Source organism: Ranitomeya variabilis, chromosome 4 (assembly GCF_051348905.1).
Source record: "Ranitomeya variabilis isolate aRanVar5 chromosome 4, aRanVar5.hap1, whole genome shotgun sequence".
NCBI classification, from domain to species: Eukaryota; Metazoa; Chordata; class Amphibia; order Anura; family Dendrobatidae; genus Ranitomeya; species Ranitomeya variabilis.
In genome coordinates this window covers 310,036,115-310,108,203 of record NC_135235.1, presented here as the reverse complement: position 1 = coordinate 310,108,203, position 72,089 = coordinate 310,036,115, and the positions used below count along the sequence as shown (strand labels likewise).

The window sequence follows — 72,089 nt, the reverse complement described above, 5'->3', positions numbered from 1 at the left end:
CACAGAAGAATGAACCTCCGAGATGACTCTACTGGTCCAATCATCAGGAACAAACAGTCTACCAGGCGGGCAACGATCAGGTCTATCCGCCTGAAACTCCTGCAAAGCCCGTCGCAGGTCTGGGGAAACAGCAGATAATATCACCCCATCCTTAAGGATACCTGTAGGTTCAGAATCACCAGGGGAATCAGGCTCAAAACTCCTAGAAAGGGCATCCGCCTTCACATTTTTAGAACCTGGTAAGTATGAGACCACAAAATTAAACCGAGAGAAAAACAACGACCAGCGCGCCTGTCTAGGATTCAGGCGCCTGGCAGACTCAAGATAAATCAAATTCTTGTGATCGGTCAATACCACCACCTGATGTCTAGCCCCCTCAAGCCAATGACGCCACTCCTCAAAAGCCCACTTCATAGCCAAAAGCTCCCGATTACCAATATCATAATTTCGCTCGGCGGGCGAAAATTTTCGTGAAAAGAACGCACAAGGTCTCATCACGGAGCAGTCGGAACTTTTCTGCGACAAGACCGCCCCAGCTCCGATCTCGGAAGCATCGACCTCAAGCTGAAAAGGAAGAGTAACATCAGGCTGACGCAACACAGGGGCGGAAGAAAAGCGGCGCTTAAGCTCCCGAAAGGCCTCCACAGCAGCAGGGGACCAATCAGCAACATCAGCACCCTTTTTGGTCAAATCAGTCAAAGGTTTAGCAACATCAGAAAAACCAGTTATAAATCGACGATAAAAATTAGCAAAGCCCAAAAATTTCTGAAGGCTCTTAAGAGAAGAAGGTTGCGTCCAATCACAAATAGCCCGAACCTTGACAGGATCCATCTCAATGGAAGAGGGGGAAAAAATGTACCCCAAAAAAGAAATCTTTTGAACCCCAAAAATACACTTAGAACCCTTCACACACAAGGAATTAGCCCGCAAAACCTGAAAAACCCTCCTGACCTGTTGGACATGAGAATCCCAGTCATCCGAAAAAATCAAAATATCATCCAGATACACGATCATAAATTTATCCAAATATTCACGAAAAATGTCATGCATAAAGGACTGAAAGACTGAAGGGGCATTTGAAAGACCAAAAGGCATTACTAAATACTCAAAATGGCCCTCGGGCGTATTAAATGCGGTTTTCCACTCATCCCCCTGCTTAATTCACACCAAATTATACGCCCCACGGAGATCAATCTTAGAGAACCACTTAGCCCCCTTTATTCGAGCAAACAAATCAGTCAGCAGTGGCAGAGGATACTGATACTTGACTGTAATTTTATTCAAGAGTCGATAATCAATACACGGCCTCAAAGAGCCATCTTTTTTAGATACAAAGAAAAAACCGGCTCCTAAGGGAGATGAAGAAGGACGAATATGTCCCTTTTCCAGGGACTCCTTAATATATTCTCGCATAGCAGCATGTTCAGGTACAGATAGATTAAATAAACGACCCTTTGGAAATTTACTGCCCGGAATCAGATCTATGGTACAATCGCAATCTCTGTGAGGAGGTAGTGAACCAAGCTTAGGCTCCTCAAAAACATCACGATAATCAGACAAAAATTCCGGAATCTCAGAGGGGATAGATGACGAAATGGAAACCAAAGGTACGTCCCCATGAGCCCCCTGACATCCCCAGCTTAACACAGACATAGCTTTCCAGTCAAGGACTGGGTTATGAGATTGTAACCATGGTAATCCGAGCACCAAAACGTCATGTAGATTGTACAACACAAGGAAGCGAATCATCTCCTGATGGTCTGGATTCATACGCATAGTCACTTGTGTCCAGTATTGTGGTTTATTACTAGCCAATGGTGTAGAGTCAATACCCTTCAGAGGTATAGGAACTTCCAGAGGCTCTAGATCAAACCCACAGCGCCTGGCAAAGGACCAATCCATTAGACTCAAAGCGGCGCCAGAGTCGACATAGGCATCCGCGGTAATTGACGATAATGAACAAATCAAGGTCACAGACAGAATAAACTTAGACTGTAAAGTGCCAATTGAAATAGACTTATCAACCTTTTTTGTACGTTTAGAGCATGCTGATATAACATGAGTTGAATCACCACAATAGAAGCACAACCCATTTTTTCGCCTAAAATTCTGCCGTTCGCTTCTGGACAGAATTCTATCACATTGCATATTTTCTGGAGCCTTCTCAGAAGACACCGCCAAATGGTGCACAGGTTTGCGCTCCCGCAAACGCCGATCAATCTGAATAGCCATTGTCATGGACTCATTCAGACCTGTAGGTGCAGGGAACCCCACCATAACATCTTTAATGGCATCAGAGAGACCCTCTCTGAAATTCGCCGCCAGGGCGCACTCATTCCACTGAGTAAGCACAGACCATTTACGAAATTTTTGGCAGTATATTTCAGCTTCATCTTGCCCTTGAGATAGGGCCATCAAGGCTTTTTCAGCCTGAATCTCTAAGTTAGGTTCCTCATAAAGCAACCCCAAAGCCAGAAAAAACGCATCCACATTGAGCAACGCAGGATCCCCGGGTGCCAATGCAAATGCCCAGTTTTGAGGGTCACCCCGCAGCAAGGAAATTACTATCTTAACCTGCTGTGCGGGATCTCCAGCGGAGCGAGATCTCAGGGAAAGAAATAATTTACAATTATTTTTGAAATTCAGGAAACGAGATCTATCCCCGGAGAAAAATTCTGGTATAGGAATTCTAGGTTCAGATATAGGAGCATGAATAACAAAATCCTGTAAATTTTGAACCTTCGTAGCAAGATTATTCAAACCTGTAACCAAACTCTGAGGATCCATTTTAATCAGGTGAGATCAGAGCCATTCAAGGATTAGAAGGAGAGAGACAAAGGCTGCAATTAGAGCAGAAATGCAACTGAGTCAACTAAAAAGCAAACTCAGAAGGAAAAAAAAAAAAAAATCTGCAGACTTCTTTTTCTCTCCTTTCTTCTGCCAACGGTTTTAACCCTTGGCCGGCCATACTGTCATGGTTCCCAATGGCAAGGGAACGTCAGAGAACTTAAACAACAGACTAGCTCTTGGGTGATGGAATCTCGAGCTGACCGTGAGCTAAACCTACCACACAACTAACAGTGGCCGGGTGGCGTGCCTACGTTTTATCCCTAGACGCCTAGCGCCAGCCGGAGGACAAACTAACCCTAATAGAGGAAAAGACAGACCTGGCTTACCTCTAGGGAAATTCCCCCAAAAAGGAGACAGAAGCCCCCCACATATATTGACGGTGAGTTCAGAGGAAAAGACATACGCAGTATGAAGGTAGGTTCAGCAAAGCGAGGTCCGCTTACTAGATAGCAAGAAGATACAATAGGGAACTTCACGGTCAGCTGAAAACCCTATTAAAATACCATCCCGAAATTACTTTAAGACTCATGTGTCAACTCATGACACCGGAGTGGCAATTTCGGCCCACAAGAGCTTCCAGCTACAGAAAAATAACATAACTGTGAACTGGAACAAAATGCAAAACAAACTTAGGACAAAGAGTCCAACTTAGCTGATAGTAGTCTAGAAGCAGGAACATGCAACAGAAAGGCTCTGGTTACATTGATGGCCGGCACTAGAATAACTGAGCAGCAAGGCTAAATAGGATACACCCATATCCTGATGGAAACAGGTGAACAGAGAAAGTGAAGCACACAAGTCCAGTACCACCAGTGACCACCGGGGGAGCCCAAAAACCTAATTCACAACAACATGTCAGCAAAAAGACATACAATTTTTGAAATGCAATAACAAGTAATAAGTAATAAGAACAGTGCTTCCCTTTATGGGAGGTGAGGACTCTTGAACTTTACAAACATGGTTAAATATTTTAAATAACAGACTATAAATAACTTCTATTACCCAACCGGGTATTCTACTTAGTGCAATCACTGAACAATAATTTAACTTTGCCTCTAAGGACGTATAAGCTGAATCCACTAAAGGCTTACTCATAAAACACTACAATGTTAATCAACTTTTCTTCATTTTCCAACTTTACATTCGCAGGACCGCCTGTCTATCTGCCCCAGGCCTACTGCCTCTCGCTCTTTTGCAGGACCGCCCCATTCCTCGTGTGGGCCTTCTGCCTTTCTCTTTCTATACACAGTATAGGACTTATCAACCTTCTCTCAGCACAAGATCACTGAGCCATCTCTGCATGGCTCCTAGGAGGACTCACCAATTAACCCCGTACGGGTTCACTTTCTGTCCTCATTCTTTAACACATTATTAAACATTTCCTACAAGCAACTAACTAACTACATATAACTTTTACATATAAATACTATCATTACTTCTTTTAAGGCAACATTATGCTTTAAGTGCTATTGGTGAACGTTCCCTTTAAGAGAGAACCAAGTCTCTTGGAGGTAGTGCAACTTTTCAAGCTGCGAGTTCGTGTAAGGCAGGGACTCCTGTACTGTTTCCAGGAACAGTTTCTTCACAAAGAGTCCTTTCCCTTGTAAAACCAGTAGGGAGCACCTGTAAGAAGGTGCAAACTATTTACAATAAGTTTGTAATCATGTAGTGTTCATGATCCAGCAGTTCTTTTCAACAGTGATAAACAGGAAACAAAACAAAAAGGGAAAAATAGGGATCCCGGGTAAACTAAGGGATCCCTTTAAGAGTTAACCCTAGTCGGGTTGTAGCAGCAGAAAGACACATAGAAAGACGAACAGTTAACTATATACAGTTTGTCAAGCATTTATGCTTACTCTGGTCCTGGCTGAGTTGCCCTCCTTCCGGGCCTCACCTGGCAGATGGGTCGTGGTGGCGTAACAAGGACCGGTCCTGGCCTCAGCAACGACAGGATTCCTCTTTGGGACACCCTCCTCAATCGGGAGCGACCACGACTCATAGATACGCGGTGGGTCTGGATTTCCTGGGGTTCCACGGGGGCAGGTTCCGTCGCCTTCTCCGCAGGGGATTTGTCCTCCGACGTTCCGGCAGTGGCCTGGAGTGCGACGCACCGCTGGACACCCCGAGCCACCCAGCCGACCTCCCTCTTCCACCGTGTGTAGGTTACTGCATCTCCGGGCTCCAGGTCGAGGTCATACCTCCCTCCGCAGGGTTCCACTTTTTTCCAGTCAACACGGACCTGCAGTGGCTCTCCAATTTCTTGGATGACTCCCCTTCCTTCCCGGGAGTTGAAAAACACCACCACACCCCAGTGTGACGGCGGAGCCTCCTCAACGCCCGTCAGGTCGACCTGGGCCGCAGGTTGGGGTCTGCTCCGCCACGCCGCCATCAGGCGCCGCAGGTGTTCTGCCTCCGGCAGGATCCTCAGGCCCTGTGCCTGCAGCTCTCACTCTGCCGTGGCCGGGACGGAGGAAGCAGGGGACACCGGAGTTAGGCGGACCTCCGTAGGCTGACCCAGCCGAGCGGTCACACGAGCGTCGGCCTCCCGGCGGCGTGCTATCTGCCAGGCCTCAGCTGCAGCCACACACTCCTCAGACAGCGGCCAGTTGGGTCTGCCCGGCGGTATCTCCGTGAGGGCCAGCCCCTGCAACGATGGTGAGTCTGGGGCTGTGACGGGTAGTGCAGCCTCATGCTGGGTCGGGTCGTCCCCATGCGGTGCTTCCGACGTCGCCATCTTTGCCTCCTCCTCGGTATCTTCTTCCCGCTCTCTCTTTCGTGGGCGGCCCCGTCTCCATGGTCTCCACCCTCCAAAGAGGATGAGAAGGCGGACCTCAGCTGCTGACGGGCACGTCCTCAGGATACAGAGATATTTAGACTGGGCGGCCATTGCCTTTCGCGCCCTTCAGCCTAGCTGTGCCCACTCCACGCCCTTCTTCTTCTCCTGCGCTCTCCTTAGTGCTGTAATGGCGGTGGTTTTGGCTGCAAGTGGCAATGCACAGTCTTTGCAATAAGTCACAGTCCAAGCACAATAAATCACAGTTCCAAGGCACACATGACCTGATTCTTCAGGCTTGAGTAGAATCCTGTTCGTGACGCCAAGTTGGAGAGCCCCCACTGTCGCAGGGCCGAGGGGTACCCGGTACCGGGCCTCTCTGTCTCGATTCGGGGATTGTCACGGTGGCTGGACCCGGTCCGTGACCCTGCTGAGGGGCGTCCAGTGAAAGTTGAGAGTGATGATGTGTGGTGCAGGGTGCGATGAATAACGAGGACACAAGGTTGCAGTCTCTTTACCTCTTTACTGAAGGCTTCAGGATCCGCAATCCGGAGTACGGTTAACAGGGCTGTCTGAGACCGGCCGGTCCGATGGCACTTCCAGAGTTCCCTTTGCAGGTGGAAATCTGTGCCTACCTTCTAGCGCTTGTGTGTTGTAGTCCTTCCCTGCTGAGCACCACGGGATAGTCCTCACAACTGTTGTGTCTGTTTCTGAAGTTCCCTCACAACTGATTCTGATGTTCTTCTCCGTCCCCCAGATGATATGGCTAGGACGCACCCGTATGACGGGTAGGCCTGGAGTTCTTCCGGGACCCTAGAGTCGCCCCTCTCCAACTGTTGCCCCCTATGTCTGCTTAGGTGATTTAGGTGAGACAGCCCGCCTATAACTGACTGTCCTGCCGTAGGTTTGAAGTAAGGCATGGAGCTCAATACTTCCTCGGCGTTTCCGGCCACCGGCTACGCGCCTCAGTAGGATGTTGCCTCGGTCTTACAGCACGACTCCTGCTTTTAAAATGCGCGGGTGTCCAGCCTCCCGTGACGTCACGGCTTGTGATTGGTCGCGTCGCCCATGTGACCGCGACGCGACCAATCACAAGCCAGAACGTAATTTTTAAATCCTGAAGGACCTGAAATTACGTCACGGCTTGCTATGATTGGTCGCGTCGCGGCCACATGGGCGACGCGACCAATCACAAGCCGGGACGTCACGGGAGGCAGGACACGCGCGCATTTTAAAATGCGCGGGTGTCCAGCCTCCCGTGACGTCACGGCTTGTGATTGGTCGCGTCGCCCATGTGACCGCGACGCGACCAATCACAAGCCGGGACTTCACGTAAGGAAGTAAACGCGCAAATTTTAAGCAAAGAACGCTGCCGGTTCCCTCGGTGAGGTCCAGGCTGCGTCGGAGAGGTGAGTATAGCAATATTTTTTATTTTAATTCTCTCTTTTACACATTATTACATTAATGTTGTTTCGATACCGATACCCGATACCACAAAAGTATCGGATCTCGGTATCGGAATTCCGATACCCGCAAGTATCGGCCGATACCCGATACTTGCGGTATCGGAATGCTCAACACTATGTAGGACCCTTACTATTGCATGTATCTTCCTGTACTCCATACATTATAGGATTTCATCAAATTCCTTGACTAAGCCAGGGATATTTACTGCTGGACTTTCTTGGAACTGCTCTTTAAATCTGTACAGCACGACACCGAAGACACAGAAGCCTCAGAATGATTACATCCCACACGTCTAGACCCCAGATCAATAGATCTCTTACTGGATACAGGAGTCATCTTTTCATTCATTACTTCTTAGAAAATTATAAATCCCTGCCGACAGGTGACAACATGTGGAGGATGGATGGCTTCAGGTCCAGATTACACAGATCTAACTTTAGGCTTAAAAAAAAAAAAAAATAATACCAGGAGATTAGATAAGGTCTTCAGGTTTCTAAGGTTGTTATATGCCAACGTCTTTTACAGGCAGATTTCGCTTAGAAAACGGACTGAAAAAACCACTGAACCACTGAAAGCTTAAAAAATAAACCTATGCATTTTTATGTAAAAAAAAAAAATGCTGTTCACACGTTGGTTTTTTTTAGCAGGATTTAATGGATTCACGTTTACAAAGACGGTAAGAGGTGAAAAGTGAACAGCAGCTTCTGCACTTAAGGCATTCTAATGAAAAAAGCTCGGAGATACAAATGTTTTGTCAGAGTTTCTGCCTGAAAAAAACAATAGTGGCTTCTTCATTATTGAATAGAATTGAAAACACCTACAAAACAGCAGCGTTAAATAAAGACTGCTTCAACATTTTTTAAGAAATGCAAAAAATTAATAAAAAGATCAGTGGTCAAAAAAAGGAATAGACTGCTCAAAAAAGGGGGGCGTGGTTTGCACGGGAGCAGGAGCAAACCTACTTTACAGGAGCTCCTGTAGTTTCCCAGATCCAAGCTACTAAAAAGCTTACAAAAGTGGATTATTTGGGTCCCAAAGCTTCTATGAACATGTCTGGTACCGATTGCAAGAAGAATGGACCCAATCCTGTGAAGAGAAACCCTTCTCCAGGACAGAAATGCAGACGTGGCTCTGGAGGAGCGCTTCCCTCGCATGGAGGAAAACATGGCGGACCTGCATCTTTGAAGCTGACACCCTGCCGGACCCCAGCTAAGCCGAGGACCTCTGGTGTACAGCGGACCTCCGGGATACAGACCGGCCTGAAAGCTCCCCTTCCAGCGACGCTGTCACTAGTAAGTGGCAGCAGAAAGAAGCATGGAGCTGCGGTGGACCCGTGCGCCGGGAGGAAGCAAGCGGCAGCTGGGAACAAGGAGGTGACTCATCCACTGCAGGCGCCTGGCAAGTTGCAGCCGCCCAGCCAAGTCCGGAGGAGCAGCCTAAATCACAGGGCACAGGAGTTTGTGCCGAAGAGCCTAACAGCTGCCGAGACCCGGACTGAGACCGCGACACTGACCGCAGCACAGGGGTCACAGAAAGGAGCGCCGCTCCCTGCAGAGGAAGCGGTAACAAGATCGCGCCGGGGGAGCTTCACACCGGAGGTACAAGAGGGTGCGCCGCTACATATAGAAAGGAGTGATGGGATGCCGAACCGAGGGAACCTGGACAAAGAAGAAGATTGCGCTACTACAGGAGTGGACTACAAAACACCGGGACTTGAGAATGGAGAGGACCAAGGGACATCTGCGTGGGTAAGCAATGTGCTGTATCATCCCAATCTACATGAACAGCCATTCCCCAGTAATAACACCGTAGGGGGCTTAGCTGGGCTTACCAGCAATAATGGGAAGCATGATTTTACTAAAGTACAATTAAGCCACAACCCTTCTGTTACAAGCCCCTCCTGCCATAACACCATAAACTTGCAGAAAGAGAATCCTAAAGTAACACTACTAGGGGAAAAATCTGAGAGTCAAAAGTTTACATTGGATGACCCTAAGTTTAATACGGAGCTCTACAAGTCCCTACTTATTTCCTTTAATAGATTCGAAGCTTCAAGAAGAATGCAGGAGGGGGGAGAAGTAGAGGATGTATTGACAGATCTATCTAATACCTCTACTGGATCCTTGGAGGGATCAGAGGGATCAAACTCAAAGGAGTCATCTGTGAATAGTGATGATTTTGATATTACTGACTATGATACGGATAATTTCTCCAGTTATTCTTCATCAAATGAGGTTCCCTGTGAGCCATATAAAATGCCTGAAAATCGCAGTTTAAAAAACTCTTCCCCTGCATTATTACTATTGGAAGAGATTCCGGCGTCTGATGACTATTCAACTGAGGGTTTTATGGTGTGTCTTCTTAAATCATTTTTGATCACAATGAATCTCTGTGGTAAAGAAGTCATTTTTGAACCTAAACAATCATTCAATTCAAAGGCATCTGAAGTTTTCATAAAAAATCTTTTTCAAGGGATAGTGCAGCTCCCCAGAGTCCTTGTCGTTGCAGTACTGATGCTCCGCCGCTAAGGGGGGTGTTGGTACGTCTGATGGCACTGAAGGAGTTTACCTGACCAGGTATCACAGACACCAATACACTTCACAGTCTGGCCTCCAGGGGGAGCTAAGGGTGCTATGTATTAGGCCACTCCTCACAATCTGGTAAAACTGGGGGTTAGATAGGAAGTTAGACAGAAAGCTGACTGGGTTGGAACCAGGCAACATCCTGTGGCAGAGGGTGTTGCAGGGGAAGATTCAGGGGGGTCCCTGTCAGGGGTGGGATCCTGACAGAGGCCTAGCGAACAGAAAGAACGTTACGGGACTGCGCCTGCACTTCATTGCGGCGGTACCCCAAGAAAGGACAAGAAGCGAGGTTTATTGTGAAAAATGAGAAACGAGATCAACGCAACAAGGAGATAAGACCAGTAGGAGTCGTGCTGTAAGACCGAGGCAACATCCTACTGAGGCGCGTAGCCGGTGGATGGAAACGCCGAGGAAGTATTGAGCTCCAGGCCTTACTTCAAACCTACGGCAGGACAGTCAGTTATAGGCGGGCTGTCTCACCCAAATCACCTAAGCAGACATAGGGGGCAACAGTTGGAGAGGGGCGACTCTAGGGTCCCGGAAGACCTCCAGGCCTACCCGTCATACGGGTGCGTCCTAGCCATATCATCTGGGGGACGGAGAAGAACATCAGAATCAGTTGTGAGGGAACTTCAGAAACAGACACAACAGTTGTGAGGACTATCCCGTGGTGCTAAGCAGGGAAGGACTACAACACACAAGCGCTAGAAGGTAGGCACAGATTTCCACCTGTAAAGGGAACTCTGGAGGTGCCATCGGACCGGCCGGTCTCAGACAGCCCTGTTAACCGTACTCCGGATTGAGGATCCTGAAGCCTTCAGTAAAGAGGTAAAGAGACTGCAACCTGGTGTCCTCGTTATTCATCGCGACCTGCACCACACCATCATCACTCTCAACTTTCACTGGACGCCCCTCAGCAGGGTCACGGACCGGGTCTAGCCACCGTGACACTCCCAGAATCGAGACAGAGAGGCCCGGTACCGGGTACCCCTCGGCTCTGCGGCAGTGGGGGCGCTCCAATTTGGCGTCACAAACAGGATCCACTTAAGCCTGAAGAATCAGGTCATGTGTGCCTTGGAACTGTGATTTATTGTGCTTGGACTGTGACTTATTGCAAAGACTGTGTATTGCCACTTGCCGCCAAAAGTTCCCGCCAAAAACCGCCGCCATTGCAGCGCCACAGGGAGTGCAGAGGAAGAAGAAGAGCGTACCATGGGAGGAGACTACCGGAGCGGCGCCAAAAGTAGCGACCGCCCCCTCCGACTTTCGCTGCGAGATGACGACCTGCCCAGAAACAGGGAGGAATCGCCCCCCTGGTTTGCAACGGCAAGAGCCGAGACCAGAGTGGCCTCGGCCTCGAAAAAATGGTGGAGTCAGGTGCATGCACGGCTGCCGATCTCGAGACAGCGAAGGTGACCAGCGAGTGCCTGAGCGACGACGCAGTGATCCCGGATTATCTCCACCGACCGGAGACGGGCCTGAACCCACCGTAGTTGAAGGACCCGAACTCCTTGGAGCCGCCGGAGGAGGAGCCGAGCCCACCTATCCCGACCATGGAGCCAGCGGGTGCGGAGCCATGGAGAGCAGAGCCATGTCGGGAGGCCGCCTTGGAGAAGCCGTGGTCCGGGCTGCAGCTGATTCCAGTGTCCTTGTCAACGGAACAGATCGACACCGGTGGAATCACATCAGACGCAGGTATGGGAAGCATCCCTGTTCCCCCGACCAATCCTGCTCTCCTGACCGGTCCCGCTCTCATGACTGCTCCTCACCCCGACACTGACCAGTTCTTCTCAGCGGAGCTGGTGGTGCTCACCCCCCACATGATGGGGAAGCTGGTGCCTCTGCTATCGACCAAGATGGGGGAACCCCTAGATGTGAGCTCAGAGGGGGTGATCTTCCAGTGGGACACCCCCCAGATTGGGCTAGATGGAGCCCGGGAGGAGGGCCTCGCTCTTGCTGTGCTCACTTGGGAACAATATAAACAATGCTTGATCCTACATTGGAAAAACCGAAAAAAGACAGAACAAATTGATCCACCAAAAGTGCAACCCCCAAAGCCTGCGCACAGCAGGAAAGACGTGGTAAAGCGGGGAACTGTGCTGGCCTTTCACCCAAAGCGGGGTTGGGGCTCCATACAGGAACCGGGACTACCGACTGACGTCTTCGTTACCAGTTACAATGTGAAGACTCCCTTCCGCAACCGATATGGTGATCCATTGTTGCAAAGGGGGGACCAGGTGACCTACACCCGCCACCGGAGTGCACAAGGATGGTGCGCTCGGAACGTCCAACGATGTGGGCCTGTGGAGGTGTCACCTGTGGCCCCGACCATGACCGATCCGGACTTGACTGATCTTACTACTATTGCCACAGTACGCCTTGTTGCGGCTACCGAGCTAGCAACCAGGGTTAGCCTTCGAATCCAGACACCGGGTGATCTAACTGCACCCGAGAGACCAACCACTGACATTGACACCGCATCAGCCGGAGACCAGGGACCGAAGCCTCCGCGGTCAGGAGACGTCCACTATCGGCTGATGTCTTGTGTTATGATCCGGTGGCCTTGGAGCCGCATGAGACCTTCTCTGGAGAAGGTGGTACCTGTACAGACCGCAACCCTAAACTGACACCGCAACTAGAAGTAGCCGTGGGGTGTACCTAACACATCCTAGACACCTCGACACAGCCGGAGGACTAAATAACCCTATAGATGGAAATGGGAATTCTATCTTGCCTCAGAGCAGAAACCCCAAAGGATAGGCAGCCCCCCACAAATATTGACGGTGAATATAAGAGTAAAGACACACACAGGCTGAAAACAGGATTTAGCAAAAGAGGCACTTCTAGCTAAATAGTAAAGGATAGGACAGAGTACTAAGCGGTCAGTATTAAATCTCTGAAAATATCCACAGCAGAAAATACAAAAATACCACATCTAACTAAAGACATAGAATGTATATCTGCATCTCCAGAGAATCCAGCATGACTGAAAAAATCCAAACAAGTCTAGGCTGGACAAGACAAAACAATTGAATTGTTCTGAACTGAAAAGCACACTACATGTGTGCTGCAGGAAAATAAACCAGACACTTATCTTGGCTGAATTAGCAGCAGAGCATAAGGAACCAGACATGGATGTAAACCCTCCAAGAACAATGGACAACTGGCACTGACTAATGAATCCAGCACACCTAAATACCGAATAGAGCTGCAATCAGCAGAAACACCTGCCCTGGATTACAACCCAGAGACAACTGCACTATCACAAACAACCACCGGAGGGAGCCCAAGAGCAGAATTCACAACAGTCTTGCAACTTACTATGAAGCTCTGAAATGCTTTACAAATTGTATATAGTTTACTGTTCGTCTTTCTATGTGTCTTTCTGCTGCTACAACCCGACTGGGGTTAACTCTTAAAGGGATCCCTTAGTTTACCCGGGATCCCTATTTTTCCCTTTTTGTTTTGTTTCCTGTTCATCACTGTTGAAAAGAACTGCAGGATCATGAACACTGCATGATTACAAACTTATTGTAAATAGTTTGCACCTTCTTAAAGGTGCTCCCTACTGGTTTTACAAGGAAAAGGACTCTTTGCGAAGAAACTGTTCCTGGAAACAGTACAGGAGTCCCTGCCTTACACGAACTTGCAGCTTGAGAAGTTGCACTACCTCCAAGAGACTTAGTCCCCTCTTAAAGGGAACGTTCACCAAAAGCACTTAAAGTATAATGATGCCTTAAAAGAAGTAGTAATAATGCTTACATGTAAAAGTTATATGCAGTCAGTCAGTTGATTGTAATAAATGTTTAGTAATGTGTTAGAGAATGAGGACAGGAAGTGAACCCGTACGGGGTTAGTCGGTGAGTCCTCCTGGGAGCCATACAGAGATGGCTCGGTGATCTTGAACTGAGAGAAGGTAGATAAGTTCTATACTGTGTATAGTAGCAGAAAGGCAGTAGGCCCGGATGAGGAATGGGGCGGTCCTGCAACAGAGCGAGAGGCAGTAGGCCTGGGGCAGATAGACAGGCGGTCCTGCGAATGTAAAGTTGGAAAATGAAGAAAAGTTGATTAGCCTTATAGTGTTTTATAGTAAGCCTTTAGTGGATTCAGCTTATACGTCCTTAGAGGCAAAGTTAAATTATTGTTCAGTGATTGCACTAAGTAGAATACCCGGTTGGGTAACAGAAGTTATTTATAGTATGTTATTTAAAATATTTAACCATGTTTGTAACGTTCAAGTGTCCTCACCTCCCATAAAGGGAAGCTCTGTTCAGAATTTACTTGTTATTGCATTTCAAAAATTGTATGTCTTTTTGCTGACATGTATTGTTGTTTTCTTCCCAGTCCAGGAGTACTGGATTTAACCGGGGGGGAGTGCAGCGCCCAAGAGTCCTGGTCATTGCAGTACTGATGCTCCGCCGCTAAGGGGGGTGTTGGTACGTCTGATGGCACTGAAGGAGTTCACCTGACCAGGTATCACAGACACCAATACACTTCACAGTCTGGCCTCCAGGGGGAGCTAAGGGTGCTATGTATTAGGCCACTCCTCACAATCTGGTAAAAAGGGGGGTTAGATAGGAAGTTAGACAGAAAGCTGACTGGGTTGGAACCAGGCAACATCCTGTGGCAGAGGGTGTTGCAGGGGAAGATTCAGGGGGGTCCCTGTCAGGGGTGGGATCCTGACAGAGGCCTAGCGAACAGAAAGAACGTTACGGGACCGCGCCTGCACTTCATTGCGGCGGTACCCCAAGAAAGGACAAGAAGCGAGGTTTATTGTGAAGAGTGAGAAACGACATCAACGCAACAAGGAGAAAACACCAGTAGGAGTCGTGCTGTAAGACCGAGGCAACATCCTACTGAGGCGCGTAGCCGGTGGCCGGAAACGCCGAGGAAGTATTGAGCTCCAGGCCTTACTTCAAACCTACGGCAGGACAGTCAGTTATAGGCGGGCTGTCTCACCTAAATCACCTAAGCAGACATAGGGGGCAACAGTTGCAGAGGGGCGACTCTAGGGTCCCGGAAGACCTCCAGGCCTACCTGTCATACGGGTGCGTCCTAGCCATATCATCTGGGGGATGGAGAAGAACATCAGAATCAGTTGTGAGGGAACTTCAGAAACAGACACAACAGTTGTGAGGACTATCCCGTGGTGCTAAGCAGGGAAGGACTACAACACACAAGCGCTAGAAGGTAGGCACAGGTTTCCACCTGTAAAGGGAACTCTGGAGGTGCCATCAGACCGGCCGGTCTCAGCCAGCCCTGTTAACCGTACTCCGGATTGAGGATCCTGAAGCCTTCAGTAAAGAGGTAAAGAGACTGCAACCTGGTGTCCTCATTATTCATCGCGACCTGCACCACACCATCATCACTCTCAACTTTCACTGGACGCCCCTCAGCAGGGTCACGGACCGGGTCTAGCCACCGTGACACTCCCAGAATCGAGACAGAGAGGCCCGGTACCGGGTACCCCTCGGCCCTGCGGCAGTGGGGGCGCTCCAATAATAACCTCTGTAAATTCTGTCACTGAGTTAATTCCTCCTATCATAACTACTGGAACTTCATTTGCGTCGGACTCATTTGCATATAACTACAAACACGGAAAAAACGAACATATCATTTCCCAAACCATTTCTAACCCTTCAGAATCACTGGAGGGGATTCAGAAAAAAATGGATCTCCTAAAAACCAATTTAGCCAACTTTGAAGATTTTAGAAGGAAGAATAACATCAAGATTAGGGGTATACCAGAGTCGATTCAGGCTTCCCAGTTGGAGAGTTATGTATCATCAATGATTTCCAACTTACTTCCTAACTCTAACGAAGGCCCTATGATAGAAAAAGCTGTTAGAATACGTAGACCACCCACGCTTTCCAAGGATCTGTCATGTGACGTTATTGTTACGTTTTACCAAAATTGGGTGAGGAACGCACTCTTAGGTATCTCAAAAAATCTGAGATTCCTCTCATCCCCTTACAAGCAATTGGTCTTTTATAAGGATTTGTCAAAAGTCACTCTCCAAAATAGGAATAGGAATCTTACACCTGGACAAGATCATCAACTCTCCGGGTGAGACTCCCGTCAGGATTATTTCATGTTTCCTCTCCGGACGAGGGTATTGAATTTTTAAAACATACTGGAATCAAGTCCTCTGAAGCCACATTCAGTTCTCCCTCCACAACCTAATGGGTACTGCTCTGGATGAACAAGCTACAAATAATCAACGATAAGTCATTTGAGTAACTGTAACAATTTAATTCCACTTCAAAGTTTATTTTTTACCTTTTCTTTGTTTGTTTCTTGGATCAAAACCGAACTTTCCTCCACTAGGTCTTAGGGGTGTCATGTGCACTCTGGGACTTTGCAGGCATTATATCATATATTATGCGATCTTTTAATCTACAGACTATTAAATGAGTATACTAACATTACTGAGCATCATATAATACTAATTAGTCAACGACGCTATTTGGTACTCTACTTATCAAATTTACACGTAGGCTCCATGTATATAGAGTGTTTTTCGTACTCTACTTATCAAATTTACACGTAGGCTCCATGTATATAGAGTGTTTTTCTCTACGCTTAGGCTACTTTAAATTTGACTTGTGTACTGTTGTTTTTTCTTCTAGGCCTAGCTCCTAAGCAATACTTCACCTTGCTAAAATTTATTGTTGTTCTACTATATCATAAAAATGCTTTAATTCTCTTTCTTTTGTAAGTAACATATACTTGTAGTATATTTAAGCTACTGTGCTTTGGTCTGTTTTCTAATGCCTGATATTCCATTCCCCATTACATTTTGGGAATTCTTTTCCTTCCCTACCCTATGTTTTTTTCCCATTCCCCTTTTCCCATATCCTAAAATATCAAAAAGTTCAATAAAAATTATTTGAAAAGACTGCTCAAAAAAAAAAAAAAAAGGGTCTGCATTCTTATTCACAAACTCAAATATTTATAGTATAGACTGAAATGTGTTGACAGACTTCGCTATTCTAGTAATATTTAGTTGTAGAACCCTTAGTGAAGGCTTTAGATCTGTGTGGCATGGAGTCAACTAACATCTGAAACATGGCAACAGATATTCAAGCCCCAGCCGACTGCTCTACATTCCACAGGTCTTTTGCATTTTTAGATTTTGTATCAAAAACAGGATTTTTTTTTTGTCACTACACAAATTCTCAAATCGGGTTGAGGTCTGGGAATCGGACTGGAATCTTGTTGGCCTGGAACCGGGATATTGTCCTCTTGCTGGTGTGTTTGGGGTTGTTGTTCTGCTAAAGCACCCATTTCAAGGGCATTTCTTCTTCAGCCTAAGGCATCATGACCTATTCCAGTGTTTTGATATATTCAAACTGGTCCATAGTGATTGATATGCGACAAATGGGCCCAACTCTATAGTGTGAGAAATATCCACATACCATATGTTTGTACCTCCATGTTTTAAATCTTTACAGTGTACTGTGGCTTGAATTCCGTGTTTATGGGTCGTGTAAAGACCCAATAAGAACAACCTTGCTCTCATCTGTACAAAGAATGTCGCACCACTTCTCTTTAGGCCAGTCAGTGTGTTCTTTGGAAAACTTTAACCTTTTTTATCTAGGACTCACAGAAAACTGATGTTCTTCTTTGATCTCCCTGGAACTGATCATTGGTGCATCTTCACCATGTGGGTGATAATATTTCTTTTCCTACTATGCGTTTCAGGTTTTATTTACCAATTTTAAGCATTGGAAATTTTTAGCTGAGAAGCCAAATATTTTCTGCACTCCTTTATATGTTTTACCCTCTTCAATCAATGTCTTGATCAGAATTCTCTCTCCTTCAGTGCAATGTCTGGAGCAAGGGCTAAAATAAGCAGGTACAATTTTTGCTGCCCTACATTTTTTTTTTTTTTTTTTAAACTAAAAGGCCATAATGGACAGCTGTTTCTTCACATAATGAATGACCTCACTAATTAAACTCCGCTCTGCTATTAATTAGAACATCCCCTTTCGTTAAATGAGTCAATTTCACCCAGTGCGCATCTCATGTCTGTTGAGCCTGTTTGTTGCCCATTACTTGCCTACACCTAGTCATGATTTTTTTCCCCCCCCCCCATGTTGTATGATCTTGTCTGGCAAAAATAGAAATTAAAACCAATTAGTGGTGAAGTTGGACTGCTATTTTGCATATACGGTTAACTGTATACACACACTTTATGCCTACCTTCTTTGTTTCAATTACAAGATGTTAGAGAGAATGTCCACTAAAAGTAACTCTCTCTCTCTCTCTCTCTCTCTCTCTATATATATCTATATATATAATTGTCTAAGGGTTTTTCCGTCTGTCTGTCTGTCTGTCTGTCTCTTTCTGTCTTTCTGTCTGTCTGTCCTGGAAATCCCGCGTCTCTGATTGGTCGAGGCCGCCAGGCCTCGACCAATCAGCAACGGGCACAGCATGGCGACGATGATGTCATAATGGAAATCCCGCGTCTCTGATTGGTCGAGGCCGCCAGGCCTCGACCAATCAGCGACGGGCACAGTATCGACGTAGATGTCATAATGGTTGCCATGGCGACGATGATGTCATAAAGGTTGCCTCGACCAATCAGCGACGGGCACAGTCTGCCGCGAATTCTGGAATCATCATTGTCCATATACTACGGGGACATGCATATTCTAGAATACCCGATGCGTTAGAATCGGGCAACAATCTAGTGTATATATATATATATATATATATATATATATATATATATATATATATATATATATATATATATACACATACACACACACACATTATATATATATATATATATATATATATATATATATATATATACACACACACACACGTATACATATACAGTGCCTACAAGTAGTATTCAACCCCCTGCAGATTTACACATTTGGAATTAACTTGGCATTGTGACATTTGGACTGTAGATCAGCCTGGAAGTGTGAAATGCACTGCAGCAAAAAAGAATGTTATTTCTTTATTTTTATTTTAAATTGTGAAAAGTCTTTTCAGAGGGTCATTTATTATTCAACCCCTCAACCCCCCAGAATTCTGTTTGGTTCCCCTAAAGTATTAAGAAGTAGTTCAGGCACAAAGAACAATGAGCTTCACATGTTTGGATTAATTATCTCTTTTTCCAGCCTTTTCTGACTATTTAAGACCCTCCCCAAACTTGTGAACAGCACTCATACATGGTCAACATGGGCAAGACAAAGGAGCATTCCAAGGCCATCAGAGACAAGATCGTGGAGGGTAACAAGGCTGGCAAGGGGTACAAAACCCTTTCCAAGGAGTTGGGCCTACCTGTCTCCACTGTTGGGAGCATCATCCGGAAGTGGAAGGCTTATGGAACTACTGTTAGCCTTCCACGGCCTGGACAGCCTTTGAAAGTTTCCTCCCGTGCCGAGGCCAGGCTTGTCCAAAGAGTCAAGGCTAACCCAAGGACAACAAGGAAGGAGCTCCGGGAAGATCTCATGGCAGTGGGGACATTGGTTTCAGTCAATACCATAAGTAACGTACTCCACCGCAATGGTCTCCGTTCCAGACGAGCCCGTAAGGTACCTTTACTTTCAAAGCGTCATGTCAAGGCTAGTCTACAGTTTGCTCATGATCACTTGGAGGACTCGGAGACTGACTGGTTCAAGGTTCTCTGGTCTGATGAGACCAAGATCGAGATCTTTGGTGTCAACCACACACGTGACGTTTGGAGACTGGATGGCACTGCATACGACCCCAAGAATACCATCCCTACAGTCAAGCATGGTGGTGGCAGCATCATGCTGTGGGGCTGTCTCTCAGCCAAGGGGCCTGGCCATCTGGTCTGCATCCATGGGAAGATGGATAGCACGGCCTACCTGGAGATTTTGGCCAAGAACCTCCACTCCTCCATCAAGGATCTTAAGATAGGTCGTCATTTCATCTTCCAACAAGACAACGACCCAAAGCACACAGCCAAGAAAACCAAGGCCTGGTTCAAGAGGCAAAAAATCAAGGTGTTGCAGTGGCCTAGTCAGTCTCCTGACCTTAACCCAATTGAAAACTTGTGGAAGGAGCTCAAAATTAAAGTCCACATGAGACACCCAAAGAACCTAGATAACTTGGAGAAGATCTGCATGGAGGAGTGGGCCAAGATAACTCCAGAGACCTGTGCCGGCCTGATCAGGTCTTATAAAAGACGATTATTAGCTGTAATTGCAAACAAAGGTTATTCCACAAAATATTAAACCTAGGGGTTGAATAATAATTGACCCACACTTTTATGTTTAAAATTTATAAAAATTTAACTGAGCAACAAAACTTTTTGGTTTGTAAGATTTATGCATCTGTTAATAAATCCTGCTCTTTTTTGAAGTTTGAAGGCTCTAACTTATTTGCATCTTATTAAACCTGCTAAATCTGCAGGGGGTTGAATACTACTTGTAGGCATAGTGTGTGTGTGTGTGTGTGTGTGTGTGTGTGTGTGTGTGTGTGTGTGTATATATATATATATATACACACACACACACATACATACATACATACATACACACTGTGTTCCAAATTATTATGCAAATTGGATTTAAGTGTCATAAAGATTTGTTTTGTTTTTCAAATAAACTCGTGGATGGTATTGTGTCTCAGGGCTCAATGGATCACTGAAATCAATCTTATACACATGTGATAATTGGTTTTCCAGGTGATTCTAATTAAAGGAAAACTACTTAAAAATGATGTTCCACATTATTAAGCAGGTCACAGTTTTCAAGTAACATGGGAAAGATAAAGGATCTCTCTGCTGCTGAAAAGCATCAAATAGTGCAATGCCTTGGTGAAGGGTCGAAAACATTAGAAATTTTCCGAAAACTTAAGCGTGATCATCGTACTGTTAAGAGATTTGTGGCTGTATCTGAGCACAAATGTGTTTGTGCTGATAAAGGCATAATGAGGAAGATTTCTGCCAGGCAAGTTTATCGGATTAAGAGAGCAGCTGCTAAAAAGCCATTACAAAGGCGCAAACAGATATTTGAAGCTGCTGGTGCCTCTGGAGTCCCTCGAACCTCAAGGTGTAGGCTCCTTCAAAGGCTTGCTGTGGTGCATAAACCTACTATTCGGCCACCCTTAAACAGTGTTCACAAGCATAAATGGCTGTATTGGGCCCAGACACACATGAAGACTAATTTCCAAACAGTCTTGTTTACTGATAAGTGTTGAGCAACCCTGGATGGTCCAGATGGAGTAGTGGATGGTTGGTGGATGGCCGCCATGTCCCAACAAGGCTGCAAGCAAGCAAGGAGATGGAGGAGTCATGTTTTGGGCCGGAATCATGGAGAAACAGCTGGTGGGGCCCTTTAAGGTTCCTGAAGGTGTGAAAATGACCTCTGCAAAGTATATAGTTTCTGACTGACAACTTTCCTCCATGGTATAAAAAGCAGAAACGTGCCTTCAGGAGCAAAATCATCTTCATGCATGACAATGCACCATCTCATGCTGCAAAGAATACCTCTGAGTCATTGGCTGCTATGGGTATAAAAGGAGATAAACTCATGGTGTGGCCACCATCTTCCCCTGAACCCTATAGAGAACCTTTGGAGTATCATCAAGCAAAAGATCTATGAGGGTGGGAGGCAGTTCACATCAAAACAGCAGCTCTGGGAGGCTATTCTGACTTCATGCAAAAAAATACAAGCAGAAACTCTCCAAAAACTCACAAGTTCAATGGATGCAAGAATTGTGAAGGTGATGTCAAAGAAGGCTCCTATGTTAACATGTAACTTGGCCTGTTAGGATGTTTTGGCGTTAAATAGCTTTTTTGTTCAGTGAATGTGACCTCCTAATGCTGCAAATTCCACAAATGAGCATTTTCAGTTCTTTAAAACATATCAAATGTTTAGAAATTCTACTGTGCCTAATAATTTGGAACAGTGCATTTTGAGTTTTTATTCATTTTGGAGATTATACTGTTATCATTGGGAGGTTTCTTCAATAAAATTCAATATAATCTCTAATGGGTGATTACTCTTATTAGACTGACTGTCATTGCACCGACCATTTAGGAAAATCCGAGAAAAATGTAATTTGCATAATAATTTTGAACATATACATATATATATATACACACACACATACACACGTGTGTGTGTATGTATGTATGTATGTATGTATGTATGTATGTATGTATGTATGTATATATATATATATATATATATATATATATATATATATATATATATATATATATATATATATATATATATATATATCCCAGAAAGATGGCAGGGTAGGGGGAGCGGTGGGTCACAGAGGCTAAAGCCTGTGCCCACTGCTAAAGAGAAATGAATATTCACTGCTAGCGCAGTGATTATTCATCTCTCTTATAGCGTGCACAGTTACAGCCGCTGACTTCCAGCACACATCCTACTTGCCTTCCCCGCACCCTCGCTGCAGCTCTTCTGGCCGAGCGATCACATGACCCCGCATATTAAGGTAATGGATATTCACCTCTCTCCACTCCCATAGGTGTGGACAGAATATTCATTAGCTTAAAGAGCGGGGACACGTGAGCTGCTGGGGCCGGAACTAGATGCAGCGAGGGCACGCGGGGAAGGTAAGTAGGATGTGTTTTTTTTTTTATATATAGGAACCATGTATACAAGGACAGGTATGGGGGAGCCATGTATACAAGGACAGGGATGGGGAGCCATGATTACAAGGACAGGGATGGGGGAGTCATGCATACAAGGACAGGGATGAGAGGACAATGCATACCCGGTTTATACTCGAGTCAATATGTTTTCCCAGTTTATCGTGGCAAAATGAGGTGCCTCAGCTTATACTCGGGTCGACTTGTACTTGAGTATATACAGTATATTTGCACCTCAAGGGCTGTGCTCAGTATTTTGCTAGTGAAGACAGAAATAGGGTGGAAATGTTTTTATATCAGATCCCATTTGAAAAAAGTAATGTGTCAGAATGCAAATCCCCAGAGCAAAGAGGAAAGGCTGGAAAAGTTTGGATATTTTTAGAACTGTGGAGCGCGACACAGGCTGTAACTTAGTGCAAGATAAGTAATGTACTTTCAAGAGGTATTTAAAAAATGCAGCATATGAACATGGACTTGGGGGCAATTATGTGTGATCCATTCAACATTTTTCAAGGACGCAAGAAAAAATTCAAGTATAGACAAACAATCCTCAAAGTTCATTTTTATCAATATAGAAATTTACAAATAAAAAGGAAAACGAAACGTCTTGAAACCACTCGCTCCGCTCTAGTACATGTTTAATAATATTTACAGACAGGACAAGTGCACAAAAAAAAAAAATGTTCACAGAAAATCAGAATGGATTTTCAAAAATAAGTCAGTGTGGGTCCACCAGGAACTGCTACCATGTGGATCATCAGAATGTCAAACTCCAGAGTGGACTGCGAGTCTTGGCACAGGGTCGGTCATGAAACATAAAAGCGCTTGGCTTCTTTCCCTGGGCTGTGAGGACTATGACGTTTCCTCTTTGTGTGGCAATGAATGGATTTAAATAAGAGTTTTATATACAAAATAAAAAATTTATATACAAAGAAAAAAAAGTCATGTCTCGGAGTTTGATGTGTTTTCTCCTGGGTCACAGAGACTGAGCAGGCACGGAAATTGTTGCGTCGTTGATTGTTCTGTCGCTTTGGTGGCGTCTGCTTCCCCATGGTCTTCTTCCTTGTCTTTGAGATCATTATTTGCGGTAATGCCCTTCACACACATGATGCATCCCTGTCGGCATCAAAAACACAGACATTAGAGATTCTCACAATATTACACTGTGGTGAGGACTGTACCCAAGCTATACATTTTTTATATTAATCTCTATAAGAGGCCAGTTTGTATTGTTCTCCTATAGGGCTATTGCACATGACCATAATTTCGGTTTGAGCACAATCTGACAAAACACCGGATTGTACTCAGTCAAAATAGTAAAATCCATAAAGAAATCTCTGGAGAGGGGACACATCACCCTCACATTGAACATATGAGTAATTATAAACTGGGGAAGTGAGAAATAGCTGACAATTCAACCTCCATCGAAGTAGGACCTCCTGCCGTGAACAGGTAATTACAACGGGGGATTTTCTGAGAGCCAGTCACTGAGTCTAGGATTCGTATACTCATAGGTGGATAAGTAAAATTCCAGAGGCAAGAGCTTCCTATGTTCAAAAGGAATCTCAGACTCTATGGAGCCAGTTGTCAGTGATGAATATTGGGGTTTGCATCAATCCGATATTTATGGGAGATATATTTTTGGCGTCATGGCGAAGTGACGAACATGACATTCTTTAACATCAAGGTAAGGATGGAGCAGGGTGGATAAAAATCAATGTTTTTTTAAAAAAATCAAAAAAAATCGGATTTTTTTGATTTAAATCGGATTTTTTTGATTTAAATCGGATTTTTTTCAATAAACTGCTTTTTGAGGAAAATATTTTACCATCCAAAGGTTCTTCCATCATGAGATAAAGCTGAGTTGTTTAACTCAGTAGAATAAAGGCTGTATATGTGTAACATTCACAATGCCATGCTCTTCCAGAGGTTTCTGTAGGATGCTGACTATCCAACAAGTTTGGGCATGTCAACTGAATGGAAAAAGAAACTAAACCAAAAGTGAAACCAAGCTAGAAGTGTGGAATTAAAGGGGCAGTATGAACAAAATGTGGAGGCTATTAATAGTTTATACAATTAAGACATGCTGCTTTTAAACACCTACCTATTGCCATATAGTAAAACAAAAAAGATTTTTACTTACTTTGGGGTCCCCCCTCACCCTGGCGTTAGATCGTTGCCCCTAGTTTCGTCCGTGTAACTATGGGCGCACATGCGCACTGCTCTCACTTCTCATTTTAATCGTGATTTATATTAAAAAAAACCTTTTGATTTAAATCAGTGATTTAAATCATGATTAAAATCATGATTTAAATCGATCCGATTTAAATAGAAAAAAATCTTTTGATTTAAATCGTGATTTAAATCATGATTTAAATCGGCGTGATTTAAATCAATCCACCCTGGGATGGAGTAACTTAATATTGGTCAGATGGACGATGCCATCCATGCATGCCATGCTTCATCTATAGGAAGATAAAATCGTGATAGGAAACACGACAACATCTCCCACCTAGGACCTCCAAGGGTGAACAAATCCTGAAAGTTGGGGGATCTCATGATCTTCCAAAGACCTAACAAATCCCATAACCAGCCCCCCATATGTGCTCACCAAGGGGAGGTACGTGGGAGTAACCTTGATCTAATAAAAGACAGTGTTTGGGTTTTTGTTATTTTTGGAAGACTCGGTACTCTGTGGTTTTGTCCATTGCTTTCCTCCGCGAAGCTAGGAGCCATTTCCGGAACACTGGTTTAGCAATTTTTCTTTGGGTATCCCTTTTACACCATGCAATTGCATATACTGTACTGTTTTGTTTCCAATTTGTAAGGCCTCTTTCACACTTCCGTCGTTGGCTGTGCGTCAGAGTGCAGTGCAATGACGCGTCGACGGACGTTGTAAAAATAGAGGCAAACGTGTGTGACGTATTATGAGAGACAGCGAGAAAGAAAGAGATTTTTTCTTCCCCCGGGTTGGAATATGCTTCCAGGCATCCTCAGATGTAAAAACTGCATCAGTCACTGGATTCCTGCGTTTCACAGTGTGCGCAGGATCCAGTGTCCATAGGATCCCATTCTGTGGAACGACGTATGCCGCAGGAGGCATTGGGGAACGTTTTTCCACTGCAGACAAAAAAACGTTTCATGGAACGTTTTTTGCAAAAGACGGCCCGTCAAATTCCGCAGGATCCAGTGCACGACAGATGAAACATGTGGCCATCCGTCGCTAATACAAGTCTATGAGAAAATGCAGGATCCTGCAATTTTTTTTGTTTTCTCAAAAAACTACGTATCTTGACGGGACTACAAAGACAGAGTGTGAAAGAGGCCTAACATCTTATAACATGTATATTTTTTGTTTTTTATTACTAGGTTATGCAAGACAATGAGTCCATGGAAACCATCGGACTGCACTCAGATGACATGGAGTGTAGTCCGATTTTCACGGATTAACATAACTGAGAAGATGGATAATTATTTTTTCCATCTTTTCTCATCCGAGAGAATTGGATCACACGATCATCAGAGTGTGATTTCCATAATCGGCCCGATTCTCTCTGATGAGAGAATAAATGCTGGTGTGACCACAGCCATAAGATGAGTATTTAAGGACTAAGAACTGGAATTGTAACCCGTACTTGAGTATCTATCTCCTGGGGGATTGTCCGGTTGCGAATCCACGAATGCACCTCTGCCAGCTCCTCCTTTTGCGCTTCCGTGAACCAGGGCTGCTTGTTTCGCATGGCAGTCAGTTTCTCCAGATCTTGTTTCAACAAAGTCTCCATATCCCTGTAAAAAGGAAGAAGGAGAGCCCAGAAATGATATATTAAAGCAAGGGTGCATCTCAGCATCAGGAAGCAAGTGAAGAGCACCTGGCACTTTAAACAGACGAGGCGGACTTTTGGAAATATATCATGCATGATCATTTAAGGTTTGGGTACAGTTGCCCTTAAATACACACATTCAGATTATAAAATGAAGAAATCGATCACACTCTCCTTATCCCTGAAATTGTAACATCAAGAAGGAAAAGTCGTGGCTTTATGGAAATCACAGGATCCACAGAAAAGTTAATAATAAGCAAATGATCTGTGGAATTATTGAAATAGCAGACTTTTCATTCTTGGTGCAACAATTTCAACGTTGATGAGCTTATAATGAAATTTGGTAAAATCTGCCAAATTGCTTTCCCAATTTGTGAGCAATACAACAAGCATTTCAATTTCCTACAACTATAACCTCATTAAAAAGGGAATCTATCAGTAAGATCAATTCCTGAAACCGTATATATGGCCATTTGAAATGTAAATCCATTGTCACCTTTACATCTTCTATCTGTTGCTGCATTCCTGAGAAATTAACATTTACTTTTAATGGGGTGGGGTGATACAAATTTATTTATTTTTTTTAACTTTTTTTTTTCGACTTTATTTTATAATCTACTTCGAGAACTTGAACCCACTATAGTCTGGTTGCCTAAACTATATACTGCAATCTCAAAGTAATGTAGTATATGGTAATTATCATGGCCTCCTATTAAGGACAGCCACAAGCTGTAATAGCAGGCAGGGGTGCCTTCATCAGACCTCTGGCAGCAATAGCAATCGATTGGCACCCCGCAATCCTGTGGGGGACGATGGATCCATGTCAAGGCGCCGCCCCATATTTGGGCACTTTAAATGCTGTGGTCAGAGACTAACAGGAATTTAACTGGTTAACGGCAGCAGGTGGAAGCAAATCCACATGCTGCTGTTGCTGATGATGGCAGTGTAAGGGTTTGTGCACACACTGCGGATTACTCTGCGGATTTTTCCCGACTGATTTTGGTAAATCCGCAGGTAAACCGCACTGTGGATTTCCAGCGGAATTACCGCGATTGTTTGGCGGATTTTTTGCAGATTCCACCTGCGGTTTTACACCTCTGGATTCCTATTATGGAGCAGGTGTAAACCGCTGCAGAATCTGCACAAAGAATTGACATGCTGAGGAATAAACAACGCTACATTTCGGCGCCTTTTTTTTCCGCAGCATGTGCACTGCAGATTTTGTTTTCCATAGGTTTACATGGTACTGTAAACCCATGGAAAACTGCTGCTAATCCGCAGCGTGTGCACATAGCCTAAGCATGTACATGATGAAGGACTAGCTTGTAAAGATAAATTGGGCTAGCTGACAACTTTCTTTTATATAACCCCACTTTATCATGAAGCTTAAAGTTGTATAAAAGAAAAACGAAAAAGCACAATCGATGCACCCACATTCTTATGTAAAAACTTTTCAATGACCTACACTGCATTTCCATGAGACATGTTTTGATCTAGCCCTAACATTAATTCTCAATAAACCGTGCGGTCATTGCTTGGGGGCAGCAGTAGGACAGGGTGCATAGTAAGTAAAATAAGCAGCACAATACTGGTTCTGGCCATGCCCATTCTTACCTTGCAGGGACCTGATAAGTCATCATAACAGGCGTAGGTGTACGCTCGATCATAGTCCATATGGAGTCTCCAGCAGCCCTGGGAAAAGAGTCCGCTTGCACAACCTGCTGACGTTTATGTCCCTTCTTGGAAGTATCGGAGGACTTGCTAGCGAAATACTTGCTACTGTTACTACTCCCTTTAAGGTGTAATAGAGAGAAAAAAAATAATGCAAAAAATGATAAGTCTTGTGGTACTGTTATAATGAAGGCCGCCATTCTCATGCATACAGGGAACACAGCTCACCATTATCCAGGTCTAGACCGTCAGATGACTACTAATGCTCAGAGTGCAAACAATCTGCAGAACACCTACATAAATCAGTACAAATGACTGCCATTGTGTCCACTCTGATCATCTGAAAGCAAAAAAAAAAAAGGGGGCTTGAAGTGGGGATTGTGGGTCCCTGCGCAGAGTCTGGACATGACCGAATAAATAAATGCAGATTTATCTGTCCGTCATCTCTGCACGGCCTCCGCTGTCCCCCTTTCAAGCTCCGTTTTCAGTCTGAGCTCCCTGGTCTGCGCTCGCCACAATGGACAGGCACAAATAAAGGGGCTCTACACTAAGAGCTCATTTCCCTTACTGTCATGTATGTGGTGATGGGCTAACATTTATGAGTACAGAGGTAATCAGAGAGGCTCGTTCTTATGCCTTCCCAGCATTACAGCTCGCTCAGTGGGCGCAGCGTGCATGGGATTTCCAGGATCACAAAAAAATAGAGAGGACAGACAAGTGCTGATCCTGCAGCCTCTAAATATTATATATAAATATATAGAAAGCAGTGAGTAAAATCTCTCCCTCAGCCACATACATTACAGGCGAGAACCTTAGTGGAAAACCCCTTTAATATGTCCTGTTTACAATAATGTAAAGTGTAGCTATGCTGTTACTACAATTTCACATTTATATATAATGCTGAGTAACTTCACAAATTATTTGCTTAAGTTTGATTGTACTGCACCGTGTACGGCAGATATATCCAGAGCTGCATTCAGAGTTCTGCTGTTGGCCCTCCACTGCATGGGTTAGGGGCATAGCCATTGAGGTGTTTATCCCCCTCCTTACCCCATTACTATACTTACTGTATAGCACCATTAACTCCAGAGCACTGTCCATGTGCAGGGGGTTTACATGCATATAACAGATATAAGAAGAAACTAACAGCGGCAGACTGGTACAGAGGGGACCCTGCCCTCACGGGCGTACAATCTACAGGGTGATGGGGGAGGATCTGCAGCAGCTCCGGTGGTGGCGAGGTGAGAGCGGGGTAACTGCAGCTGTTTCTGAAGAGAGGAGTGTTCAGGTTGCAGCTGAAGACTTCAATCATGGAAGATTGAGTTGCAGAGTGTTGGGGATGCTCAGAGTACTTGTGCTGGTTCACACTGTCCAACCAAACAATGCCATCCTCCTCCATCTCCAAAGTAGCAAGAACTTTTTTTTTTTTTTTTAATTAAAACATACGTAACATCCCTCACTAAGCTCTTAAAAGCTGCCCTGAAGCATTGCGCTCCAGCATGTGCATGCAGACAGAGTGGGGTCCGGGATAATAGACCGTCTATGAGCTGGTGCAGCGCTTCTTCCTCTAGAGCTCATCGCTTCAGAGCAGCCTTTTTGATAGATCAGCGAAGGTCTCACAACCCCGACCCCCAGCAATCTGTGAAATGTGTAACAGAGGAATCAATATTTCACAGCTCCATAAATGCATCATGGCGCAGAGTGCTCGGCATAAAGGAAAAGACAGAAAGTAGCAAGCTCTGAGGCAGTGCTACAGATTTCTGAATGCAGCTCTGGATGTGACTGGAGCAAAGGATAATTTGCAAAAGTATGTTAACAATACGCTCAAAAGCGAGCCTAGTCTTCAAACATGTAGTTAAAACATTAGAGCGTTCGTGAGTTTAAATTTTTTTTTTTTTTTTTTTTAAACTCTTTAGGTGGCTCCCAGGCAAACGTCACGTACAGCTGATTGGATATATCTTTTGATATATAACTAAAGACAGAGCACATAAAAAATGACAATATTATCACAACTTTATGAAATCAGGGGCTACTTGAAAAAGCAACTGCAATACCAAGCAGGTAATTGCTTCCCCTTCTCTTCCAAGATTTCTGGGTATCCCTTCTTTCCCTTTCAGCATGCTTCTGGATATCAAATTATTTAGCATTATCTATATAGTAAGCTAACTAAGCTGTGCTAGGGAATGGCAAGAATATGTATTCTCTAGCCACTGGTGCTGGGGAACCGCAATCCGATGTCAGGAACTTGTATATGTTCTTAAGCTGATAAGTTCTTTACATCAGACTGAAGTTCCCTAGCTCAAATATTTAAAGACTATAGTGGTGTGCGTGATAGAGAAATATGATAAGAGTAAGAGATATATTCTTTTCCTTACATGGGATGATGCATTATGAGTGAGGATACATATTCTTTTCTTTAGATTTCTATCAATACAGTTGTGATATTATTGTCATTTTTGGTTGTGCACGTTTATTGTGTTTTATGGTCTCCAACACTTGTGTAGTACCCTGGATTTTCTTATTAGAAGTGCCCCTTTATTGCTTTTCTATACTTCCTTAAAAAAAAAAAAAAAAAGTCTGTTACAATGAAACCGCCAGCTACATTATATGGGGCGACCTACTGCGAAATTACCAACCTCCGCAACAAGTCACAATATCTACTCCCGCTCTGTACTTTACCCTACCATTGTCTGGATGTTATCCCTTTAAAGGTGAATACAAACCAAACAAAAGACATAAGTGTCAGGGTCACTCTGGGCAAGTGAAAGTGAAGGAAAGGACACATATGTTACCTGTAAAACACATTAGAGAAATTATCTTTAGTAAAGTAACCAAACAATGGTCAAAACTGGAAAGAAAAAGAAAAAGAAGAAAAAAAGAAAATGGAAAAAAAATAAAAAAACAACCTAAAATTGAAAAAAAGTTTCATACGAGAAGTTTATGATTAGTGATTTCCACAACTAGTTAATTGGTGTTGAAAGACACAAAAGTAAGAGCCTTGACAAAGCCGTCACAGGTTACTTACCCCTGGCTCTTGGCTATATGGTCAATGCAACTAAGGTGATCTGTCCAGCCCTGCCACCACCTAGAATGTATGCGCTTTATTCAGTTATGCACCGATACCAAACAATCTGGTATACAGTTCAAAGCAGAACAAGACATATTAATTGTGCTGTTAAGTCCATTGTTTGAGCATCGTCAGACTAGGATAATGGATACTTACAATAACACACTACTTATTCAGGTGACCAGCAAACTTTCAGTCACTTCATACCTATGCCACTTCCTGAGGTCCCATTTGAGGTAGAACAGTTTGACCCAGACCTCAACGAGCTGGAGTTAGCAGATCTGCTTCCTGAAGCGGCTGATCCAGTGCCGGACTGGGAGTCCTCCTGTAGTAAGAGGTCCAAGAGTTCACTAGAAGTCGAATGGCTGTCATTGTTCCCGCTGTCCTCCCCCGTGTCCACCTGAAAAAAAGGAATACAACGAGAATGCCCGTCAGACACAAACGATCATCATCTATTCCAGAAATCATGCATTGAAAACTTTGAATATTTTTTAATTAATGGTCCCACTTGGCACGGCTCCCCCTGTCCCATCGTTGTATGCATGGCTCATATAATCCCCTCCTACCCACCCCCGTCCCACTCCTCTCCTCACGCCATCGCTGCATCTCTGTCCCTGCATCTCCGTTGTCCTGGCGCCGGCAGCTCTCCTCTCCTGTGCTGAGGAGTCATGTGGTACCGCTCATTAAGATAATGAATATGCGCTCCACACCTATGGGAGTGGAGACGAGTCCATATTCATTACCTTTATGAGCGGTACCACGTGACCGCTCAGCACAGGAGAGCTGCCTGCGCCAGGACAGAGATGCAGGTACGGGGATGCAGTGACGGAGGGTGAGTATGATTTCTTCTGTTAGCCGGCGGCTGCAGCTGTCACTGTGCCACAGCCGTCGGCTCCTGCCACTGCTCCCCCTCCCCCGCCAGCATTCTGGACAACTGACTCGTGTATAAACTGAGGGTGGGTGTTTTCAGCACAGAAAAATGTACGGAAAATCTGGGCTTATACACGAGTATATACAGTAATTTATACAATGTGATTTTCTGGATTTTATTTTTCATATTCTATCTTTCACTGTTAAAATTTACCTACTCTTAAAATTATAGACTGTTCATGTCTTTGTCAGTGGGCAAACTTACAAAATCAGCAAGGGATCAAATACTTATTTCCCCCACTGTATATTACTCATCCACTTCCAGAGTCCTGGATTTTTTTCCCTTTTGCTATGTGGTCAGTGATGCCACACTGGATCCATGCACCTGTGCCTCAGTTGAGCGGGCTATGCTCCTTCCTTTTCTATGCAGTACTATAATAGTTATATTTGTGTCCCTTATGAGAAGTATTATAGAAGATATTTTCGTGTTCCTTACAAGCAGTATTATAGTTTTTCTATTCATGTTCCTTACGAGCAGTATTATAGTAGTAATAACTACTATAATACTGCCTCATGTACAAAAATGTAACTACTATAATATTGACCCAATGTACAAGAATATAACTACTATAATACTGCCCCTATGTACAAGAATATAACTACTATAATACTGCCCCTATGTACAAGAATATAACTACTATAATACTGCCCATATGTACAAGAATATAACTACTATAATACTGCCCCTATGTACAAGAATATAACTACTATAATACTGCCCCTATGTACAAGAATATAACTACTATAATACTGCCCCCAATGTACAAGAATATAACTACTATAATACTGCTCCTATGTACAAGAATATAACTACTATAATACTGCCCCTATATACAAGAATATAACTACTATAATACTGCCCCTATGTACAAGAATATAACTACTATAATACTGCCCCTATGTACAAGAATATAACTACTATAATATTGACACAATGTAGAAGAATATAACTACTATAATACTGCTCTATACATGGATAAGAACACCCCTTGAGAAAGGCACTTCGCCGAAACGCGCGTCGGGGGGACGGGTGTTTGATGCGCACGTATACTCACCGCTCATTACTGGTATGTATGTATACTCTGATCTTGGCATTTAATTATTGATATGTGTATAACTATTTTATATGTTTGGAGTATACTGATGAGGTTGAGATAAGTACTACATGAGTCTGTGCTCATTATTCCCTGTCTTTTTTTGCGTGCTGGTCGTAGCGCGGGGGAGATTGTTCTCATTTTCACTGTGCACCTGCTGTTATATTTTCAATAAAGTTTATATGTTGTTATATTGGGACTGTATGACTGTGTTTTTTCTATGATTTGCATTCTATGGATAAGAACACGGTACGAGCTAGATTACGTCACTATGTAAATAAGATTCCAATCTTTGCTGTACATAATGTTATGTCATGGTTACCCCAAACTAAGAACACAACTCACACATTTAATGTCCGCTTGGTCTTCTGTTGTGGTTCCTTCTGGAAGCTCCGCTGGTTTTGGTAACTCCTCTTGGAGAAGGACGAGCTGTAATGGCGAACTGCTTCTAGAGTTACTAAAAAGATGTGGATCATCACTCTGAACATCCTGCTGCTCATCTGCTGACATGGGAGATGATGGGCGAGATGCTGGGTCCATAAAGTCTGTTGGAATTTGCGATGGCACAGTTTGGGGAGCAACTGGCATTCCAGTGTATGGATAAGAAGGTGGGCATGGGTATTGAGCAGGTAAGAAAGGCTGAGGCATCTGCTGGTTAATAGGCGGGTACATATTATAATTGGGGAGGATCACAGCCATTAATGGGCCCATGTATGGTGAGGGGAACGCTGGGAATGGCTGCATATTGTAGGAGATGTTAGACTGTGGGATGGGCTCAGGAGCTACGGTTGAATTGGTACAGTCTCCTGCCATCGTGGTGCCCATGTGTGGGACCTGGAACCCTGGCATGGGATAAGCTGGTTGAATTGGAAACATCATTGGAGCTGGGAAGGTCATGTTTGAAGGACTTGGGTTTGAGACTTCAGACGGTGGCCAAGACTGTGGCAAAGGTCCTTGCCTTCTCGGTCGTGATGGTAGATTGGGGTGAGATCCGTTACTGTCCGATGATTCCATAGGTTTTTGCCTCTTGTGCTTGCTTTGTTTTTTAACTTTTTTCCAAGCAGCCGGAGGAGTGCGTTGAGGTAAATGTTCTCCTGAGAATACAAAGCCAATAAAATCCCGAAAGTTATGGAAACTCGAATGGTAATGTAATTAACACCTTCCTGCACCATGCCATACTGTTATGGCGCTGGGATGAAGTAGGCTCAGGAGCTGTGCCCGTGCCATCTGTGTTGGTTGGGATCAGTTAACGCCAACCCTTGCCATTTAGTCATTCAAAGCCTAGAAAACCACCTCTTATCTGGTATCACCTCATCACAACCCTTACTATAAAATGAGCAGTTACTGATCCTGCAAGGTGAAAGGCAGAACAAAAATGGAATAAAAAGTAAACCACAAGTCGTCAGTATCACAAAATGGTACCAACATAAAACTACAAGTAGTCCAACACAAAAGCCATACTGCTCAACAGAAAAACCTTGGGGCCATATATATATATTTTTTTTTACAATACGGTACATGCATTTTGGGCTAAAATTAGTCAACTGATGGGAGAGTTTGTAACCCTTTTGTCTGTCTTTCTGAGCGGTTTACTGGAACCCATGATATTTAGCAAAAAAAAAAAAAAGGTTCTTTTTGGCAAGACACCACACCAAAACATCTCCTAGCTTTAGCGGTCTTCACATAAACTAAATAGATTGACCCCGTGGAAAGTCAAAGTGATAACTATGCTGGGCATTATCAGGATACAAGACAACAGACAGTCAGCCATGACGGCTACCTTGTAAACCTTGTTCATGGGAGCAGGCTTTGCTCCGGCTGTCCTGCTGTAGGTAACTACTGTATGGAGACTGCATGATCCTCTGCCGGAATCTGTGCACATAGTTCTGCTCCTCTTTCTGAGTATGGGCAGACAGGACCTCCTTGGTTAATCCGACCTGCTTAAACTCCTCTGGGGCTACACTGGAGCCCGCAGCTTGAGAAGATTTCATATCTATCTGTTCACTACCAGCTGTAGCGTCTTCTATGGCTGTCACCTCTGGAGAAAAAAGGAAGTAACAGGGTTATTTGTCCGAATTACACAGCCATAAAACACAGCACAACACATGAAAAATAAAGGTAAACAGTGGCAATAATCAAACTAAACAAAAAAAGCAGAAAAAATACAACAAATCTCAAGAATGATCAGCAGCTTGCCTTGTAAGTGTGTGAACTACACGGGCCAATATGAGTTATGGCTGCAGACATGGGGCTGGGTGAAGCTTTCTAATAAACCCCCTGCTCAGACTCTGTCTCCTGTGCACAAGGTTATATGGGGATCATGGCATAAAAGGAAACTGTCAGCAAGAAAATGCCATCCAATCTGCAGGCATCATGTTATACAGCAGGAGGAGGCGAGGAGATCAATATATAGTTTTGTGAAAAAGAATTCATTATTACCTGTTTCATTCATTTAAATCATGTGCTTTTCCTGGGATTCAGGGTCCAGTGGGCGGTCCTATCAGTGACTGACAGCTCCCTCTGCATGCACTCTTCTACAAAGAAAGCTGTCAGTCACTGATCACCACCCACTGGACACCAAATCCCAGGAAGATCAGAGGATTAAATTAATGAAACAGAGGTTATACTGAATCCTTGATCACAAAACTAGATATTGATCAGTTCCACTCCCTCTGCTCTATAGCATGATGGCTGCGATTGGACTGCATTTTCCTGCTGACAAGACGGCAAGGAATTTAAAAGCTAAAGCAAAAAAACGACAGTGCACTTATTAGAACGCTTCACACCATTTCCATAGTCCTCGTAGTTGGATTTTGTGCTAGTAGGGAACTCAGAGGTTTCCTATGACCGTCCATTTAAAAAAACAACAAAAAACAAAATTGGCATTTTAGAAAAATAAAGGAGTGGAGACATACATATTAGACCCCCTCATCACTCCATACATTTATCCAAATCAGAAAAGACAATGAAAAAAAAAAAAAAAAAAAAAATGTATTTGTTTCAAAACGACTGAAAACTTTTCACCAATATTTGGCTTTTGCGCTTTTCACAAATAGAAAAAAAATATATATATAATTTACACCGGATTACCTATTTTGATCTTCCTTGAAATCTTTTATTTTTTCTTACATTGTTATAAATATGCAGTGCAGCGAAATAGTAATTGGTGGAGAATGGTCCATTATGGACATTGGATGATTTTATTAACCCCTCAGACTGCAGTTTAGCAGATCTGAATTAGAAAAAAAATAAAAGGTTTACAACCAGGAGTTAAGCAGCACATAGACGTCAGATGTCCAACAGTCTAATGTCTATGGGGCTGCCAGATCTTATGCCAAAAAAATGATCTGTGGTGTTAAATCGTTCCTGGCGACAATGAGTCTACAATACCCAACTGCTGCTGCTCTCCATCTGCATAACTTAAGTTTTTTTTTAATCTTTAGCTTGGCTACAGCCAGCTATGTTTTGTGCCGTAATCCAAGAAGGCTTTAGCTGGAGGCTTCCCTTATATTTTGAGTATTATGGAGCAAGTAAGTGTGGCTTGTTCCTCGAGCACAACCCTGCAAACTAAGAGTCAAATGCATTAAGCATAAGTCAAACATTATAATCTGCAGAAAAAGGAAGAACTTGTGAAGTTCTCCCCTGGAATGTAACCCACCTGACTCGGGCCGAGGAACATGTACAATGGTACTGCTGTAGCTACACTGGCTGGTGACTGAAACCACACTCATTGCCTTGATGGACAGGGTAAGGTCGGTCAGTGGAGCTCCCACCACAGCGGCTGTTGTCTGAGCATCGGCGGTGACCATCGATTCTGCTGATAACTGACTCGTGGACATTGGTGCTGGAACATCTTGCAACGATACAAGAAAGTCGAGGACACTTGAATTTTTTTTTTTTTTCACTTAAATATCCAGATTTCTTTCCTAATTTGTGCAAACTTATGAAGGGATCTTCAGCCAGTACAGTAACATTCCCACAGACTGCAAAGCTTCAAGGTGGCAAGGTATCAGAAATGTTAGATTACTGGAAGTTGACCCAGTGCATCAGAATTTGAGAGGAGTGGTTACTTTAAAAGGGCTATTCCTAAAATGATAAGTTATCCCTTTATCCTATAATATACTGATCGCTGTAGGTCAGGCAGATAGTTTCCATAGCACGGTTCTTGTGATCATGGGGGAACCTGAGATCTGCAAAGCCCAGCCTTCAATGGAGTGGAAAAGCTCATGGTCAACCCCGGCTGCATTCAATGTCTATGGGACTGCTGGGCAAAGCAAGCCCCGATCTCAGAATTACAGCTGTGGACTGGGAGGAGGCCCAGCGGTTGGATCAACAGCTATCAGTACATTACGGATCCCGTAAGGATAGAGGAGGACTTAACATTTAGGGAATAAAGAGTCATTAATGATGCATCGGAGACGAATCCATTCTGTTATGAAGCCCTCCCAATCATTAGGCTTCATGGTGGCACCAGTAATCCATGACTCAGTAGCGTTACCACCACTAATCAGTGACTTAAAGATTTCCCTAAACCAAAAAAACCCAAAACCTTACCTGCAGGTTAGGCCACGTTCACACGTTCAGTATTTGGTCAGTATTTTACATCAGTATTTGTAAGCCAAAACCAGGAGTGGGTGATAAATACAGAAGCGGTGACATGTTTCTATTATACTTTTCTTCTGATTGTTGCACTCCTGATTTTGGCTTACAAATACTGATGTAAAATCCTGACCAAATACTCAATGTGTGAACGTCGCCTTATAAGTGAGTCACCGTGAAGCTGCTGGTTTCTTTCAGAGATAGAAGGGTCCTTTCTGAAGATCTCAGAAGTTCCTCTCTACAAAGAAAGAACGCTGCTAGGAAAGAGGTTTCTCGGAGAGCGCCACACGGCTAGAGAGGCCCTCGCAGCACTCGGGATCCTCGGCCATTTTTTTTTTTTAGCCATACGGCACTAGACGAGTTTAACTTTTCCATAGTTTCTTCACAAATTTGCACACAATCTCCCTCTTGCTCAGCAGTGGAATTCTGTTGACCTGAGAGACTCGACGTGGACATTTACGAAAGCATAATGCTTGGCGATTGGGGTCCAGTCTAAAACCTTATTAATGGATCTGTCCTTTTACTGCCGTGAAAACCCGTCAGATGTGTGTGTGTGGAAGAACAATGCAGATGCAAAAAGGAACAATCTCAAGACATTATTTTGCTTGAACAGTGTTAACAGACCATGCACATTAAATGCCTATACCACCAATCAGGAAGGAAAAAAATACATAGAAAACCCCCTCCTGGGAATACTGTATGCTGCCAGGAAGGGATATGGAGTCTACTACACCTGGATACAATTATTAATTATTTTTTTGATTTTTTATAGAACTGAAGTTCACAGCATCTAATTGGCCTCTTATATAAAATGCAGTGGGAGTATCGGCACACACAAATCAACGAGAAAAATATGGAGTCTATGTAAATACAAAACTTTGAGGCTAAGTGCACACGTCGCAGAATTTCTGCGGAAATTTCCGCGGCAATTCTGCAACTCCTGCCGCGGGTATATCACATGCGGAATTGGCATGCATATTCCTGCTAAAAACTAGCGTTTTGCAAGCATAATTAGCCTGCAGAATGCTAGCGTTTTCCAAGCGATCTGTAGCATAGCTTGGAAAACTGATTGACAGGTTGGTCACACTTGTCAAACATAGCATCAATAGTAAAAAGTTGGTCACACTTGTCAAACACTGCCTATGCAGCATCAATAGTAAAAGATATAATGTTCAAAATAATAAAAAAAATAAAAAAAAGTTATTCTCACCTTCCGAAGGCAGCCGATCTCCTCAGCGGCTTCCGTTCCTATAGATGCTTTGTGTGCAGGACCTGCGATGACGTCACAGTCACGTGACCGCGACGTCATCGCAGGTCCTTCACACAAAGCATCCATGGGAACGTAAGCGGCCACGTGCACCGCTGAGAGGCGGGAGGACTCCGGGGCCTTGAGAAGGTGAGTATATCACGATTTTTTTATTTTAATTCTTTTTTTTTATTTTTTTTAACAATTATATGGTGCCCAGTCCGTGGAGGAGAGTCTCCTCTCCTCCACCCTGGGTACCAACCGCACATGATCTGCTTACTTCCCACATGGTGGGCATAGCCCCATGCGGGAAGTAAGCGGATCAATGCATTCTTAGGTGTGCGGAATCCCCGCGATTCCGCAAATTTAATGAACATGCTGCGTTTTTTTTCTGGAATGCGATTCCGCTCAGGAAAACAACGCAGCATGTGCACAAAAAATGCGGATTGCATTCTATTAAATAGGATGCTTAATGTGAGCGGTTTTATAGCGAAAAAACACGAAAAATCTGCTACGTGTGCACACAGCCTGAAAGGTTCTGATACCATTGCAAATATAAAAAAACAAACAAATCATGATGCCTACTACAACCCTCAGAATAATAGGCACAAACACCTGATGGTGGTTATGGTATATTTATGCCTCTAATCGACTAAACATTTTTCACATTACGAAATTAAAGCAAAACTTACATATTAGGACATGTGAAACAAAATTATCACATTAGGGTTGCACAACCATCTCAATAAAAACCTTCACTTAAAAAAAAACAAAACAAAACAGAAAAACACACACACTGGTCTGCTTTTATTCTTTCCAAAACAATATTGAGATATAACCCTACCAACTATTCACCTTTAAAAAAAAAAAAAAAAGACAAGCAACAAACATAAAAAAGGAAGAATAAGATAGTATTAGTAAGAAGCAGATCTACTTCATAAGGCATGTCTTTATAAAAGGACATTATGATTACGCAGGTCATCACAGCCATAATATATACATACATTTGTGTGTTTTTTGTAATAACTTTTCATGAAGTTAAAAGATATATAAATAAAGTAAGTGTTCCCATTGATTAAAGTTGCTCATATCCTCACACAGAAATTGTTTTTACCTTCCAAATTCTGTAGGTCAGTCTGTCCAGGGACACCCTGCTTGTCGTCCTCCTCCGAGGAGGTGGTATTGGTGCAGGACTCACATTTCCTCTTTAAAGCTGGGATGTTGTAGCTCTCCAGATACCTGAGACGAGGCAAAATGGAGAATTACAAAATTATACACATATTACTTCTCTTACTGAGCCCAAGTTACAACATGTACAAGATGTATCTCCGTACAGAGCTGTACTCGTTTTACCTGGTGCAGTCACTGTGTACATACATTACATTACTGATCCTGTACTGATCCTGAGTTACATCCTGTATTATACTCCAGAGCTGCACTCACTATTCTGCTGGTGCAGTCACTGTGTACATACATTACATTACTGATCCTGTACTGATCCTGAGTTACATCCTGTATTATACTCCAGAGCTGCGCTCACTATTCTGCTGGTGCAGTCACTGTGTACATACATTACTGATCCTGTACTTATCTTCAATTGCATGTTTCATTATACTGCAGAGCTGCACTCACTATTCTACAAAATTCCTGCTAGAAATAAATCAGCAGACTTTCAGCCACACTCCCTGCTAACACCTTAGCTGTCTGATTGCTGAGATTATTTTGATTTACATATAGAAATATTAGCAGTAGAGAAAACTGGGGTTGTGGCGCATTTTTCTGACACATCAGAGACAGGCTATTTAAGTATGTTTGTCCAGGAGGCAATGGAATCACTAGAATGGGGGCCAAGTATGTGATCCTGCTGGCCCCCTGTAGGTGTAGCCATCAGCCAGTGATTCTATGTTCTCTGTCTGCGCTTTGGGTTTAGATGTAAATAGAGCAGAAAACAAAAATTACATCAGTAAAAAAATTATTTAAAAACTTATCAATCCCAAATGCTGAGAATTGACCCTAGAAAACACACACACTCGTGCCTTACCTAATAATACTGTCCACACAATTGATCTGCTGGTAGGAGGGGATTTGCTGGCCTTTTCTGGAGGCATCGCATGATGATGCCGCTTGTCCCTCCACCATCACATTCTCCTGATGAGGCCTGAAGAAAGCGTTTTGGTTCGGTTTGGCTGTTAAAAGAAGAAATTATCAGTTTTACCCAAATTTCCCTTATCGACAAATGACAGATTATTTTTATTCTACTACTTCACCACTAGGTGGCGCAATTACACTTCTTATGGAATAATAATAATAATAATAATAATAATAATAATAATAATAATAATAGTAATATTCACAACATGGCTACAAGACACTTGTGTGGCGCATGCCTACTCAACCATAGGTCCTACATGTGTCCACTAGTCAGTTTGGGACACGCCGAGACCACAACCCAAGAAGATGTGGGGTACAATCACCTTTCACAAGCTCCTTGTCCAGCACCTCTCGTCTGTTGGGCGGACGTTTACTTCTGGTATCTATGTATGCCTCCTGTCCCATGTTCTTGATGCGGTTAATGTCTGTGCACACCTTCTTTAACGTCATCTGTAACGAGGGTGGGGTGGGGGAAAACAAGTCACGTAAACCGCTGGAGAATGGATTCAAATAAAAAAAACTACACCAGAACCAAATTTACAAAATCGAGCATCAAATGTGAACAAACAAGAAAAAGAAGGCAGTACGCCGAAAAACGTACATCGGGGTCTTTCTACACATTCCTACACAGGTAACAACTTGTGTGTGCACACATCTGTTTCCCCATGATCTGTAAACTATGAAGGTCTTATGTCTGCCGCTCTTTTTCACTTCTAAATCCTATATGCAGTTTGTTACATGAACACAACACTGGCAGGTCATGGATACATCGTATAAAGGTGGGATCACTGGATAGTCTCCCGTCTGTACTCCTGCCTGTACTAACTTCCTTCTGTGGGAGTGTAGCGCCACCTGGTGGTTTCCCACTATTTTACAGATTTTAATCAGTGCATGATTTATTTTCCATTTCAATAAATTAAATTTGATACTTTATTTGTAAATTTGGTTCTGGTGTACATTGTTTCTCTATGATTGTTACTACATACATATGTTTAAATTTTTTTTTACTTGTTTTCTATTCTCATGCACATGTTACAACACGAGGTCATTGGAAGGTACTGACGGCACGGTCACAAAATATAGTATATTTTTATATCATCATATGAGTCATAACAAGACTACAAAACACCGACAAAAGAAAACATCGGCAGAATGGCACTGGAAATTGATGTTCCTTACCGGTTCTTTGTGCATCTCGTCCACACAATTGCCATTGGAATCACTGGACGAGGCCATGCTTATGTAATGCTCGTAGGAGCCGTTGCTTCCCAGACTCCCGTAGCCGCTGGAACCATTGTTGTGAACAGGCTGCATGGAAACGATTGAAGATGTAAAATCTGGCCAAATTATGCATAAAAGGACACAACATCTTATGATAATTGCTGCACAATCAATCTAAATCTGCGAGAAAAAGCAAAATGTATATCTGTGCCGCCATGTTACAGACCACAGCAAGTGATCTACCGTATATACTAATGTGCCTTGCATTGCAGGATGACACTGTGGGGCATATGAGAAGTCCGCAGGTCCCCCAGATGTAGGATTCTGGTAAGCTGGCTTCCTTTACCCGACTCCTCTCCTAGTTTTCCTCTTGGAAATGAAACTTACTAGTTGGGAGCGTGTCCCTCTATGGTCTACCACTATCCAATCTGTGACATGGGAATAATAATGCTCATTTTTCAATTCATTCATGCATTTCCCGGAGGAACATTGCAATATAGTGAAAAAAAAAAAAATTAATACCTATAATAATCCTATTAGAGCAATAATTCAGAAAATGCTCAGGCCAGGCCTATAAAATGGCTGATAACAGGAAACAAAAGACTGCATTTAAAAAAAAAAGCAGCCACCGGAGAGTAGTAAGAAGCTTAGAAGAAGTCTATTTAAAGTCTTATGCGAGAGGTCTACAGAAGTGCAGCATTTACATCTCTGAAGTGGATCGTTGGATTGTGTAACCATGAAACATAAGAATCATTTACTTTTCATTTGAAGATCAAAGTCCTTATCGATCAGTGTGAATGGTGAAGTGTGGACAGGGGAGGATTATTATAGGGGAAGAAGCATTATTAATGCTGACACGGGGTCATTGCTATACAAGAAAGTGGCGTCTTGCATAAGAATTTACTTCAAGGAATCAGTGCGGAGGGCTCATCATTAGGTAAAGGAGTCTACTGGCGTTTCTCCTTGTCAGCAACGCAAATCTCTCTCCAGTCCTGTATGACTATCATTACCCTAAGGGCACAGCCAGACAGCCATATAAATCGGACCGAGATCAGACCGCAATGCTCACACTGCTGCTGCTCTGCAGGTCCGAGCGTGAAAGCCGCATAGAAATAGGAAGCGGTCACACTCGGATTGGGAGAGCCGCCGGCTAGTCGGAGCATTATGGTACGATTTGGCAAGCCGTATGAAATAAATAAAAAATAAACAAGAATGTTTCCAGTCATTGACAGCAAGGAACATTCTGGGAAACTGAGGAACTGATTCAGAAAGTACTTTAGAAAGTTATAAAGTTTCATTCTTGCCAAATAAAAGGTTTTTGTTTTGTTTTTTCCGTAACTCCAAGCCGCAATCACTCAAGACTGGAGCGAGGGAGAGAAAGTTCATAATAAAAAAATCTTCTTTAAAAAAATAAATAAAAAAATTGGATCATTTTATTTCCAAGCTTTTGAACCATTTAGCAAAATATGGCGTGCTCTCGTCAGCACTTGTGTGGCTCAACACATGTCCCATTGTATGCAAAAAGAGAAAACAAGCTGTAGAGAAAAGAACTGGAGACAAAGCCAAAGCCGAGCGGCCTTTCTGATAGGCAGCAGATAAAGATCCATGTGATAGCACTGAGTCACCGCGCACGCTGCTCGCAGATTGGTCAGGGATGTGTCCTATGTAATACGACCAGATATTAGCAGCTCGGAGCGGCGGGCAGTGATGCAATACACCATTCTTCCCTGCAGAGGCAAATTACCTTTCACAATGACAGTGGAGGAAAGCAACAATGGAGGACCTTTCAGAGACTGCCTGGAAACAATCACACTGGCCTAAATACATCCTTAAAAAAAAAACAATTCTCTTCTCATGTTCTTACTTGTTTACATAATCGCTTTGTTCCGAGACACCATAAATACTTGGCGGACTAAAAACTATGTTGTGCAAAACTTCTTAGACCAGTGTAACGCTGGACACAGACCATAACCTCAGAGAAGGAATGAGGACCAAGAGGGGCGATCAGACAGCACGGCAAAGGAGACCTGCAGGAATAACACTGGTGGCCCTTCAGAGGAAGCCCCGCAACTTCCAAAAAGGCATCAGATGACTGAGCAACCCTGCCGACGTTTATCCAATATGAGCAGGGGGCCTTTAGTTTTCAGAGAAGAACATACTACACCGCCTAAACATTTAATGGTTCAATGAAACCGACTGTACCTGCAGTAGTACTTTATAGATCTGTCCTTGCAATTCCTTAATCTCCTTGTCGACGTTGTTAATTTCTGTGCTTCGGGCAGCAAAGACGTCTTCATTAAGGGGACCCCTATAAAAGAAAAAAAAAAAAAAAGTGGAATTCGTTGCGCTTATAGAAATCAGATTTTACATTCATGACCAAATGATATAACTATGAGACTGCCAATTAGTAGAGTCCGATTCCACTGGCCACAACACTGCATGGGAGCGGGAGTAGCGGCATCCGTGGCTCTTCTGATTAACCACTTGGCCGCGATGTAACATAACCGTAATCAAAAGAGAAGCATTGGATGCCGTCAGGTAAGAGGTGATACTCCTGCTCCCGTGAAGAGGCCATAGACCACTGTTGTGGCCGATGGTATTCGACGTGAGAATCGATTTGGGCCAGCTCTACTTATGAGCAATTGCATTAGGGATCCCTTCACCCTTTCCATAGTTGGGCTGATCGCCAGAGGTCAAGCAGCTATAGGGAAGTAGTGACACATGGTGCCGGCTGCAGGGATTGCTGCACAGAGTAATACAGTCACCCCGAGATCTTCATAGTGAGAGCTGTCTCTGATCAGCCCCTCTAATGATACTTACGTTCTGACTTTGTGCCGACCAATGATGAACGCCACTTTTCTGCTCCAAGGGTTTACGAAGCTCGACCAGCTGGTGTCCAGGGTGATGTAGTCACCATTTTGAGTGCAAAACCTAATTGGGGAATGCTCGAACGGAGGCTGCCCGGCATACTTTAGGACTGAAGAAAAGAGAAGGAGAGAAAGGAGATGTTTTTCTATCACATATCATTTCCTACACCAATGACCAGACGATAGGTAATACATAGCTAAATTCTAGTGCAGCTGCAAAGCCTCAAGTTGATGTGGGATGGAATGATGATACATAGGTGTGTGGTTTTTCATTAGTCAGCAGGGAAGTCTCCTTTATAGGAAATTATCACAGTGCACAGAAGAAAAAATGAAATCGGATTTCCTTATGATGACATCCAGTCTGTCATTCACCTGACCCAGAGGTCAAGCAGTGGTTTACAGGGACATTTTCATGGCCAGTCCCAGTACTCTGGAGGGGCAGAGATTTACTGCTCTTAGGCTATGTTAACACGTTGCTGTAGTTTTTTTTTTCCTGCAGGCAAAACCTTCTCTCTTGGTAATAAAGATGCTTACAAAAAGCAGGTTTTACTGTGTTTTTATGGTCTCATGTGCATGTTGATAAACTAGAAGCCAGCAAAAAAAAAAAAAAAAAAAAACCATGATGCAACTTCCTTAGGTTTTTGCACCAAAAATGCCACAAAACCTGATGCCTGCTCTTTTTCTCTCCATTTTTGAACTTGCCCATTGCTCCCTATAAGTGAAAAAACGCCTGAAAGAAATGACATGCTGCAGTTTGCAAAAATGCAGCAGTTTTCCAAAACAGTCAGGGGAAAAAAAAAATAAAAAAAATGTGTGTGTATATATATATATATATATATATATATATTATATATATAATATATATACACATACGCATGAGACTTCTGAAATCTTAGACTTTGCTGGTACTGTAAACCGCAGCTTTAAATTTGCATAAAAAAATGCTGCAAAGATGCAACTTGTGAACATAGCCTTACTGTGCTTTTCCTTCAGATATTAGGGAGCATTTTCAAAACCGTACTCATTCACATACATCAGGATGCTACAAGCTAGATAGTGGAAAGAGTGGGATATTACATCGAGACGTTTAGCAAAATTTCATTGCCAAAAACTGCAACCCTCTCCCATTTGTTAGGAATTATAACCAACTTACTTTTCCTGTGCATGGCCAGCATCAAAGGACGATCTTCAGGGTGCAAGTATGTTAACACCGAGGTTCCTACCAGGTCCTGTGGCAAGTAACCCAATAATGGTACGGCTCTAAAAGAGAGAAGACGGCAGGTAATGGCAAACTGCAAAAACAGAGCCTCCTGACTGTATCTGGGTCACAAGGGGTTAATAAATTCTGGGTACACCGGGTGACAATGCTCACAATGAAGAAACCTGCACGTACGCAACAGCTGTGGTGACCTCAGAGACGGTCATTACATGACTCAGATCTGCGCTGTAAGGCCATTGCTGCACACAGAACAAAAGGAGAAAAAAACAACAACTCACCGGTCGTCTACCTCCAGAAACATGCAGCCGGGCGTGTGTGTGGTGGTAAATATCCGCTTATCCAGGGGGATTCTGGGGGCTGCAAGAAGAACATACATCAGTCTTATAAGCAGAATTTCTGATAATCTGTGATTATCCTGATGGCGGTCTCTAATAGGGGATAGGAGTCCTCTGAATGCATATTTATGGCCTGTCTGATCAGTGAGGGCTTGGCCAGTGAGCGTACCCAGGGAACCCACTGTGGCTGGGGGGCCACGCCGCCAGATTTCCACTGGTGATATGTCATACATGTACAGCGGATGTGCACACAGCACGTGTGGAGCTGAGCCCCCTCTATACAGCATAGGGGCAGGCTGCATTAAACCTAGCTGTAACTGCATCGGTTAACCATCTAGATGCCAATGTCAAATAATGAGAGTGGCACTTAGGAGGTTGGAAACAAGGATAGGTATCCTCTTTGATGCTCATCAGCCGTATCACAATGCAAATTGTAGGGTGCCGATGGCATGGTTATGGCAGTAGGGGGCTCGCTTAAGACCCCAGTGTCTGCCATGTTTGTATAATCATACTGATACTTTTACGATATAAGCAACCAAGTGAGATTTCAGGCTCATATCCCCCAATAAAAGCAATATTAGATAATCATAATAGGGTAAGGTCCCACGGATCACCTACGGATGGCCTGTCCTAATGACAGAAGCTTTGTTGCCACTTACCCTCATATCCTGAGTGAATCTTTTCCACCAAAGCGAGGCAGCAAGGCTCTGGCTCGACATGAGGGGAACTGCGGACCCTGACACCGTAGGGTGTCATTCGGTAGGGATTGTATCGGACTTCGTGATCCTGGTCCTCGCCATTTCTGAAAGAAATTAAATTACAATCCTTGATTACGTTAATGCAACATGAATTAAAGTTAGAGAAAACCCTCCCGGCTGCCCACACGTAGACCCATGGGCCATGGAAATGCAGCAGCCCAAACCTGGGCAGGCATTTTCAATTCTCAGCCTCTAAAGGTTATTAAAATAGTTTCTATTCACTGATGGCAATCAGAGATCTTGAAGATGTTAAGGAATTAAAATGCAATAGAAGCAAAAAGGTAAAGCAAGAGTAAAGTGGAGCAGAAGTAACAATGATGGGAGGAAAACTGCAGTCAGGCTAGAGAGATTTCTGTAATCGTGGACACAGTAGTACGTCTTTAGACAAAGGCTATATACATTTTTCATGTTAGATGCTTCAGAGCAATGAAGCCTGCTGGCAAAAGAGGATATCTTATAACGGAGCTTTAAAGTCCAAGTTCCAGCATTACGTAATGAGCAGACAGCAGAGACCGGAGGGATGAGAGCCGTGCAGGAGGTAACATTACATTGCACTGTACAGGAGGACATGTCCGCTGCAGACAATAAAGGGTTTATTTTAGGAACCTACAAGCTATTTTCATCAGTGTCTGTCTTTGCATAAAGCCTGCGGTTTATCTACCTGACTATACTTCCACTTGTTGTGATAATTAGAGGCTAATAACGACGGGTCTCCAGTCTTTTCAGCAGAAGGTCGGCGCTTCCATTGTGAAGGCTGCAGATGCGGCATTTTTTGTGTAACGTGTTCCTGCCACTTTGTGGCATACGGTTATGTAAGACGAATAGAGGAGGGGAGGCATGGATGGACCACAATTAATTGCTAGCTGCTTTGATGAGAGATTGATTGAAAAGGAAATCGTGTTCAACAAGTAATGGGATTACATAGCAACGGCTCCAAGTGTTGCCACAAGTGCACAAAAGACTGCGGCACTCAGAAGACTCGCCGTTCTCACTGATCTCCAGCCGCACTAATCAGCCCATTAGCGGGGAAGATTCCAATAATTACTACTATTACTGCTGCACTAACGGGAGAAATCACATGTCCAGCCATGAGCTAAAGCAGGCAACACACTGAAGACAGTGTTCTTACTTGGCCAAAAGCTACCCCCATACATATGCACTTATAGCTGGGCGGGCAGGTGTTCCCAGGCAAATTGACAAAAGTGCAACCTTCTCCTAATATGCTATCAGCGGAAAATTGAGATACCAATATACATGTTATAAGGTCAGACTGTACTGATGAAATTGGTGGTGGGGGAGGGGTCTAATACTGGAGGTACCAAAGGTTAGAGGTAAGAAGAGGCTGCTCACACTGCTGTCCACCCAGTCTTATCTGATCTAATCACTGGATATACCAGGATAGCTGTGGTAAGAAGAGGCTGCTCACCCTGCTGTCCAGCCTATCTGATCAAATACTGGAGATACCAGGGAGGCAGCGGTAAGAAGAGGCTGCTCACGCTGATGTCTACCCTGTCTATCTGATCTAACATTGGATATACAAGGGAAGCTGCGGTAAGAAGAGGCTGCGCACGCTGCTGTCCACCCTGTTTATTTGATCTAACACTGGATATACAAGGGAAGCTGTGGTAAGAAGAGGCTGCTATCCACCCTGTCAGTCCAACTGCCGAACGGTTGCTGTGCTGTCACGGTTAGTATAGACCCCACATGTTAAGCCCCACCCATTTATCCATCAAAGACCTCTGTCTTTTGTCCCTATGTGTTTGCATTCCGTTATTACTTTTTTTGTCAATTTCTCAGTTTAGTTCATTTTAAAGATTCTAAACAAGAGTCACAAATGAGTTAGCACAGCGTGTTAAGTAGCTCCACCGGCCATCAATGTACTGACATTTGCTGTGAGATACAAGTAAAACAGGGTAAAAATCAATTTACAAGACTAACATTATAATGTGAATGCCGGAACATGTGACCCTCACTAAGTGCCTCTAGATAAAGCAGCTGTTGATCTAATCTTCTCAACGCAAGGCAATTACTGTTATGTAATTACACACATCCAGGCGGTGGGGTGGCAGTGAATGCCAGGCGGGCGCTTGTATCTTTCAGCATCTGAACTAATTTAATACATAAGAATAAGAAAAAAGAAAATACTATACTCTTGTGAGTGAGTGAGTGAGTGAGAGTGTGTGAGAGGGAGGGAGAGGGAGAGAGAGTGAGTGTTTGTGTGTTATATATAATTTCAGTTCAATGTCCATTTTCAGATCGCCCACTAGATGTCAGTAGAATGAATATTTTATGAAGCAATACATCTCATTTTACAGCCTGTTGTGAAACTCAATTCCAAATGTTTTTCTTCATGTTTAGGAATGATTTTTTTTCTAAAATCCAAAATTCAATTCTATTGTCATTTTTAGATCGTCAACTTGATTTCAGTAGGAAGAACATTTTGTACAGCAAGACATCTTACATTTACATTACACTTACATTTTACAGACTGCTGTGAAACTCAATTTCAATCACTAGTAGGAATGAGGTTTCTGAAAAAGCACTACCATATTGGAACCTAGATAAGCAGCTTTTCCACTGATGATAAAGGGCTAATTGTAATAGGAATCGATTTAAACTTTTTTTATTACTTTCTGAAAGATCGATCTTGTGCATTAATTGTGCTAGAATTAAGGGCGTACTATGAGGAGGTAGTGATACATAGTACTAAAACTAAAGCAGAGAGAGAAGGTGGAACACAACAAGGATTTTCTCTATTCCCGTTGTGCAGTAGGCATCCATTTCCTTTCTGAACAGTTCCTTTAAATTAACTACAAATGGAAAGTCCTCAGTTCACAAAGAGGGTTATATAACTGGAATATCTCACTAACACAAGCAGTTGGGAGAATTGTGTCTCAAACAATAATTTCATGCTCTGCTCAGTGCGTTTCATCAGAAGTGCCACTTAATGTAATTTATGGATTAGACAGAACATCAATAATCCCAAACAAGACCACCGCTCACACCGGCCGTCGCACTGACTCATTAGCAGGTCGGCATTTATTGTACAGGAGGGGAGTAACAAAGAGGCGCGGGAAAGTATCACATCTGAGGCATCCGAATAAAGGACTGCACTAATAATGAAAAAAATAAAATCATTTGGATGCTCTGCATGCGAGAATAATCCCGCATCTATAGACCTAGCAGCTGCCAGATTACTCAATCGTCATTGTAAAGTAAAATTCTTTTGCCAGAAAGACAAAATTATTTTTCTCTGCTTAGTCATCTGCTTTTAGTTAAATGCTAATCTAGAGCTTTGCTTTTCTGAATTATTAGATGCTAGATTAAAGGAATGTCATCTACTTAGGTCTTTCTAAATATCACTCTACTGCTATATGTACAAAGTGTAGATTTTAATCCAATATTCGATTATCCAGAAACTCTGAAAATCTAAAGACCTGGAATATGGTGTAATTATATTATGAGTTTCTACCATAAAATAATCATCTCCTCTAGAAATCCCCTTCTCTTTTAAGCCCGTAAAGACCAGGCCTGTGTTTGTGTCGCCATATTTTAAAAGGAATAAGTTTTAGCTCGGTGATGTAGATGGCACAAGCTACTGAGCCCACCGACTGGCTGCAGCGGTCACTTGCACTGCGGTGCTGATGTCATCACTGCAGACTGTCAAAAAAAAAAGTCAGGGGCAGTGGCTGGAAAGCAGCACTAGACCTGGGGGCCAAGTATTAAAGTGTTTGTTAATTTCTATATCTTTAGGCCAATGTTGAAATATATGTGGATCCTAGACAAACCCTTTAATTTTATGGACAAATCTTAAATGACACAAAAGAAAGGCATTAAACATTCTCCAAAATGTGCGTAAACCGACAGCAATCTTACCTTATTCTGCAGAAAAACGACTTCACCTGAGTATATTCATAAACCGAAGCTGCAAAAGTGAAACACAGGTTACAATAAAGATATACATGGTCTAATAAACTAACCACAATGAGCGTCAGAACCAAATCGGCCCTCCCCGGCCCTGCTGGTTCAGGGTCTACTGACAGCTTGCTTTCTGGGATGTCGGGTTTCCACAAACCCTGTGTAATAAGTGAAGAAGTCTATAGACTGCAGGGACCAGCAGCACAGTCCCATACAGGTGATCGGTGCTGGCCAGAAGTGCAGTGGAGCAAGAAAAACGAGGAAGGGTGCTCCACGCTGAAGCAGTGCTGCCGTACCCCCTGCCAACCATCAGATCAATGGCATGTATTACGCTTCAATCAGTCGTGTTTTCCCGCACGTTTTGAGATTTCCGTGGACAGAAAATGAACCTATTGTAATCTATGGTGCTGTTCACTTTTTTTTTTTTTTGCAGACCATTTGCCCATGCAAAAAATCTTGGAGAACAGTCAGTTTTTTTCTCTCCCTGGCATCAGAGATAAAAATAAAAAACGACCAACACAAGTCTATGGATCAGGGAAAATCCCCATTAGCCCATAATGGCATCAGTGGGTAGTCCGTGTGATTAACATAGCAAAAAGACAATGTTTGTCATTTATTTTTCCATACATGAAAAATACAGATAACACTGGGATCCAAAGCACTCATTTTTTTACGTATGCGAACAAACACTGCTGACTGAATGAGGACTTAGTGAGACTAGACAGGAATGCCCCCATTTAAAGTTAATCACTCATTACAGTTAAAAAATAATTAAGTAATTGACAAGATACCTGAATATTGGAGATACGATTTTATTTTGTATTATGCTAGTTACATGTAGCCGCCACTAGGGGGAGCGTAAGGCACGTGTGTATAGTCTGTCTGCAGAGAGCTCCCCCTAGTGGTGGCTGTGGGAAGTCTCTATGACACTACAACAATATGATGCGGAACCAGTACAGCACCGAGCCCCATAGAAGTCACCTGCCTCTATAGGTATGTCACCAACTATAATCTGACTTTCAGCAAGAAATTAAGAACTGAACAATGGGGACAAATCTAGTCTTAACTGAAATAATCCTTCCCAATACTGCGGTTGGTCTTTAATGGCTGCGTTTTGAGGCTCTTACCAGTTTCTGCTCCGATGTTCCACGGTAGAAGATGCGATTGTGTGGTGTGCTTGTAGAAGACGCTGACGTCCTGAGGGGCCAGAAGCTCCACGAAGCACGAGGAGTCCAGCAGCTTCTTCTTACAGTTCAGGATGTAGGCTGCTTGACTGGAGATGTACACCATCTTCCCAGAGGCCAGAGAAACCACGATGACAAAGGTGTCCTAGAAGAGAGGACGGGGGATAGAATGGATCTACGTCAGATGTGCTAATAGCCCAGCGGCTGTAGACACAGGATGGCCATCTACAATATTTATATGTCTGACTTTCTGAGAAACCTGGGTGCAGGGTGAGCAATGTGATCTTTTATAAAATTGAGAACTTTTACAAATACTGTGATACCAAATATGTTTTTTGCGGGGGGATTCTAGGAGGTTCCTTTAGATTTTTTTATTTACAGAATGGGAAATGAGGCGATTTAAGTGTTTCTGGTTTGTTTTTGCTTTAACAATTATTTAACTATTTTTTTTTTTTGCTTAAACCAATGTAAAACTATGTTCAATCAATATCTGGCATATGCACAGTGATAACGCCAGGAACATCTGTTGTATATATCAAGATGTCAGATGGAGCCCAAAAGAGTGTTTGAGGCTTGTATAAGCCAATGATCTGATTGCTATAGTGTCACCCAAAGTCTCCATACACTTGGGGTGTGTGTTCCTCTAGAAGTATTGGGCACGGGGACTTACCGGTGGATGCTCTGACGTTATGGTCCCAAGATTTTCAATTGTATGTACATTTGTGTCCACTCTCGAGGTACCGCTGTCACTGAGGACTTGAAAAAACGCGCTGTTTGCTGAAAAGTAAAAAGTAAAAAAAAGAAAAAAAAAAAAGATTTATATCACAAATATTATATATATTTTGTGTCAATTCCTAGCCAAACTTTAATGTAACACAACCAGATAAGACAATATTCCATCAACGGCAAAGAGAAAAAAAAAAAAAGCTCCTCTCACCTTGAACCTGTCGAACACACTTCAAAGCGTAGTTCAGCGCATCGAAAGTATTGGGTTTGCTGTGGTTCAGCTTTACGGGTGGCAGTCGCCGCTTCATCTCCTGCACCACGTTCATCAGCTCTTTGTGTGAACGGATCCTGTCCATTTGTTCACTGTAGGAGATGAATAAAACAAGCGTTGAACGATGATGCAAGGCTAAAGCTGTGTAAAATCTGCATCTGTAACATGTGGGTTTGTTGCAGATTTCGCCTGATGCATCGCAAACAGTAAATAAAGGTCCTGCCTATCAACTTTTGCACCGGACATCCGTTTTGTACTGGAACAAGATGCATAGTTTACACCCATAAATCCATAGTAGAATCACCCAGTGTGAATTTACTTCTCTGCATAGAAATATTAGGCGGTAATTACCTGTTATTGCTGCTGCCGATGGATTTGCTCAGTCTCCGGAAGTTGCAGCTTGATCTCCTGTTGGATTCATTCACATTGGAATCTGTTCCGCTAGACTCGTGACCATTGCAGTCATTTCCACTGGATTCGTTGCTATTGGAGTTCATCTCCATGTCCTCGTGGTGCTCGGAGCTATGCTCCTCTGAAGTTTCACAGTTGAAAGTCTTTTCGGGAGGGCTTCCCTCCTCCTTTCTAGTGGCTGTAGACCAGGCCTCATTTGGGATCAAGTCCTCACTTTGGGCCTCTGTGCTCATGATGATGATCTGGAATAATACTGCTCAGGTTTATATATGCGCCTCTAACCTCCGGTATAAGATGGGTAGAACAAAACGATTTAGAGGAGATTTCCAAGTTTGTGGCATTTGTGGTTCTCCTGTGGTTATCTAAGCAGCTTCAGAAGAACGAAGTCTGGAATGTATTAGAAGCTTCCTATATGGAAACAAAAGAAAAAAGAAAATCAAACCGTATTACTTCAAAAAGTTAATGTCTATGATATGTACATTTTTTTTTTTTTATCTGCCTGAAGTGCTTACCCCCGCTGCAGCAGTCTGGATCACCTCCCCTGCTGCAGCAGTCTTGATCACCCCCCCCCTGCTACAGCAGTCCCCGCCGCTGCAGCAGTCTGGATCACCCCCCCCCCCGCTGCAGCAGTCGGGATCAACACCCCCCCCCCCCCCCGCTGCAGCAGCCTGGATCACCCCCCTGCTGTAGCAGTCCGGATCACACCCCCCCCCCCCCCCGCTGTAGCAGTCTGGATCACCCCCCCCGCTGCAGCAGTCTTGATCACCCCCCCTGCTACAGCAGTCCCCCCCGCTGCAGCAGTCTGGATCACCCCCCCCCCCCCCGCTGCAGCAGTCGGGATCACCAACCACCCCACCCCCCCCCCTGCTGCAGCAGTCTGGATCACCCCCCCCCCCGCTGTAGCAGTCTGGATCACCCCCCCCCGGCTGCAGCAGCCTGGATTCCCCCCCCCCCCGGCTGCAGCAGCCTGGATCCCCCCCCCCCCCCCCGGCTGTAGCAGCCTGGATCCCCCCCCCCCCAATCTGGATCACCCCCCCCGCCGCAGCAGTCTGGATCACCCCCCCCGCCGCAGCAGTCTGGATCACCCCCCCCCCCCCCCCCCCCGCTGCAGCAGTCTGGATCACACCCCCCCCCCCTGCTGCAGCAGTCTGGATAGGTACGCAGGGCACTACAGCACGCAAGGATTAGGCGAAGCGTAGGCAGGGTTTCATGGAGGAAGAAGGGAGGAAGTACGCTGCCATCCACAGCCCTCCCGTACGCAAGTGTGAAACCAGCCTAAGTGCAGCTAATTCTAATGATGACCAGGAAACCATTAAATGACAATGAGCTAAAGGGAATCACACCATTAGCAAGCACTGATGTACTGTATATTGCAAAGCGATGAGACGTGATCACCTCCATCATCATCTTCATTACACTGAATCATGGACAGTGCACAGCTGTCAGCCGGCCGCCCACGTGGTGGCGACACTGCGTGCTTTCAGGTAACTATGTGACAACATTATGTAACTTCACCCTACATGCAGATACAACATACAACTTGGAAAACTAGGTTAGGGCAATCAGCCAAACGCATTTATCATTTTATGGAACGTCTTCGAAATTATTTTAATGGCTCCGGCAATTAGCACACTTGGAACATTACTTCTTCAGAAAAGTGAAGTGCACAATCAAACCGAACACTCGTTACATCTATGACCAGCATGAAAGGTGTGATCACCTTTGGAACCATTTTTATTAAAAAAAAACAAAAAACAAAAAAAAAAAACGGGAAGATTTAATGTCGGCTCAACATAAACTTTACTGCTACTGACTAGAGCGGAGCGGTGTTTCAATGTCTGACCTCTAATGCCCCAAACTCTCCTGCCGATTTCTTTCATAAAGTCCATTTCATGAGCACCGCGGCCCTCGTCATCCCTGCAGCCATCCTGTGACGTTAATGTACAAAAGGAAAAGAAAAAAAAAAAGACTCCGATACAAAAAAAGGTAATGATTGTAATTAGGTTATTAGGCGGCAAAAAGGGAACTAAATGCATCCGGTCTTCAAGCCCCCTCATGTTTAACCAGCAATTTAAGGTAATTTCTAACTCTACGTAAGCAGCACTTCCCCACATATGTGTTTTTGTTGACGGCAGGGCACGAGGGAAGAGTTGAGTCAATTACTACATTTGTATAGGAAATAACAATTCTGCAAAAATAAACAAAAAAACTTTTCATCCTAGGGAGTCTTTCCGGGGACGTCATGACTCTTGTGGCGAGGTTATATTTATCTGCTGTAAAGCAGCCAGGGATGTAATAATCAGCACGTCGTGTACAGTCTGGCGACACACCTACTGGCTGAACATACTGTACACTGGGAGTGCCGCGCCACGTGAGGCTGTACTCAACGATCTGATGAGGAAGTTCAGACGCTACAGAAAATGTAGTAAACAAGTTACTGTACTTCCGAAGTTCTTACTAAAGGGTCAAACACACAATAGATGGCTGCCGGGCAAATTATGGTTCAGCCGATCGTATGGTCGGCAGCTCCTCTCTAGGACTAGTCAATAACTATGAGCGCTGGAGCTGCTGAGCGCTCGGGGCTTCTATGGGAGAGAGGCTGAACGTCGGCTTATTGCACCAAGAGCAAAAGGATAAGAAGCCAACATCGGAGGCTGCACTGTACAGCATATTCTGACTCCTTCCTACCATAGTCTGCATAAACTGTGAGCAATTTATGCTCATGACTCCATCCTTGCCAAACTGGACCTCCTTCCTGTTACCACCTTAGGCAGGTACTAGTACGTTCTGCTGTCTCCGAGATGCTCTGACTAAGTCCTTTAACTATTGCAATTCGTCCCATGTCTAGGTTACTCAGATCCCTTCACTTGCTCATTTAAAAATAGATAAATAAATTAAGCACTTGCATAAACTGTAATTGGCAACATTAAACTAAAAGCAACACATCTTCCCCAATATAAAATGTATCAAATGTAATTGCTACAGAAAATATATATATATATATATATATATATATATATATATATATATATATATATATATATATATATATATATATATAGCAAAAGAAAAGTACAAAAATACAATGCAAACTAAGCCAATGTTGATATGTGCAAGACAATCTTAACATGCTGGGGATCAAAAAAAACAAAAAAAAACAAAGGGTGAGATCAGATGCAGCGGACGCAGCAAGTGGCTGAACCTCAGCCCGGCGCGATGGCCGATGAGCATTATTATACACATTTGGGAGGCCACTGACCAGTGTAACTGAGCGGAATATCAGCCAGGTGGGCAGCCGCACCGCCTGATCTCGACCTCACGCTACACTTGAGCTTATAAGTGGATGTATCTGTACAATAACCCTTTGTTATAATGGTGCAAGTTAGAAGTTGCCCCCTGCCTTGGAGCTTAGGGTCCATGTTACAGATGATGTCCAGTTTTGAAAACGTATTTTTCATATAAACCTTCTAGGAAGTAGATGAGGATCTTGAACAAGGCATTCTCCTCTAATCTGAGTCCATAAGGACTCCAGATACAGTGTAATGCCAAACTTATCCCCTGTGGTGGCACTGTAATGACATTAAACTACCAGGGTTCCCCACACAACAGCAGTGAACTCAGGGTGCAAGATGAGGGACACTTTCTGAGGAGCCCATTAACAAGGATCATTCCAGCAATTAAAACACTAAGTGTAGAACCACTTTGACAAGAGAAGAACCTCATACCAAAGCCTTCTCAGAGGGCATCTGATTGCACACAAGGACTGTAGTACACCCCAGCATTTCACCAAACACTACAACTCACAACATTCCCTTACAACCACAAGATGAGAGTTGTACTCTTGCAACAACAACTGCGGATTCCAGACAACTCACTGGATTTCCTGCATGAGAGGTGACCTCTGCCACAGTGTGACTAGTTTATGGCCAGACCCCATGTGTGCCGGCCACGTGCCCCGCTCCCTGTTCTGTAACTTATCTTAACAGAATATTTGTAGGACGGGCGAGAGAACACACACATCTGAACATAATGTTCAATGCCACATGTGTAGTAAGTGCAACATTACATAACTCCAGGCTGGAACAGAAAGCTGGCATCGAGTCAGACGCCACAGTGAACGGCTGCCAAGTTAAAGGGAAGCGATGCTGCACAGGCTGTACTCTACGGATAGTAAATAACCTGCCTCCAGGAAACCGCTGGCCAGAAAAGGACTACCGAGGAGGACTCACGTGTAACATGCACAGCACTAACTGTACCCGCTCCATTATGTGGGGCTTTCCTCAGTTATGGCGGACTAAGGCACTTTGGTGCAAAAAGTCCACAAATCGCTAAATACTGAGAAGTCTGAACTCTCCTACTGGCAAATGCAGCAACATGGTCCCATGATCTGCCTGCATCATCCAGACCTGCTCCTTCTACTGGCAATACTCTGCAAGTGGATACAATACTTTTCACTTATATTGTGGGGTGATGCAGGGGGTTTAAGCTTTTGAATACCAAAGTGCATGTCACTTCTCCAAAACACATCCTGATGGAATCCACTCCAAAATAGCCACTGTCCAATCAATTAGCTGGATAGAAAGTTCCAGGAAAACAACCTCTTTGAAAACTACTTAAGAAAAAGAGAGACTCCTCTTCCAAAAATTTCCCTTAAAATTGAGTATTTCTTCAAGTGGTTTAAAAAAAATTGGTTTTTGAACGCCTAAAAAACAAAAAATACATCCTTGTGGAATAGAAAACCACAGACTAAAAAACAGCTCTCCCCGATATCCTGCAGAACCTCACCAACTCGAGACAGGGGATGCAGGATTACAGTACAGACAGCAGAGCTCTTACGATGAAGGTCGCCATTCAATGACAACAGCAAAGATCTTGAAAACTACAAAAAAAAAGTAGTGCAAAAATTTTTTTTTTTTTTTTTTTTTAAATGCTCTAATGTAAAATTTTAGAATTTATCAAACCTCTTCAATCCGTGTCGATCTTTACAATGAGGGGATCACAGCGCTAATTTAGTACTTTTGTTATTCTCATTTGCACAGCGATCGCCTCATGGGTGGATATTGCACTAAATCAGAATTGGAGACACTCCATTTTTAACATTGAGGGTTCCAAAGTTCAGACCCCACAATTATAAACAATTCCTCCAGGTACTCCACATAGCCATAGGTTTATAGGATTCCGGGGACATCAGCCATGCAGGACAGCATTGCAATCCGAGATATGCAGGTGCTAAATAAACAGAACCAATATCCAAGAGCGCAGTTTTAATCTCTGCTCATAGACTACAAATGCCAAAAGTGGAGTCGCTGGAGACACATAAGTAGTCAGGGCGAAATTAAAGTGTCGTTCTGGCATTTAACTAGATGAGGAATAGTTAGAATTAGTCCTAAGAGCTTACCACTAGGAAACGTCACCTGAGCCCGGGTGAGGGAAGCACTGTAGCATCTCTCCAAACTCTGCACAGGGTATTTAAAAGGGAGGTGGATCCGAAGGGTGTCCGCCCAGCGAGAAAGGGTGTGATTAGGATGGAGGAACATGTTCTACTAAGGGACACGCTGCAGGTACACGGCCCACACTGGACTCATTACACAACAAACACACCCGCTCCCAGGGCTGGCACAGAAAGGGTGTCACCTACTGAGCCACCTGGGCACAGGACATTCATATCAATGGACTATAAAGTGGAATTTCCCGCCACACACTAGAACGGACTGACCCACATAAAGGAGCACACATCAGGCAATGTGCACACATGACTGCAGCGTAAAATTCCAATGTAAGGCTCCCATAAAAATGACACATTAGGGCCATGTTCCAACCACACAATAGCAATCTGCTCTGATATTGCTGCAGGGTTTTTTTATTTTTTACTGTATCCCCTTTTTGGTGCAGATTTAACTTGGCATTTAATGTTTTTTTTTCGTAAGTGCAGAACTGCTGGGATTCAGAGAGGTAAAGCTGCTATCGGGGGCTTTGAAAAAAGGCCCCTGCTAGGGGTCCTATCCAGTGTCTGCTGCCTCTAGACTTGTAGTATTTGATCCTAATCACAACTCTTTTTTAAAAATTAAAACAGTTGCGATAAACTGCACCAATCAACAATGAGCATTAATCAGAAAGCAATTGTCCCCAATTTAAGGCTATGTTCACACATTTCTTTTTTTTTTTTTACTGTGGGCAAAATATGCCCTCTTGGCAGTGAAGAACCTGCTTGAAAAAACAAAAAAACAAAACAGGTTTTGCTGTGTTTTTGTTACTTGTTTGGATGTGTTTTTTGTGCAGATTTGGCGTCATTTGTCTACTGTACATGTTTTATAAAGTTAGTTTTATTCCCAAAAAAAAGTTTGGTTATTTTTTTGGGGGGAAAAATATTCTGATGAACATTATTGGTGGTGGGTACCTAAAATAACACTAAGTAAAGTACAGTGTACATATGACTATATGTCTACCCAAACACCACCCAACTCAAGTATGGAAAAATATGGATAACTGCAAGACCAATCGCAGAAAACCTCAAAACACCACAAAGCAGTCATGAAATCCAAAAACACTTTATTATAGTCACAATCAAAGATAAAAAATAGAACAGAATACATCAGACAGACAGATACAATGGGGCTAAAAAAGATGACAAAGGACATCATCAGCATCGAGCCAAGCCCAAGGTAGGGTACATCCCTGAAAGAGGTTAATTGTATGCAAATAATCTGCATAATGTAATGTGCAAAAAGGTGCAGTACTGATGACAACCACTGACACACACAGCTATGCCAACCGTATAATCAATCAATAGATAGTCCAATTCATGTCCTCCATAGCTGCAGTGCCAGCGAATATAATACTAACATCAATATGTGCATACACATTCACCCATCCACCCCGACGCGCGTTTCGGTATGGTACCTTCCTCAAGGGATGTTTTTGGATTTCATGACTGCTTTGTGGTGTTTTGAGGTTTATTATTTTATTTTTTTTTGCAGCATTTTTGCACTTCCTAGATGCTTTCTCTGGGGAAAAACCGATGTAAAAACAAGTTTTCCAATTCAGTCAGAAAAGATCAAATCATATGCATGACATTTCTGAAATATCATAGCGTTTCATGGTACTGTAAAAAAGCAGCTTTAAATTTGCATAAAAAAAATAAAACCACTGCAAAAACGCAACTTGTGAACATAGCCTTAGAAGACGGGTCAGGTTCATCAAAGTGTTTTATGCCAGTTTTCCGGAGTAAAACACTTTCAAAAGTCACAACATTTTTGAGCAACGCAAAATCTACTTAGCTGTTCATAACAGAACTTTTTTGGGTGTTTGATGGTGGAGAGAAAAAAAAAAAATAAATCAGCTTCAAACAAGGCAGTGTCAAATAAAAAGACTGCAAGGGGCGAAAAAAATCCTTCAAATCCTCTAAAGAAAAGAAGAAAAAAAATAAAAAAAAGGGGGCATTTCCTGAAGCGGTTTCCAATTGGAAAACTCATCACTTTAGGCTATTTTCACATGTTCAGTAATGATCAGTTAGAATGGATCCAGCAGGAATCTGTAGACGACAACGCATGCCCCATTAATGGATCTGTTGCACATTGACGCTAATGTTAAAAAACAGATCCGGCAGAGATCATTTAGTGAATAACGGATTTCTGCTGGATCTGTTCTAACGGATCATTACTGGACGTGTGAACATAGCCTTAGAATTGCAGATACTCTGCTTTCAAAATATAACTGGAAAATTGCTCCAGACTCTAGTAGAGGTTTGACATTGAACTGAAAAAAATAAAAAAATAAAAACACAGATTAATCTGTCAAACACCAATCCAAAACAAGCTATATCTCAGCTGCCATCAGGTACCACTAATGCCCCATGAAAGGGTCTCCAATATTATGGAATTGCCTTTTATGCAGTTCCACATTATACTCAGGGGAGGGGGGCTCAAAATAAAACATCTGAAATGTGACGGAATGACAAGCACTGAATTGTCTGTACATGTCCCTGCTTAATTGTAAAGTGCTGCGGAATATGTTGGCGCTATATAAATAAAAGTATTACTGAAGGCTCCAAGTAATGGCGGTGCAAGAGATGATAAAAATGCATCCATAATATGACGGCCTGAAACGCGCCTGAGTTTCTCTTCTGCCATATCACATTACACTGGGGGTCAGGAATAATCACACTTTTGCCGGATTAGATGTATTTCTATATATCTGGATACCAAATACATGTGGAATCACACACCTGAATAGACCATGCACTGTGTTCTGGAACAACAGAAAAGGGGATCGTTCTGCAAAATCTGCAGCCCATAAAACAATAGGATTTAGTAAACCTTCGGCAGGTCAATGGCCGACAGAGGGTCTTTCTGTAAGAGCTGAGGCTCTGCAGGCGCTGCTGCTGCTGGAGGCATGTGCAGAGCATCTCAGAAAAGCATGTCTGCTTCACGTGAATCCCCCAGCCTGAGCGCGTCCAATCAGGGAAGGACCAATGGAGAGACCAGGCTGAGCCCGGCCGCTCTCATTGGCTCTGCCCTAAGTGTCAATCTCCTGCATGTCAAACAAAGAAAAACCACGACAAAAAATTCCCATGATAAAGATATATAATATAAATTTTTATTGAACTAGATAAAAATGACAACAGGAGGAGGGGGAGGGAGAACACGCCCGCTCACACATGTCCAGAACTGGAAGCCCACAACAATAGCAGCAAAGATATAGGTAATGTACAAAATATAGCAAAAAATCTATTGCATACTTGCCCATATACATCAGTGCATACACATCCCAAAAACTTTATAAACAATGTAACACAAAACAGCAACAAAGGCTGGCGATATTTACCGGTATAACTGGGAAACAGTGTGGGCGTCCTCCCCGACGCGCGTTTCGGCGATTGTGGCCTTTCTCAAGGGGTGTCTGGTGCAGACCTGCAATGATGAGCTTTATACTCATCCCTGAAAATTCTGGGAGGGGGAAACATGAATTCTAGAAGATTCAGCAGAACACCGAACAGTAGAAGACCCATGCCCACCTATACATATCCAAATAATAACCCCATCGGATTTTCGTGCATCATAACAATACAATGAGGCAGCAATCTGCACCTGATAACGCACTAGCTGTAGTGGTACAACAACTCCCAGCATGCTCTGACAGCACACCAGATAAACCCTTTAGCAATGCCTTCAGAAAGTAAATGACATCTTGTGACTCCGGCTGCTGTGCAACAACTGATCTCAATATGTCCTGACCCTTCCTACATATATAGACCACTGAGCAGCCCCCTATGGCAATGCAATCAGGGGTCAACAACCTTTGGATCTCCAGCTGCTGTACAACTACAACTCTCAGCATGCACTGACATTCCCCACCAACTCAGTCTACCAAGCTTCCCTTTATAGCAATACAATTACGGGTCAGCAACCTGTTGACTGCCAACTGCTGTGCAACTACAACTCCCAACATGCTTTGCTGCTTCTACATTCCCCAGCAACTTTGCCCACTGAGTCAGAAATGCAATCACTGGTTCTATAGTTATTGTAGAACTACAACTCTCAGCAGAGTTACAAATCAAATCATCACTTTTTTTTTTGCAAGCAAAATAAATATTATCAATGGACGAGCGACATACATTCCAATGCAATGATGGGCAATGTAAAATTATCCAGTTGCCTGGGATCTACAACTCCCACCATGCTCTAACAGTCTGCAGTTGCTGAAGCATGCTGGGAGTTGTAGTTTCCCAGCAGCTGGCGCAGCTTGCAGGTCCTTGCTGTAAGGACATAGCTGAGCACCAGCACGCACAGGCAGTGAGGCAGAAAGTCAGGTGTCACCTCCACATGATGCTGTCCCCAGCTCCTCGGCCTCTGACGTTCTAAGACTTAGGACCTAAGTGATCAATCAACAACGGGAAAGAAATAATCTGCCAATCCTACAAAATCCCTGCAAACAGCGGCACCGGGAAATATAGGGAGCAGTGGGCATGACCCCCACGAGCTGTGAGCACCCAACAATGTGTCACACATCAGGGCCAAGTGCAGCAGAACGGAACAACTACAACTCCCAGCAAAATCTGCAGGACAGGGGCTCCCAGCACCCACTTCACACTAGCACCTCATTTTCTGCATATTTTCAAAATTTACCAAAAGTCACAAATTTCTAGAGGTGATCACAGCGGTGTCATAAGGGGGTACAGTGGCGGACACAGACGGAAGAGGGCCCCTGTGCAAGAACAATACAGACAATGGGCACATACAAGGCCTGCAAGGATCAACGCTAAGGTTGAGGTCTTCTACCAGTGTCAATGTGGTGATTTGTAATGCAATGTTGGCATCTTGGCAGAGAAGTGGCCTGTCCTGGTGACTAACTGGGTCTAAAAAGGTCTACCACCATGATAAATGGCCAGCATAGTAAACTGCAGGGGGAAAGGAGCCTTGATTAGTGGGCACTGCCAGGCACAAAGGGTATCTATAGGTAAATGTATATGTATTGCATATACATAATGCATGTACTAATATATACACACATATATATATGATGTACACACAATACATGTATACAGTATATATAAATTATATATCTATGTGTTACACGGTATACACAAATTTATACAGTAGGCTTATACATACAGAAATATATATTTTTCTGTATCACATAATAGATGCAAACAATTAGACAAATATATTATATACATAGTACACGGATACAGACACATAGTAGACATATACAAATAAACACACATAGTAGATGCAAACAATTACACATACAGATATATTACATACATAGCACACCCATACATACATTATATACACACAGTAGACAATTACAGATATAAACACACACAGATGCAAACAATTAGACATACCATATATACATATAGATATGCACAGTGTACACACATATATACACCATTTACACAGTACAGACATATACCTATGCAGTGCACACACATATTTACAGTGTATATATGTGTGCGCACTGCATATGTATATATATGTATATGTCTGTACTGTGTATATGGTGTATATATTATATATACACACACACACACACACACACAGTAGAGAATATAGATATCCAGTGTATACATACACCACATACACAGTAGAGAATATAGATATGCAGTGTATACATACACCACATACACAGTAGAGAATATAGATATGCAGTGTATACATACACCACATACACAGTAGAGAATATAGATATGCAGTGTATACATACACCACATACACAGTAGAGAATATAGATATGCAGTGTATACATACACCACATACACAGTAGAGAATATAGATATGCAGTGTATACATACACCACATACACAGTAGAGAATATAGATATGCAGTGTATACATACACCACATACACAGTAGAGAATATAGATATGCAGTGTATACATACACCACATACACAGTAGAGAATATAGATATGCAGTGTATACATACACCACATACACAGTAGAGAATATAGATATGCAGTGTATACATACACCACATACACAGTAGAGAATATAGATATGCAGTGTATACATACACCACATACACAGTAGAGAATATAGATATGCAGTGTATACATACACCACATACACAGTAGAGAATATAGATATGCAGTGTATACATACACCACATACACAGTAGAGAATATAGGTATGCAGTGTATACATACACCACATACACAGTAGAGAATATAGGTATGCAGTGTATACATACACCACATACACAGTAGAGAATATAGATATGCAGTGTATACATACACCACATACACAGTAGAGAATATAGATATGCAGTGTATACATACACCACATACACAGTAGAGAATATAGATATGCAGTGTATACATACACCACATACACAGTAGAGAATATAGATATGCAGTGTATACATACACCACATACACAGTAGAGAATATAGATATGCAGTGTATACATACACCACATACACAGTAGAGAATATAGATATGCAGTGTATACATACACCACATACACAGTAGAGAATATAGATATGCAGTGTATACATACACCACATACACAGTAGAGAATATAGGTATGCAGTGTATACATACACCACATACACAGTAGAGAATATAGATATGCAGTGTATACATACACCACATACACAGTACAGACATAGCCATATAGATATCCAGTGTATACACACAATATATATACACACACACACACCATATACACAGTACAGACATATGTACATATAGATATGCAGTGTATATATACACACACACACACTATACACAGTACAGCCATGTATACACCATACTTATACTTTCTGTATACGGACACCATTGCCCACAGAGCCCCAGCACTTACCCAGGCGGCAGCTCCCAGGGAGCCTTCTGTTGTATCCTAGGCAGTAACCCCTCACCAACAGGCCCTAGCAGCACAGCCCGGGTGGTCCCCGGTCGGGTGGCGCAGTCGCTCAGCTCAGCAGCGCACAGCTCTGTGTCCGGCGCCCGCTTCTTCACACTCCGCTCCCCTTCTGACTCCCCATGTTCTCACACACACACAACACACATTCACCGTGCAACGTGACAAGACCACACCCTCCTCTTCACCATTGGCTGCACATTCCAGCACGCCTATTCTCATTGGTCGGTGGTGACAGAGGGGGCCGGGTTTGCAGCCGACCATTGGTGCTCTTTCCGGGACACGATAGCCTGTCACCTGTCTATGCACGTTACAAGAACAGCCGAGGAGCTGAGCACTGGGGACGTGTCCCTTACTCGCCCCGCCCCTTGCTGTATAGGGCCCGCCCCGGCCGCGGTGAGGACACACAGGACAGTCAGCTGGGGGCGGTGCGGACGCTCTGTGTCCTCCGCTGTCACACGCTCATTTCTGCTTTACCGCACAGATTAAGGGTATGTTCACACACTGATTTTTCAGGCTGACAAATCCTTTTTGGTGATTTTTTTCTTTCCTGATAAACTTTTCCTCAGGAAAGTCTTCCTATTCATTTTATGGGAAATCCACTTTTCTGTTCATGAGGAAATTCTGGGCTTTTTTTTTCTTATTTCAGGTTTTGAAAAACACTTAACTGAAAAAAAAAGTGTGGGAAAGGAAACATCTCCAAACTACACACAGCCCAATCAAAAGGCTGCAAAAACACTCAGGAAAATAAAAACAAAAAAAAAATCCCCAAAACAAGAGCGTTCCCTGAAGTGATTTCTGTTGGAAAAGCTTGTGGAAAAAATGCCACGTGAAAACAGCCTGAGGGACTAATTCACACAAGGTGTTTCTGCTGCACTCGATTTTTAGTTGTTTTTCTTGTTTGTTTTTAATGCGGAAAAAATGCAGAGTTACACAGTAACAACAGAAGGAATATGATTTCTAAAACCTCATTTTTTTCTTGATTTTTTAATATTTTTATTGACATTTTTATAATAGAAACATTACTAAAAAAAAGAAATAATAGGGAGATAAGGAAAGTGAGGAGATAACAATGGGAAGAAACACCTGTTAGTAACAGGAAAGGGAATAGACAAATGAACATTTATGATTTTTTTTTAACTCAGAAATATAAATGCCTCCCTGCACCCTGATTTTGTAGCTTTATGTTATGTACACACAGTCCGCAGACGCCGGCACAGTCAGGGCTGCCACTAGGAACTTCAGGGCCCCATACTGGCAACATTTTCGTGTCCCCTTGAAGCTCCGCCCAGACTCCACCCAGCTCCGCCTCCACACCTCAAACCTTCCACAGTCCCACTGTCCACTCTTGGAAAAACTAATCTGCAACACGTCCTCACCAATCTGATATTAACAGTTCCCAGCAGACACCATATCACATACATAGCCAGCAGCTTTTGCTTTGGCCAAAATAATTTTTAAGCTGCCACCAAAACAAAGTACACTCTTTTGGCCGGGCCCTACTCTACTCTAACCTATTAAACATTTCTTAAAATATCCAATACTCTTTTTAGGCATATTTTTATCTTTCCTTAAGGGAATGAGTCACATATATTTTTTAGAATGACCATTAATACCACATACAAGGGACAAATACCGCCACACCATGACCAGACCACATATTACCACCACATAGTGACCTATAATACCACATACAAGGAAGAAATACCTCCACACCATGACCAGACCACATATTATCACCACATAGTGACCAAATCATACGACATACAAGGAACAAATGCCACCACACCATGACCAGACCACATATTACCACCACATAGTGACCGAATACTACAATACAGATCATTAATGAAAAACAGCAACACAATACTAATGTCATTATGAACAGGAGCTCTGTATTTATTGTCAGTGTACAGGTAATACAGTGATCACCAGTGACATTATACACCGGAGCTCTGTATATAGTGACAGTGTACAGGTAATACAATGATCACCAGTGGCATTATATCCAGGAGCTCTGTATACAGTGTCAGTGTGCAGGTAATACAGTGATCACCAGTGACATTATACACAGGAGCTATGTATATAGTATACAGTGTACAGGTAACACAGTGATCACCAGTGATAGTGCAGCGCCCCAGAGTCCTGGTCGTTGCAGTAACGTCGCTCTGCCACTAAGGGGAGTGATGGTACGTCTGATTGCACTAAAAGAGTTCACCTGACCAGGTATCACAGTCACACATTACACTTCACACTCCGGCCACCAGGGGGAGCAAAGGGTTCTATGTATTAGGCCACTCCTCACACTCTGGTGAAACTGGGGGTTGGATAGGAAGTTAGGGAGAAGCTGACTGGGTTTTGCCCAGGTAACATCTAGTGAGAGGAGAGCGTTACTTGGGAAGATTCAGGGGGGGTCCCTGTCAGGGGTGGGATCCTGACAGTGGCCTAGTAAAAGGACAGATCGTTACGGAGCCGTGCCTGCACCTCATTGCAGCAGCATCTTAAGAAAGGACACGAAGCGAAGGATATTCTGGAGAAGTGAGAAACGAGATCACAGCACAAAGGCGATAGAACCAGAAGGAGTCGTGCCCCGAGATCGGCAACATCCTTCTGAGGCGCGTAGCCGGCGGCCGGAATGCCAAGGAAGTAATAGACTCTACGCATTACTTGAACTACGGCAGGGCAGTTAACTTTAGGTTGACTGTCTCACCTTTTACACCTAATGAAGACAACGGAGGCAATTGTGGGAGAGGGGCGTCTCTAGGGTCCCTATAAAATAACTCCAGGCCTACCCCCTCATACGGGTGCGTCCTATCCATATCATCTGGGGGACAGAGAGAAAGAACAGAAACATACACGACAGTTGTGAGGACTATCCCGAGATGCTCAGCAGGGAAGTACTACAACACCCAGGCGCTAGTAGGTAGGCTACTGATTTCCACCTGCAAAGGGAACTCTGGATGTGCCTTCGGACCGGCCGGTCTTAGCCAGCCCTGTTAGCAATGCTCTGGATTGTGGATGCCGAAGCCTTCAGTAAAGAGGTAAAGAGACTGCAACCCTGTGTCCTCGTCATTTACTGCAACCTACACCATCACCTACACCTTTTATTGGGCGCCCCTTAGCAGGGCCACAGACCGGGTCGGGCCACCGTGACATTCCTAGAACCGAGAGACCTGGTACCGGGTACCCCGCTGCCCTGCGTCTGGGGGGCCGCTCCAATATTATACACAGGAGCTTTGTATATAGTATATAGTGTACAGGTAATACAGTGATCACCAGTGACATTATATATAGGAGCTCTGTATGTAATGTACAGGTAATACAGTGATCACCATTGACATTATACACAGGAGCTCTGTATATAGTGTACAGCGTATAGTGTCATTGTACAGGTAGCACATTAACTCACCAGTAAGGTCTCTAGCTGAAGTCCTTCAGCTTCGCTTTTCTTCTTCATCCAGAGCTGACCTCCATCATTTCTTTCAGCCAGGACTCGTCTCTGCAGAAAATAACACATAGTTACCTAGAGCACTGCTTCCAGAGCACATCCCCCACTTTTTCCCTTTCTTCTCCACTACACAGCTGAATATAGACGTACACCCACCATTAAAGGGAATCTGTTACTTAATTTTGGCCCTATAAGCTTCGGCCACCCTAATCAGGGGCTTATCTACAGCATTTTGTAATGCTGTAGATAAGCCCCCAATGTAACCTAAAATATAAGAAAAACAAGTTAGATTATACTAACCCAGGGGCGGTCTGGTGCGGTCCGGTCCAATGGGCATCGCAGGTCCGGGTCCGGCGCCTCCCATCTTCATAGGATGTCGTCCTCTTCTTTGCTTCCTTTTGCTTCCCCTGCGCAGGCGTACTTTATCTGTCCTGTTGAGGGCAGAGCAAAGTACAGCAGTGCGCAGGTGCTGGGCCTCTCTGAACTTTCCCGATGCCTGCGCACTGCAGTACATTGCTCTGCCCGCAACAGGGCAGATAAAGTACGCCTGCGCTGGAGCCGCGGCAGAAAGAAAAGAAGAGGACGTCATCGCATGAAGATGCTAGGCGCTGGACCGGACCGCGATGCCCATCCGACCGGACTGCACCGGACCACCCCTGGGTGAGTATAATCTAACTTGTTTTTCTTATCTTTTAGGTTACATCGGGGGGCTTATCTACAGCATTACAGAATGCTGTAGATAAGCCCCTGATGGTGGTGGCCGCAGTTTATAGGCCCAAAATTAGGTGACAGATTCCCTTTAATATATAATTGGTTATTATGCAATCCACCATTCCAAATATGAAGTATAATCTACCACTGCGCCCCCACCAACTGTACTCTTTTCCCCCAATTTATTACCAGTCACTGCATCCTCAATGCCCCCCACTATGTGCCTCTTGCTCTCCGATTCATTATATTTGCATGCCCCTTCCGCCCCAATTCATTGTCATGTCTTCTCTCTCTTCCACCCCACCCTCTATTCATTATCAACTGCTCTCCCTTCACATTCAATACATCATTTACTCCAACCATCCTCAAAATTCATCATTATTTGCTTTCCCCAGGGCCTCATTTGCTCTCCCCATTCCCCACCTTCAATTTAATTGCTGTCCCCGTCCCGTCCCTCAACTCAATTCATCATTTGCAGTCCCTCATCTGCCCCTCACTTCATCATTTGCTGTCCTCCTCCCCGTCACTTCATCATTCGCAGTCCCCCTCACTTCATCATTCGCAGTCCACCTCACTTCACCATTTGCAGTCCCCCTTTCTCCCTCCACTTCATCATGTGCAGTCCCCCTCCGTTCAGCATGTGCAGTCCCCTTTAGTTCATATATAGTCCCCTTTTATTTGATACTTGTAAAATAATACAAATACAATAAATACCCAATTGTGAAAAAAACACCACCACCGAATAATAAAATTATTATTATTATTACACAGAGGCACCCAGGGGAGGTGCCTGTCCCTATATATTGCCTATCTCACCCTGCCTGACAGCGGAGGTTGGCACCCTATGTCCTGCACTCTGGCGCCCCCACTCGGCGGCGGCTCTCCCTGTATGCCCTATTGTGCCCAACAATGGCAGGGGAGTGAGAAAGAATGCCTAAAGGGTGAGAAAGATAGTTATGAGGAAATATGCTGTTTGTCTTTGGGTCCTATGATAAATTTAGCTAGAACTGGTCTAATCACTAAAATAGCTATACTTTGTTGTCCAGAACTCCACTTCTTATTGATGAACTTTCTTATATTTGTGTCAATGCTTGCTGTGCTAAGAAATCTTCTTGCATGGATGCCTAACTGCTTAATGAACAGTCCACAACAAGCTAAAGCGGATGTCATAAAAAGGACCTATTGTCTATAGATAGACGAAAATAGGGTAGAAAGTAGTTAGAGAGATATCTTATTTTTATCCTATTCCTATTGTAGCATATATAAATACCAATATGGATATAACATAAAGTGATATAACTGCCCGATGGTATAGGCAGTCAACAATATATTTCTAGTAGCAGAAAATACTTAATAATATAAGCGGTTATCAATATACAGTCATATGAAAATGTTTGGGCACCCCTATTAATCTTAAGCTAAATGTTTTATAAAAATGGGTTTTTTTGCAACAGCTATTTCAGTTTCATATATCTAATAACTGTTGGACACAGTAATGTTTCTGCCTTGAAATGAGGTTTATTGTACTAACAGAAAATGTGCAATCTGCATTCAAACAAAATTTGACAGGTGCATAAGTATGGGCACCCTTATCATTTTCTTGTTTTAAATACTCCTACCTACTTTTTACTGACTTACTAAAGCACTTTTTTTGGTTTTGTAACCTCATTGAGCTTTGAACTTCATAGCTAGGTGTATGCAATCATGAGAAAAGCTACTTAAAGTGGCCACTTGCAAGTTGTTCTCCTGTTTGAATCTCCTCTGAAGAGTGGCATCATGGGCTCCTCAA

At 43.5% G+C, this 72,089-nt stretch overlaps 1 protein-coding gene across 3 annotated transcripts; it reads right to left on the bottom strand.

The window, feature by feature from the left end:
• Positions 1-22,839: 22,839 nt before the first annotated feature.
• Positions 22,840-66,333, bottom strand: PER3 (period circadian regulator 3). 3 transcript variants are annotated; one of them, XR_013213238.1, is made up of 24 exons: positions 66,085-66,302; positions 53,722-54,189; positions 53,311-53,462; positions 53,044-53,150; positions 52,317-52,518; positions 51,148-51,196; positions 47,173-47,315; positions 46,457-46,535; positions 46,113-46,219; positions 44,913-45,069; positions 44,295-44,400; positions 42,051-42,179; positions 41,195-41,321; positions 40,762-40,906; positions 39,835-39,959; positions 36,534-36,728; positions 34,656-34,913; positions 33,221-33,969; positions 31,059-31,251; positions 30,810-30,869; positions 30,292-30,576; positions 27,728-27,905; positions 25,928-26,078; positions 22,840-23,408 (listed from the first exon to the last, which is right to left on the bottom strand). XR_013213238.1 is itself a non-coding variant. In XM_077250406.1 (22 exons), exons 2-22 carry the CDS (start codon positions 54,012-54,014, stop codon positions 23,235-23,237), a joined length of 3,819 nt encoding a protein of 1,272 aa, XP_077106521.1. In that variant the 5' UTR covers positions 54,015-54,189; positions 66,085-66,333; the 3' UTR covers positions 22,840-23,234. The 3 variants fall into 3 exon arrangements, 2 of the variants coding, with proteins under 2 accessions (XP_077106521.1, XP_077106522.1); XM_077250406.1 differs by lacking the exons at positions 30,292-30,576; positions 30,810-30,869 and having other exon boundaries at positions 66,085-66,333; XM_077250407.1 differs by lacking the exons at positions 22,840-23,408; positions 25,928-26,078; positions 30,292-30,576 and having other exon boundaries at positions 27,806-27,905.
• Positions 66,334-72,089: the final 5,756 nt, after the last annotated feature.

Coding starts and splice junctions, on each gene's coding strand:
- PER3 (XM_077250406.1), bottom strand. CDS start 54,014: ATGAGCACAGAGGCCCAAAGTGAGGACTTGATCCCAAATGAGGCCTGG. Junction 53,151..53,310: donor GTGTGTTCGACAGGTTCAAG/GTGAGAGGAGCT, acceptor TTTACTTTTCAG/CAAACAGCGCGTTTTTTCAA. Junction 27,906..31,058: donor GACCTCAGGAAGTGGCATAG/GTATGAAGTGAC, acceptor TACACCTTAAAG/GGAGTAGTAACAGTAGCAAG.